The 71,747-nt window shown below is 43.7% G+C and overlaps 2 protein-coding genes across 4 annotated transcripts in view; one reads left to right on the top strand and one right to left on the bottom strand.

The window, feature by feature from the left end:
- The window catches only part of ZDHHC7 (zinc finger DHHC-type containing 7), a 21,326-nt gene extending 13,528 nt beyond the window's left edge, over positions 1-7,798 (top strand). Inside the window, exons 5-8 of the mRNA XM_026092050.1 lie at positions 2,424-2,520; positions 2,992-3,073; positions 4,352-4,482; positions 5,557-7,798. Of these exons, the coding sequence (XP_025947835.1) occupies positions 2,424-2,520; positions 2,992-3,073; positions 4,352-4,482; positions 5,557-5,733 (487 nt within the window). The 3' untranslated portion in view covers positions 5,734-7,798. The remainder of the gene's footprint in view (positions 1-2,423; positions 2,521-2,991; positions 3,074-4,351; positions 4,483-5,556) is intronic.
- Positions 7,799-12,189: 4,391 nt separating this feature from the next.
- Positions 12,190-37,149, bottom strand: LOC112978493 (hepatocyte nuclear factor 4-beta-like). 3 transcript variants are annotated; one of them, XM_026092068.1, is made up of 11 exons: positions 37,035-37,149; positions 36,212-36,215; positions 30,368-30,568; positions 28,612-28,706; positions 19,922-20,028; positions 18,616-18,771; positions 18,004-18,091; positions 16,919-17,071; positions 14,114-14,350; positions 13,380-13,493; positions 12,190-12,326 (listed from the first exon to the last, which is right to left on the bottom strand). In XM_026092068.1, the coding sequence occupies exons 1-11, from the start codon at positions 37,147-37,149 to the stop codon at positions 12,190-12,192; spliced, it is 1,407 nt and encodes a 468-aa protein (XP_025947853.1). The 3 variants fall into 3 exon arrangements, with proteins under 3 accessions (XP_025947853.1, XP_025947852.1, XP_025947855.1); XM_026092067.1 differs by lacking the exon at positions 36,212-36,215 and having other exon boundaries at positions 30,368-30,561; positions 37,024-37,149; XM_026092070.1 differs by lacking the exon at positions 36,212-36,215 and having other exon boundaries at positions 30,368-30,539.
- Between the last annotated feature and the right edge of the window lie 34,598 nt (positions 37,150-71,747).

Genomic DNA, 71,747 nt, shown 5'->3' with positions numbered 1-71,747 from the left:
GCCGTTATTTCTAACCGATCCGGAGTTTCTGTGTTTGTGTRTGGGAACTGTTGTGAAGAATCAAGTCACTGAGATGTTTGCATCGGTCTGTCTGTAAAATTCTGTCCTCCAGACCAATTTCTCTATTGTGTTTTCATTTTTTTTGTTTTGTTTTGTTTTTTTTTGTCTTTGAAATGTAGTACTCAGGCCATTAGCTATGTCTTTCTGAACATCGGCTTTGGCATTCGGAGCTGAAGCTGCAGCTCCCTGAGTGCATTCAGCAGCAGCAGCAGCCCTGCGTTGGAGAAGTCCTTGCTTTGCGCACAGCTGCTCGCTCTCACTGCCATCCTGCTCCTGCCTCTTGTGTAGGTGGGAGCGTTCGTGCAGCTGCACCGGGAAATGACCCAGGCTCCAGCTAATGGCCTGATTTCCCCAAACTGTTCCCGCACGAGCATCTGTGCTGCGGGGACAAGACAGGGAAGAGAACGCARGTGGCCGGGGTAGGAAGAAGGCAGCACCGCTTTTTCGGCATCGTTGCCAGATCGTTGGCTGGAAGTGTTCGTGGAAGTGTGGTGTTAGATTAGAAATGGAAAAGACAGAGTTCCAGGCATCTCATGGCTCAGAGAGCTCCGAGTGGGCTTGCAAGAGGAAAACGAATGAGGAAAAGTGTGTCCTGCCCACCTCACACCCTTCGATGCTTGGCTTGATTGAATCTGATTTCACTCAATACTTTCTTTAATTTTCTTTTTGGAGTGACGGTATGAATACTATTTTACATTAAGAGGCATGGATATGGTGACTATAGTTAGCCCACCTTTCCCACAAAGCTCAAAGTCATTGAGAGGCTGAACTTACCAGCAAGCTGAGAAGGGAAAATGTGCTTTTTGGAGAGCCTTCTGAACACCTTGTCTTGAATCATACTTGTTTCTTCTGCACTAGGGAATGGTTGCAGTGTTTGGTTATGGTATTGTGTTTTTTACACATAACTGGTGCTATTTAAAAAGTAATTTGCATCAGAAGATGAGTCGTCTTTAATGTCCACAAAATAAGAAGGAGTGGGAATATAGAGGCTGGGTTGTGATAGCTCAGGACAATGGGAGCTTCTGAGGAGCAAGGGGAGATTTGGGATCCTCACATTACCTGTACAGGAGTATGTTCTGCTTCTTGCTGAATTACAACATGCACATATGGCTGCTCCTAGGCATAAAATGATTTTTAAGTATTGATTTCCCAACAACCCCCCACCCCCCCCACACACACCTTTCTTGACTCTAGTGACGATCATCTGGTTTTGCTTCATGGCTTGTCACTGCAGCACTTATAGAAATCATATAAATAAGCATTCATTAAAAACAAAGGAATTTGAATAATAGTACCTGAATACGTGAGGCTGATTTGACTCCGTATCTGCTGAAATGAAAATGCTTAACTCTTTGGATATTCTGCAGGAAAATCTTGAAACACTCTGTGTGTGGCTACCTTGAGTACAAAACTAGGAAAACAAACGTGGGCATCATTTGAACTATTCAACTCAACCCATGTTGCAACTGTTCTTGTTCCTCTTGAATAACTGTTCTTGTTTGGCTGCAGATGGACACAAATATAAGAAAAGTGAGCCCTCCGATGCTGCATGGCCTAGCAAATATAAAAAAAGTTACTGAAATATTTGCCTTTTCTTTCTGGCAATAAGCTTGACTAAAATCTATGCAGAAACTAAGCCTTTAGTTTAGAACTAGCAAAGAACAGTAATGTTTAACAGCATTCATTAAGAAGCAGGCAAAGAACGTGTGCTACTTATAGTTGGACTTTTTTGGGGGGGGGGTATTTTATTTTGGGAGAAGCGAGGTGTGACATTGTAAGTTATTCTTTGATTGAGATTTTGATTGCATGTGTTCAGAATGTTTAGAGCTGTATGGATAGTTAAAACCGCCTCAGGAGGGAAAATTCCTCTCTTGGTAAGACTGCTTTTTCTGACTTGTAAACCAGACTTGCACCTTGAAAGTCTGTAAATGTGAATAAGTACTGTGCCTTAAAACCTTCTCTAAAAGGGAAGTTCTTACTTTTCTATTCTGGCATCTAGAAAGGATTGCTGTTTTGCTTATTCAGTGCCACAAGTGCCTTAAATAAGTTACTAGATGTGCTTGATTCTGTGTTTAGATATGCAATGATCCTCTTCCAAGAACACGTCAATACTAATTTTCTTGTGGGAAGAGTATCTTATCTATATGGTCCGATTTATAATAGGCAGAAGCTGAGGCATAAGTTGGTAAAGGGCTTCTTTAAAGAAATACAAATACAATGTTAGTAAAATCACCGTCGTACAGTTCATCATGAAAGTAGCTGATTTCTGCACGTTAGCTTTTGGTTGCTGGGTACGCTCATTTCTACATTAAAACAYGTGCAGTATTGTTTTGCTACAAAAGTCTCTCTTTTCCTTCCGTTAGTATTTGCAAGCGATGTATTCGAAAGATGGATCACCACTGCCCATGGGTGAATAATTGCGTGGGTGAGAAAAATCAGAGATTTTTTGTTCTGTTTACGGTAAGTGCAAATCAACAGCAGCTTGATCCCAGTATGAATCTACCTTGATTATAGCAATTTTGGTCACGTTTATTAGTGAGTAATGGCTTATGGGGCACAACTGCTTTCTCCCTTCCTCCCCCCATTCTACCCAAGATATTCTCCATGCAGGAAGATATTTCTACCCATATTCATTTTAATCAGTGTTTTGTAAAGTGCTGTTATCTTAAATCACCTMATTTTACTGTGTTTAATATAGTAACAGTTGGTGAAATTGCAGTGTTGATTTAGGGAGCTAATCTTGACACTTTCTTAGTTGCCCACATTTTTTTAGATTCAAACTTGATTAGAATTTGATTTTACATCATTGTATTAAATTAAAAATGGAAGTAGGAAAGTACATTCTCTGTAGAGTGGTGAAGGCTGGCTGTAAGGAATGTCTGGTTTACTACCTGGCAACAGTCAAAAGTAAGCACTCTCTCTTATTTCCAGATGTATATAGCCCTAATTTCAGCTCATGCGCTCATACTGTGTGGGTTTCAGTTTTTCTCCTGTGTCCGAGGGCAGTGGACTGGTAAGCACATACTTAACTTTCACTGGCATAATCAAGCAGATATTAAAGGGAAGTCATGACGTTCCACTTATTTTAACCCCATGTARGAAATGTTGGACTTTCCTCTTTTTAAAGTGAAGTCCTGAAAATCTTTCTGTACCTGTTTGCCGATAAGTCCAGCTAGCTTAGGTGGGTTGTGATTTTTTTAAAGATTTACGAAGTCTTCCGTCCTTCTCCCTATCATTCCCTGTAGGAGCCATGGTTGTCAAGGGCGTTGTCACTCACTTCCCATACAGAGAAAATTTATCACCTCTGTAATAGGAAGAAAACGGGTACCCAGGCCTCAACCATCTCAGCAGCCTATTGGCTGAAGCTACCAGCTGGGTTGTGTGTCACACCACAGATCTGTGAACAGCTGAGACTTAAGCTTGTTTCCTACCCGATTCCGTTACGGGAGCCAACTGTGGGGCTCCTGTAGAAGAGAAATTTCCTAAACTGCYCTAGTTGTTTGTTGAGGGCTCTGACTTGCATCCCCTAATATGCCAGTGCACTAGGGCTGACTCTGACCTTGTGCCTTTGAGAGAAGACGGTTGATCGTGCCTTCTTCCCAGTACCTAAAGCAGCAAGGGAATCCATGTGACTGCTTTCACTGAGTATTCTGTTAAATGGGTGGTAACCTAGTAGCTTTTTTTAACTGGAAAAATTCTACTTGCTGTATACAATTCCACTTCTTCTTTACTTAACTCATTAACAGAGTTAATTAGTTGATCAGAGGATCTCCAGAAATGTGACTGAGTGCAAGTCATAACCTTACTGCTTTGTGTGATGCTGAAAGAAAAAAAAGAAGTTGCAAGCAAGTTGGAAAGTCTGGATTAATTAGCAAGTCAGAGCTGACAGTGGTGATGGTTTTTACAACCTTTGCCCTGCATGAAACTTCAAGCTGCTGTCATCTTTATACATGTGCAGTTCTGAGTACTGTTTTAAAAAGTCTCATATGCAAACATTTATTTGATATCCTATTCGCTTTAGCCTTGACATACTGAGGCAGGAGTGCAGTGATGTGGTACCACATGCTGTATAGAAAGCCAGAAGTGTAACTTTCTTTAAATCTTTATTTCCTTGGACAGCAAATAAAGCTGCTACAGTGATAGACAGTAAAATTTGATGCAACTGTGAAATACTGTTTTAAGTGTCAAAACTATTTAGCTTTTATTGGTGTTTGTTGAAGAGAGGATGTATTACTCTGGACTTGCTCTTCAGATTTTTTTTTTTTTATAAATATGCTTATCCTTTTCACAGAATGCAGTGACTTCTCCCCCCCTGTAACTGTGATCCTGATGATCTTCTTGTGCCTTGAGGGTTTTCTGTTTCTCACTTTCACTGCAGTCATGTTTGGCACCCAAATCCACTCAATATGCAATGATGAAACGGTAAGGGCCACTATTTTCATATGCTTTAACAATTCCACTTGAAAATTTTGATTAGGTGTAGTTTTATTTGCATGAGGGGGGCTCTTATTCTGGAGAACACCCAAAATCTGAAATAAATCATAATTTTTATTTTCTACCATTGTAAGAATAGAAATGTTTGTGGGTTTGCTTTCTAACAGATACTCTTGCATTATCTGCTTTTCTGACATATAATTTATAGCTAGGTCTTCAGCTACACAGATTACACAATTTCTGACTTTATTTTGGACTTGTATTCTAAACCATCACATTTTTAATGTGTGTTACAAGAAATGACTGCTTCCCTCAGGTGTGTGCTTAAACTAGCTATCTTGGTATCAGCCCGTCACGCTGTTCTTCTACTTTGCTGTACTTTATTAGAATATAAACGTAGTTTGGACATTTGGCTCTCTTGCCTGCCTCTGTCTGCAGTGTTAAGCCTTGAAAGGGTGTTTGTGCTGGATAATTGACTGGAAACATAAGGAGTTTGAATCATGCGGTTGTTCAGAATTTTCTCATCTGATGCTGTTTAATGGTGTTCTGTATTGAAGAGCTTTTGTGCGTTACCGAGTTGCAAAACGATTGGTTAATATCCAGCCTTCATTAGTGGGAAGTCAGTACAGAAAATGACCATCAGAATAACGCACTTGGGAAAGCAAGCCTAGCTTCAGTAATTGCAAAAGAAGAATCTTCCTGGAAGTCTTATTGCCTGGTTTTGTTAGCTGAGTAAACATCTTTTAGCATAGGTATATTGTATGCTGATCCCTTAGCTTTCGCATCAGCCTTTCTGGTCCCTCTTTTTTTTTTTAATTTGGGGTATGTGGGGGGAACCAACCTGTTTCGCATGCGTTGTATGTTCTAAGTCTTCTGCCCTGTACCTGCAGGGCTAAATCAGCCACTCTTATTTCTCCCTTGCTAAATAAATAATAAGAAGAAACTAATCTGCTCACTAGCTATAAATTAAAAGAATGCCAAATAACCATCACTGTTGATAACTGCTGTTACACTTTACGAAACTGTAGACTTCAGTGTGTCACTGCATGTCTTTATTTGCAGGAGATTGAAAGACTGAAGAGTGAAAAGCCAACGTGGGAGAGGAGACTACGCTGGGAAGGAATGAAGTCTGTTTTCGGGGGCCAGCCTTCGCTCCTGTGGATCAATCCTTTTGCAGGATTTCGAATCAGGCGACTTTTACTGAGAGCAAAGAAAGGAGGACCTGAGTTTTCTGTTTGAGTTTAATTATGCTGGAACTTGCAAGAATACTATATAATATTTATTTGGGGCCAGAAAGGCTGTCTACATATAATCTGTGACCAGGTGAAACTGATACCGGACATTTGCTTGTAGCAAGCAGTTTTATACGTTTGTCACAGACATCTCATTAACTTTCAGAGACACAAACTGGATCTGCAATGGTCTTAACAACAAGATGACAAAGGAAAAGCACGTGGTCACTCTAAAGAAGCCAAATGTTGTCATGCTACTGTAATTTATTTTATGAGATTAATTATGCATTTTTGTTAAACCCTTTTTGTTTGGTAAATGTTTGGGGACTTACCTGTGTGTTTTTATAAAAAATTATGTACTTAGGTGCAGTTGTCAATCATAGGGAAGAGCGTTATAGTGAAAGTTGATCTCAAATGAGACCCAGCCTTCTAAATCCAGTTTTCAGGGAATAGCGATTTGTTCAGTTTTAATTTTTATTTCAACTTGTCCTAATAAACAGAGCTGTACTCTTGTGTCCCACTTCAGACACACATTCCTCATATGCAAGTGATTCAAGGGACTTGTGCACATGGCAGCATAGCACGTCGGAGGCACTGTTACACCCCTGCCAAATGTCTTCCCAGGCTCACAAAAGCATGTCTCGTGTTTGGCAGTACTAATCTCGTATGGCATTTAGGTAAGTTCTGAATGTTCAGTGAGCAGTACTTTTAACTGACAACTATGGGCCAAATTCTGCCCTCAGATATGAGTCTCCAATTCTTAGTGCATTGATGCTAAAGGAACTTACGCTTAGGTGCCTGAGGATGGTATGTGCAAGAATAAGTGGGACCAGTGACTCTGTTCTCGTGTGTGGGATTAAAACGAATGTACTGCAGATTGGAGTTAATTAACTGAAAGAACAGTTGTTTTTGTAAGGTCTTGCATTGCCCCTTGCAGACTTTTCATAGAAGGAAAGCTGTTAACTCAGTGATCCCTTGAGCAAAGACATCAGAGGAAGGAGGGAGGYTTCTTCTAGTGCTGACAGAGCTTGCCTCCCTCTCAAGTACAACAAATCTTAAGYGTAGAAGAAAAAAATCTGCAACAGAAGGGGAATTATTTTTAATTTAGCTGTTTTCCAACCAAAACTACTTTCAAAAAACAGAAGAGAGCAGAATAGATCCAGAACTGCTTTATGTGGGCCTGACAAATAACAGTAGTGCTAAGATATATTTGTAAATCTGCAAGTAATGAAATTCAGCCAGAAGTGGATTATTTAAACATTGCATTTAGAATATTTTTTGTATTATTACTAATTTGTTCTATAAATTACCAACAATGTAAAAGATAAAAAAGGAGCCTTGATGCATAGCTTGAAACYGTGCCTAGGAAGTAAACAGCTCCCTGTTCTGGGACTTGCCTTAAACTTGTCCAGTCTTTGCTTTTGCTTTGCCAGTAGTGCTGATGATCTGTCCCACCTCAAGCAGTTCAACGTGCTGAAGAACCTTGTATTAGTAAGTTTACTTACTACAGAAGCTGTACTTTTTCTGATGACCTGCTTCTCCATTTCTTTGTAACCGTTTGTGGCATCTTGATTCCAGCTTCATCAAGTCTTATACCATTGGGTGGGTGAACTTACTRAGGGATCCATTTATCAGATACGACCCTGCGAACAAAACTGTGCRATATTATAAAATACATTCACTTTGCTTGGGGGAGATGGTGTGTAATACTGGAGAATTTCTAGGTGGACACATCCGATGCAATTGCAGCCAAATGAGCAWAACTGTGTGTCTCATGTAAATGAGGGAAAAGTTGGAAGTTCTGCAAGGATCTTTGCATATTCAGTTGCACATCTTAAAGATTGGGAGAAAATGTATCTGGCTTTGTCATGAGGCTCTTAATATGTATATTGTTTAATAAAATATCCTGATGAAAATCAAAAATATCACTTAAAGCAATTGAACCCTGTGACTTAGCAAGTGTGTGCGTGTGTGAAATCGAGTTTACTTGGCTTTTCAGACCCTTGTTACGTTGTAATTTTTTAATGTTAAAAAAAAATAAAGTGATGAATTGAAGTCTTAAAGTTGATTAACCTCTGCTCTGTATATGTCACTTTTTTGCACATAAATGTATGTATTCACRTATAATCTGAATATAAGAACTTCAGGGTAGCAGTCTTGCACCATTTGGCTTCTGATCTATATTTACATGTATATTGAGTAACAGTTGCTACGGTTTCAAATCAAAGATGCTACTCCATTTTCCTTGCTGAGGGTTTTAAACTGTGCTAGCTATTTAGCTGCTCTTAGGCTTTTCGCCTTCTGCGTCCTCTGGTGTAATTGCTTATCTTATTAGTGCCTGCTTGTCTAAGGCCCGTGGGGGAACGCAGGGGATACCTCCTCCTTGAAAACTCCAATACARCTGGCTTTGCACAGTCATGACGTTTGTGCAAAACACCGCAGTTTCTGTCCAAATGTTGACTTTTTTCCCCCCTAATTCTGTAGCTTCAGATACGAAGACAGCTACTTATCCAGCCTAGAAAGCAGCACTTCAGGTAGATGCTTATAATTTTGGCRCCGTAAACAGAGCAACTGACCCAACAACACAGCGCGAGGAGGAAACAAGGTCTACGGAGGCACTAAAGAATGGAGCGACAGGAAGCTGTTATTGCTGCAAACAAATCCAAAGAATAGTGGGGTTTTCGGGGGGGGTTGTCGTTTGTTTTTTTTACCTTTCCTGGGTATGATATCACACTTCCTTTTGTACGCTGCTTATCCTACTTACTCAAAGATCGTTTGTATGCAGAAAATTGCTCCAAATACATTGTTATAAACTTCATGCCAGCACCTTGTGTTTTTAGCAGGTCAATGGTCTCTTTATGTTTGTGTGCTGCAGCAGTTAAGCTGTGCTGTATTTACTTTTTTTTTCTTTTTAAGAGACTGTCTTGCTTGATCTTCGAATGGAGCAGAAAGCTCTGCGGATGGAACTGACTGGTTTATCTTCCTCTTTTTTTTTTTTTCCTTGTTTAATTTCTAGTAGTAATGGCAGGCTCTTTCATGGGCCCTTTCTGAAGGCTTAAACTGCAGCAGTGGCAAGCGAGAGTCCGTCTGTGGACTTCTTCGTGCCTGTCCTGTTGGAAATGCCTCTTATCTATGAATGTTTTTGCTGCTTTCTATTGGCACAATGATAATAAGCAAATACATTCAAAGCTAATGAAGGAAGAAGTGGCAAGCCTCGTTACTCGTGCGTTTTCAGAACGTTCTCTGAAAGTGGATAATATGTGAGAGGCTTTTAAAGGCGGAAATTGGACTGCAGAATGAGTCTTAAATCCGTGAATAATACCAAACTGAAATGCACTGACCGTTGCAATTCCGTGTGCCTTTAAACCATTATTCCTTGAAAGAGCAACAGTTCAGCTGATGCAATGTGAGCTGAACAGAGTAGTTGGTTGTGGTGGAATATGGATTGGTGATTCTTTATGTTTCTTAATATTTTTTGTGTCACCTATTTAAGAAAATCAAAGTATGAATATGTTCTAAATTTCTTCAAGGGAAAATGCTATCGTTCAGCTTTTGCAGTGCTTCCTGAATGTATCACAGTAGCAAATAGGCGACTGGAATACAAATGACTCTTGTCCTACCCAAATACAGCTCTGCAAAATAGCCAGCATGCATCAAAGCAAGCACAGTCTTAGTCTCTTAGTAACGTAAGTGAAACTTTGCATCTCCTAAAGATTTCTGCTCTTTCCCTTGGTGCTGTAGCACCGGATGAAGTTAAAATAAGACCTAGATTCAAACTTAATAAAGCCAGTGTTACAATTGTGGATGGCATTTATAAATAAAATGCATCGCTTACAGAGAAATGGGCAACGCTTTATTACCTGAGATACTTCACATARTTCTGGCAAACCAGCCAGCATCTTGCCACGCTACTGCAGAATATTTTTTAACAATGGTTTTGTACCTCTTTTCCTGACAAATTCATAATTCTAATAAAGCAGAATTCTAATAAAATAGTCACTTCTGAAGTAGATTTGCACAAAAATATTAATATTTGCTTTAATTTAAAGTGGGGTTTGAAATAGAGAAGCCAGGAAGAGATTATTTTTTTTTTATGAAAGTTATTCTGGCCCTAACTGTGGGCCTCTTGTAAGACAATGATTTATTCATGCTGTGAAACCTTCACCAGACCAACTAAACTTTGGAGACTGAATCCGATTCTCCTTTCGAATGCATTTGCAAGATAAAATATCTGCTTGTTTGTGGACAATTTTATTCTAGTAAATAATACCTTAGATTGCTAATTAATCAGTCTCAAATGAAAGCTGGGCTTTGCAGCCATATATGATTCTTTTTTCTATGATGTGCATGAAAATCTCTTAAGGTATTTGCATTTGAGAAAGCAATGGAGAAATTTGATTTTGAATTAAAGAAAAAAGGCAAGCTGTCCATTTGAGAAACGTGGACCATATGGAATTTATTTCCCCTGTAGATTTTTATTCTTATCATTAATAAGTATAAATGTACATTTAATTTCTAGAAAACTAATGTAATCTACATGATGGAGGAGCTGGAAGCAATGTTACGTAAGTACAGATGCATCTTTCATACAGAAGGAATGTTTGCATTGAACCTGTTTTCCAGAAATACCTGTTTAAATCAAAGCTATCGGCATATAATATCAGATCAAATTCATCATAGACAGTCGAAAAATAAAACACTGTGATCCTAGGTGAAATTCGACCCTTGCGTATCCAGTCTTTAATGATTTTCAAACCTCTCTGCTGCAGAATGGCAACTCTAAAATGCCTCCCTAACCCGTGAAAGATAACACGAGTGCAAAGTATTCCCCATCTGATGACGGTTCAGATGCTCCTCAGACTCTTTCAGTCAGGAAGATTGCGTTTCCGTGGTGTCCTCCRTCAGAGGACCTCCAAGTGCTTCACAAGCATTAGTGAAATAAGCCTAAACCATAGCTGGGGACTGTTATTTCTGCCACGAAGGGGGACGCGCCTGGGGTGATCTGCGCGATGTGACAGACTGAGACCTCCGCTGCGTGTTGTGCTGCTCAGCGCAAGGCCGTCCGTAACACCTCCAGAGCTTTCCGACAGACGTCGTTGGACCTGCTTGTCCAGACGTGAACGTGAGCTTTGCAGAAGTAGAGCAATCTGCTTTCTAAAGGTGTGGAATGTCTGAGGTTATATAGCCATTTTGAGTTTATCGTGGGTAGCTGTCGCTTGGTTAACAGTCGGTCACCTACCGCTGATTAAGATTTACATTAAGGCAGAAACACCTTGTGTTATAAACTGCAGACATCTTTGAAAACACACAGCTCCCCTGCGGGCAGCTTGCCTCTTCCTTTCTGGGGCTAATTCAGAGCTGTGAAGTTTAGGTAGCAGACGTTACAGAGGTATTCAGAGCTACAGCAAAATCGCTTCTGTGCACTGGGGAAAGTCTTGTAGCGTTTTCTTTAGACCTGTTGCTTTTTCCATATATGATTGCAGCAAGAGTTTACGTAAAGCACAAAGAGCCGATTTGGTAAGTCAGCAGCTTTTTGAGCTTACTACCAGCTGTGGGTTTTATCAGACTTACCAAGAGTGGTCTGATGTCGAGGTCCTAGGTGTTGTCTCATATCGGTTGGTTAGATGTGCACACAAGAAAGTAGAGACCGCAGCTGACTTGCCTCATGGGTGAATTCTAGCTTCTACAAGCGTGTCCTGCCTCCTACGTACAGGTCACCAAGCCGAGTTTCGGATGAGAACTAAGAATGCTTTTATCCATTCCTGGCTGTTTATCAATTGCAACAGAAGGGATTTCAGTATTAAATTATGGAAGATAACAAATATTGAGACCTTGGAGCTCCTGATCATCCCCGTGTCTAAATTAAACTAGGTCTGCAAATCATAATTCAGCAGCATTACATTAGCTGGTCTATGTAGATTAAGTCAAGTCTGTGTGGAATAAGAAAGGCTTGGCCTGCTAAGGGTTATGAAGATCTTCTTCTTTAAACTACAGCAGGAGAAATGGGAGTGTAACTCAACTTTTAATGGGAATAGACCTTCTCATACTGACAATTCAAGATGTGTTGCACTCGTTAACAATTAACAGGAGCTATATAAGGCATTTGTTTTTATGACAACAGCGGCTGAAGGCTTTAAAAAAGGTCGTGATCACGCGGTGCTAGGTGATAACAAACGCAATCAAAAGCCCTGCTCCGAAGAGCTTACAGTCTTGGTCCTACTGGAAAAGCGTATTAATCCCAATCACTTGTGAAAGGAGGGCGATAGCGCGGGAAGGCCGGTGGCGCGGCTCAGTCGCTCCGCGGGCTGGTGGCTGATGCTTTACTCACGGGCAGGAAAGAGTGTGACCGAGCGATCCGGTTACAAGCAGGGAATTGCTGTGCTTTGCCTCTGCAAAAAGAAAGGGCCCGTTTCATTTTCGGCAAGGTTTCCATATAGCTCCCAGCTTCTCCTTCCACCTCAGCCTATAAAATTTCCTGCTTGGGTATAACTGTCTGAGGCAAGATCTGCGCTACAGCGGCGGGGCCTGCGCTAGGACCTAGTTTATAGTCTTCACTGCCTGTGCTTGTAGAAGGAGATGGAAGGGATGTGTCAGGAGATGCTGTGGGAGAGAAAAGAAACAAAGGATTAAAATGCATGTGGATGCCGTTCGGCAGAGCAGGGTCCAAACAAAATCAGGAAACTGTCCTATGAACCAAGAGCAGGTGCTTGGGGTTGGGTGGGGGGCAGGTTCCTTCCAAAATCCGGGTCTTTGCTTCCTTCCTGGCTTGTGACAAGGCACAGGGTGGACAGTTACGCACGTGCCACATCTTCCAGGTGTTTTGCATTTGGGAAATGCTTTTCCCCCAGCTGCTTTTCAGTCCCTTCTCTCCTAGTCAGAAGAGAGCTCAGCCTGCTGGCCACTGTGCTTCATTTACAGAACCAAAAATGTTTCCTGGTCAGCATCTCCCTAGGTTCCCTTGGTGCAAGGTGACTTGGAAAAAAAATGAAGAGCGAAAAAACACAGTGGCTGTGTCTACACGGATGAGAAAGAGCAAAAGCTGCTACGAGAGGTATGCGATCATAACTGGCAGAAGGAGACTGTGTGTATGTGGAAGACATTATGATTACACGGCAGAGGCTGTTAAATTACAGCTCTTCTGCATTTTTTTGTAATAGCACAGTCTGTTTGCTATTACAGTGGATAAGTGCCTTAACAAAAAGACTTTCCCTAGCAGCAGTGCCCAGAGTGGGTGATGATGGTCTTGTAGTCAGGTCATATTGTGTTCTGGTTGACATTAACCAAGACGCTTTACGTAGGGAAATTCTTGCCACTAATGACTGTGTGTGCTCCTCTGTGGTATTTCCTAGTACTGTCTGTGCTCAAAGAAATGTACTGTCAACATTCCTGATATTTTTTTACTCTTGTGATGTTTGGTAGCATCTCAAAAGTCCAAGCTTCAGGGTCATGCTATTATGTGAAAAATCTCAGCTTATTTTTGGAAGCGTATTTCTAGATTTCACAGTAACGGAAATCAGCAAGGGGGGAATGTGAACTCTGTTTCGAGTGTAATGCTTAAATATATAAATAAACCTAAAATTCTTTTTCTTAACTGCTTCTCCTATCCAGACCCTTCACTGTGCTGCCACTGAGGGTGTAAAAATGGAGACGTACGGTCTGGAGCGGTGTGAATCACAGAACTCATGCTGCTTGGGAGAACGTGTCCTGGCAGAGGGTCCAGGTTGAGGTTGGGAGGCCCGGACTGGTACTGGAGATCAATGCTAGTACCTGCAGTGGAAGATGGAAAAGACATCATTTTTTGCGTAGTTACCAAGTCAGATGAACTGTGTCAAGTCTCTTTTTTTTTTTTAAGGAATGTGGGAGGTTTGTTCGTGAGTGGGGTTAATTGCTTGGCTCGTCTTTGCTTCCTTCTTGCTCCTGCTGTCCTCTGCTCTCAGCCTTTTTTCACTGTTGAGGGATAAACCCCTCTGCATGGCTGGAGTTTCAGCTAACAACTGACGGCACTGGTGTGTGTGTGTGTGTATGTGTGCGTGTGTGTCCCAGTTACTGCCCTTACCAGGGTTTCCCATATAGTTACAATTTTTGCATGTTGCTAACAAAACTGCGTGGTTGCCTTGCAAACTGCATCAGTTTGGTTTGTTGCCTTAAAGTCAAGTCTTCAGCTGGTGTGAAGAATGGCGAGGGGACGGGACTGCAGCGAGACGGACCCAGATGTGAGCCACTGTCCATCCTGAGCCTTCACTTCCCCCCTCCCAGGCCAATGTTTTGTTTTCTCTACCATATGTGCTCCCTTTTCCTCCAGAACAGGACCACAACCCCAGGCATGAAGCCCTGTAGCGGCTTTGAAACGTGACCACTTTGCTGTTCTTTCTCAGCAGGGTTTGTACCTCCCAGCAGCATTTCCTGCAGCAAGCTGTCGATCCGCGCCACACCGAAGAGCTTCACGAACTGGACCTGCTCTATCATCTGCCAGGTGATGCTCTGAAGCGGTGGCAGGAGGAGGAGGATGTCGCTGAACCGGCCTCGTGAGTCATACTGGCGATCATTGATGTAGTCCTCCAGGTTGACTTGGACCTGGAATCGCATGTTCTTCACCTTCCCAGGCTCACTCAGGCCTTTGCAGTCTGGGAGGGAAAGAAATGAAGTTAATTGCCGGCATGTGCAACCGAAAGGTGTTATCTGTCAGTCGGGCTCTGTAGAGGGAAAAGGAAGAAACATCAGGGACCCTTTGACGGTGATTTCTCAGTGTCTCCAAGTTTGTCTGACAGATTAACATCGGGCTGCCACTGTTTCATATCTGATGTAGAATGGGCTATTTGATGGGAAATAGTAAGAAGACAAGAGCTTGATTCAGGCAGGTATACCTGGCCACTGCCCTTAGCAAAGAGGAAGGATTTTGAACCTGAACCATATTTATTGTCTAAGTAAAGGGACTGGATTTTTTTCCCTGAAAACTCTGAGTCCTAACTACTCCCACTAAATCCATGCAGGTTTAGTGCTTCTGAAAAGCAAACCACTGACATATTTTCTTTCATTGCATCCCTGAGGACAGAAGACCATCTTTCTGGCTAATTCACCAGCACCTGACCCACACTGCTAACTTCTCCTGGACAAGGAGCTTCCTACAGCTCCTTCACTCTTCTCCACAGGAACAACATGGACACAGCTTCATCCAGAAATCTTTACTTTGCCACAGTGCTGCAAATACAATGGCTGCAGCATTCGATTGTTGTCTTGATTTCCTGTGTTTGACCTGTGGTCGATCCATTTTTCATGGATCACTGGTCCAGTTTTGCTTGATCAAGTAAATGTGCCCTCAAGCAACAACTCTTAAACCCGTTTCCTTCCAGGACCTCACTGATGTCTGACTGAGCCCCCAGACCTCACCCATTCCTGCTCAGCCACTGTCTCTCCCTCCCACCTGGCACACTGCACCACTTCTTCCCCTGCTTCTCTTCCCTTTGACTTCTCCAACTTCTCTATCTCCTTTCTCAGCAGAAGGATAAGGCGTAGTGCCAGGATTTACAGCTCTCCTCTCCTGCCTTTCCTGCTATCTAAAATTGAGATTTCTGGCTCATTGAACAGTCTCCTTCATAGTCTACAAAGAATTCACGAGCAGCACATTTTAGGGATCACCATGCCAAGAGATTAGATAAAGTGGTTAACAAGTTTCTGCATGCCAGCGTGTGACTCCATGGGTATGCCCACTTTTTAGTGTGGAAAATTTTGACCTTTATAGAGGTTTGCACTTTTTTCCTTTCAGATGAAATCACAACGCCTCACGTTTGCGATGTCCTAAAACTTCACCCAGACACTGATCAGCTGAGAAGATAATTTGTCAAGCTGAATAACTTGATAACATGGCTGATCCTTATACAGGTTTACAGTAAGCTCTGTGGGTAGCCAAAGTTCATAATGTTTGTAAAACTCCTGTATCTTGATTTCAAATCAGAGAACATAGCAAAAGATAATTAACGGTAGATACTGTAATTTCTCCGTGATAATACATGGCAAAGACAAAAGGGCATTATTCTGGGCTTGGAATTGTTCCCCCTGCTCTTCTCCAGGCTGCAGGGAAATACACACTAAAGGGACTCGAATGCTGTACCAAGAGGGGATCATGTCTGTGCTATAGGTGTGCAGAAGCAGAAGGACAGGAAAGAAACTTGCGCTGGCTGAAATAAGTTTCACAACAAGCTTTTGTTTGCTTCTATCTGTTTCCCCAGTCTCCTTGCCACCTTCTGCTTTTCAGTCTCAGTTGGTATTGGATGCCAGCAAGATCCATTAACAAGCAGCCTTGGTATTTCTGGGTACTCAATACCCTGCACAACCAGCTCTCTGTGGTTTTTAATGCTCCTTTCTGAACCCTGATGCCGCTGCTCAGTGGACTCACTTCTCTTATGCATAATTCAGTATAGGCATGTATGTCCTTAATAGCCATCTCCTTCATTTCATACTGATGGGCCTTCCTGAAGCCAAGTTACAGAAGCAGCAAAACTCCTCTAGGTTCTGCAAAGTTTGCACACCGGTCTGGCTGGAGTTAGCACTTGCTAAATAATAAAGAAGCGTTCAGGAACAGGTCACTTCCAACATGTCCTTGCTGCACTGCTAAATCTTGCTCACTACAGCAGGAGACAGGGTGAAATGCAGAACTGCTGCTGAGGGGTTGTCCTGCTTATCAGAGAGATCTCAGCCACCCTGGGATTCACAGCCTGCCTACATCTCTGTCTCCTTCCCCCAGTACCTCTGTCACCTCTAATATCACCTTCTTTGCAAGGGTGCTTTTCAGGCATGGAACAAAATAGCTGAGGACCAACAGCAGCAGCATTTTCCAGAAATGCCATGATGGATGTTGCCCTTCCCAGACCTCAGCCATGAAGGGAGATGCAGTAACTCGCTGCACTGCGCGTGCTGCATGCACCAAGCTACCATCCGTGCTGTGAATCTCTGTAGAGCTCGTGCTTCAAGCAAGAGCCAAAAACGCAGTTCTGGGGCCTTCCTTTGCTCTGCTGAACAGACCACAGACCTTGGTGTGAATCTGAAGTATGGCATTGCTTCTAGAAATGCATCCGCCGGAGGGAGAGGGCGAGGTGTATTTCTCTGCCTGTTGCCCTATTTCCATTATCCTTTTGTAACACGTTAACTCCTTTGCAAACCCTGTTCTCACCTTCATAAGTAGGAAGGAAGCTTACCTGGATCAAAGAAGATGATGGCTTTAAGGCAAGCGTACTCATTGTCATCTATCTGGATGTCTCTCAAGGGCTTCACCAATTCATCCAAGATTCTGGTGGCCACACGAGCAATCTCCAGTTCTGGGCAGTGCATTGGGATGATGAAATCATTCCCTGGGAGATGAGAGAAGTTCAGCATCAGATGTTTGCTCTTGCTCTGCGGACATGGTAAATTAGCCAGCCAGAAGCTACCAGAGGCGTGTATTTGATAGTCACCATGCCCGTGTGCTATAGATTTCCAGCATCCAATTTCATACTCAAATTCAGGATTGACGAGCAAATATCTACTTAGAGTCTTAGGTCCTTAATTGTCTAGTCTACACATGCTGGTGCAATCACACCATACGCATGTATGGTCCATATTCTGTACTGATTTACTCCCTGCTATATCTAGCATCTGCAAGTGTTGCTTACTGTTGTTTAGTTTTCAGTGTGTGGGGTTTTTTGTTTTTTTTTTAGATAAAGTTCTCCCTCCCTCTTTTGCTTGAATGTGCAGCTGTCAAGGTCAGTATTTCTTCTCATTTTTCCAAGAATAATCTTGTCTGTGTTTTCGATGGCAGAGGACTACATGAAAAGAAAATATCTATTTGCACTCTAATTTTTAATAGACCAGTCTGCTAAGATTTTAAGCACCAATATCCAAATTCTCCATTGCCTGCGTCCTGGCAATTTCAGCTACAAAAACAAGGCTACACAGTTTGAGATCCCATTCAAATACTGGTTTTTTTTTTCATTCGCAATTTCAAATCAGTAAGGGAGCAGTTTTAAAAGTCACAATGAATTTGCCTGTTCCTTTTTACTCTTCTCCAGAGACCTTCCCAAGCACTTAGTTTCAAGCCAGATGTGCAGACTGTGTCTATTTTGTCCGTGACAACAACATGGCCTTCTCTGAGGGTAAGTCTGGCAACGATTTAAACACATTCAGCAGAGGACCAGTGAGCTGTTCCTTGGCAGGGTGAATACAGAGGGGATTTAAGGTAGACAGCATATTTGGCAATGACTTGTGTGTGCAAATTAAACAGCAGGAGTGAATTTCACTACTTTACCTAATAACAGAAAATCAGTATATGGTATTGACCGCTTGGCTACCCCAAGGAGCAGGTGTTCCCCTGCGTGGGCTCTGAGTAAGGCAACCTGGAGATGGCAGAGAAGAAAGAGAAGATATTACATTTTAAAACCAGCGAACAGAACAGTGAGCTATTGCTGTTTAGATTAGGCCAAAGTCAGCTTGTGTTTAGATATGTCAGATCTGCAGATTACGAGCTAGAAATTATTAGTATATCTTGACTTCGCTTTTCAGAAGTGCTGTGTTCATGACAAATGAAACAAGAAGCTGTTTTCAGCTGAAAGAGCAAGGAGGACTGGGCTGCTTTAGTTCTCAGGAAATAAATGGCTTTTATCTTCAACTCTCAGGCATCAATAGGAGGAAAACTAGTCCTGTTTGGACTGGGTCCTTGTGCATATTGGAGTGTTCAACTTCATTTTTTTGGACTTCAACTGGTTGGACTCCCTGTTCTTTATTACTCTTCCTCCCCTGCTGGGAGCTGTTGCTCTGCGTAAGGTGATCTACACATTAGTGTGAAACTGCCCTGCTAAAGGCACAGCTGGGAATTCGTATCGGAGGTGGTGGGTTTGAGGGAGAGGCATTGGCGTATTACCTGGTCGTCAAGCGGAAGCTCGCAGAAGGCTGGGATGTATTTTGCCCACTCCACCAAGACCAGAAGCTGCTGTTTCATAGACTCGCACACATCGTTGATCGTCGCAACCTTCTTCATTGCGATATCCGCGCTGTGCGCTGGACTCAGCGATGAATACTGAAAGAAAAACGAGCAGGTTGCCTTCGGGCCAGATCGGTGGGGTTGTGTCATCCAGAACATCTCATCAAACACGCTTAAACACGTTCTCCCTCAGTAGCAACAGTTTGTTAATGACAGGAGGATCCTGCAAAGGTGTGAATCTCATCCGGTCTCTGACACAACGTTTGGGGTGGCAGTTGCACAGCTACGTGCTCAGCGGTGCGCGCTGTCCCATGGACAGCCGGCTGCGAAGCCTCCACGAGGTGGTGCTCCGTCCCAACAGACTCCCCTCCGTCCTCTCCTCCTTCCCCAGCTCGCAGGGCTGGGCAAGGAGGCAGTTTTACTCCTATTCCCTTTCCTAGCAGTAGACAGCAGCACTGGGTCTTAGCTTCTCGGCAATAACTTAAACCAGCAAAATGCGTGGCCTGCGTTCATCCTTTCCCCCCCCAGTAGCCGTCTGGGATACAAACCACACATTTCGATCTCTAAAGAGCTGTGTGTGGGCGAGGAGGTTAAAATGTAGTAAATTTCTGAAAAAGAAGTGGAAGGATTGGTGTATGTGATATGCAAATCTGGGCCATATGTCTCAGTGGAAAGAGTATATTTGCATAGGAGTTTAAACGACTTGCAGGATAATATTCATGAACGTGAAATAAGAAAGGAATCAGCAATTAGTTTAAGCAATTTTATTAGCTTTCCCCCCTCCACACTAAAATTGTTAACCTGGCAATGAAGTTACAAAGATATAACTGACCATGAGGGCAATGTTATGTTCAGGGCAGATTGTGCTGTATAGCAATGAGGAAAAAACTTGTGCATGAAATGCAGAGACTTTTCAGGGGTGAAGCAACAATTTAGGCTTGGTGCAGAAGGGACCTGGGGTCTTTAACATCCCTGAGTTCTTAGAACTTCAGTTTTGCGTCCCACATGCCAAAGGCTGCGTCTGCTCCTTGCAGGACAAGGTGTCTTGATAACGAGCCAAGGATTTTTACTGTCTGCTTTTGGATATCTTTAATGTATTTTCTTCCCAGTGCCAGGTTTTGTGCCAGAGCCAAGCCATCCAAGGGCAGAAGAAGTTCAGCCCTGATTGGTTTAGTGAGTTCATAACCCCACGTGGAATAGCTGAAGGCCATATACTCTTTTAGAAGATTGTTTATGCATTTCATACCTGCTGTGCCATGGCTTCAGCCTGAGTGAGTACGTTGATTGACAGCGAGCCGTTGTCCTCGTAGCTGCTTCTGCGAATGCTGATCCTGTCACGTTCATTCTGCACAGCTGAGAGGAGAGAGGGCACCGGTTGCGTTAGCTGCAAATTTCCCGCATAACTAATAGCTGATGTTAGTTACTATTTGCTATCAGGGAGAACCTGGCAATTAGCTAGGCGTTTTCTAAGTCGATAAGGATGTGTTTTCAGCACTTCACCTCTGAACTGGTTAACCGAAAATTGGCAATCACTGCAAAACTCAAGCGATGTATCACCTGTAATTCCACCTTCTCCGCAGAGGTCCCCAAACAACAGTGGATGGGGCTTTAGCACCTGCAAGACCTTCCACCCTTGCTTGACACTGGAATGAGAGTAAATGGGTCCCCAGGACAGGGAAATGGGAATGAGAAGGCCAAGCACAGGAGCAAAGGAGGGAGATAATGCAGTTTGCCTCGGGGAAGGTGCCCTCTGCGGGAGGTTAGCTGATTCCAGGGAGGTTTGCTGCAGCAGCTCGGAGGGACTTTGGTCATGTGAGTGTTGACCTCTTTTACTTAGGCCTGGAAGGGCACAGCACTGTCGGAGTGGTGTCCTCTCCTCCCTTTTTGTCATCTCCACATTGAGATAACCCCTCGCCTGGCCTCTAGCTATGGCAGAATACCTGCTCTGTAGGACTCATCTCATGTTACGGCAGCATTGGAAAAGCCATTCTCCAACTCCACCTCAAAGCAGCCTCAAAGTGTCGCTGAGGCATCCTAGATAGCGTTCTCCAGGGGGACATCACTACCACTGAGAAGGAGCAGGCAGAGTCATTTCATTAAAGAAACTCAGAAGAAAGGAGGCTTAAATTCACTTCAAACCTTTCCTTCAGCCTTGCTCATCATGCTGCTGATTTCTTAGATCACTCCTAATCAATGAGCCTGTAACTCAGAAGCTGATGCCCATACGTAATTAAGGAAATAAACTTAGCAGGGATTTCTTTCAGGATCTGTTGGAAGCCTATGGAAATCACTACTGCAAATCTGTTTCAAAGTGTCCTGTTTAGGAACAGTGATATAATGCGCCTCTGAACACACTATAAATTCACTTAAGCAAGGAAAGTCATTTACAGAACACAAGGTGTCAAGCCTTCGGAGACCTGCTGAGACACCAGCAAAAGCTTCCCCATTGAGAAAACAGGGTATTATCTGCTCACAACCGTACCGAGCTTTCACCTGACACAGAGGTGACTGGGATGAAATCTCTGTTTGATGGCACGAATTAGGAAGATATCAGTTGGCCTGAGGTCTGCCACGGAGCCACAAATGTACTAGTGACCACTGCACAGGGAAGATCAGCCGTAGGGTTTTTGCAAACAGAAAGATATGGTCATGTCATGGCGAATCAGAAAAAAAGCTGATTTTCTGAGGTCCATTCCACCCCTTTCACCATCCTTTTCCCCGAAGCACAGACCATACCTAGCCTCATGCTCAGTGGCACCTGCATGCTGAACATAACATTATTGCACTTTAGCAGATTATTTTTGCAAAACAGACTCAGAATGGAATAGGCTCTACTGCTGCAATCAAGCAAAACAGCAGCAAACTAAAAAGCAGGATTTAGTCTTAGAACAACCTTGTTTTCAGTGCTAGTCTCCCTCCTGAACCCTATTGTCTTGCCGAGACCTCAGGCCAGCGGAGAACAACCCCAGATGAAGCTGAAGGAAGGAACCTGAACGCAGACTCAACATTTTCCTGACGGTTCATACCTCTTTGGCTACATACAGTTCAGAAATTCAATTGCCAGCTCCTTAATGCAGAGGGAGCAGAAAGATTTAGCATGTGGTGATAACACAGTACATCCCCGCTTCTCTGTACAATAATTCCAGACTCCTTTTGGTTTTATTTACAGGGATGACTCAGACTTAGCTGTCAGTGCTACTTGCTCTGTGCTTTAACTCCTTGGATGCCACAGAGCGCGGTTTTGTCGCAAAAGCGGACAGTTTGTCACCAGATCTGCAGGTCAGCAGAACCGGGTCTGGTCTCGCTCTGGTGCTGCGCTGTCCCCTGACCGCCCTCCCCAGGCGGCAACCAGGACTCCAGCAAGCATTATTTTTGCAGATTCAGCAACACCTGAACTATTTAGCCATCCCTGTTTAGAGACTTTTCCTAACACCACCATGCCTTGCTTCGGAGCAGACATCTCTCTTTGGACAGGGCACATTTCTCTGACCGGATTCACGGTCATACTGACAAAGCTGGTGTCTCCCCGGTGCCTTCTCCCTGGTGAGCCTGGAGGAAAGATGCTGGTGCTGATACCGCAGGTGACCACAGCTTTGGGGGTTGCGGGGCCGCCCTCGTCACGTGAGCGGCAGCTCCGAGCGATTCCCCCTTGCCGCGCGAGGGTGGGCTGCTCCTGAAGGACAAGCGTCGTTTCTCACAGAGGGTGGGAAGCCCGATTTTTTTTTGGGAGCTCAGATCAAACCGCTTATCTGTTTTCCTAACCTGCCTCTGATGGGAGGCCAACAAAGTGAAAGGGCAGAAAACAGGCAGCTAGTGACGAAATCAATATCCTGTTATCGACAGAAGCATAGCATTTATTTTCAAGGATTTGGGGTGTAGCCTCGCTGTTAAATCCCGGCCGGCTCAGTCCCGAGCAGGGCGTGCTGTCGTGGCTGGCGGGTGCTCAGGCTGGGGGACAGGGTGGTCCCATCAAAGCCATTTTTGATTCTACACCTCCAAGCGACTGAATGACTCCTAGCGGTAGTGTGACGACTGCAAGGGCCTGGCTCTGTTTTAAAAGATGCAACTCTCCCATATGCAGCATAAGAGCCTTTTCAGGCTACAGATATTACACAGACATAAATCAGAGAAAAACAGACTCTCCCAAAGCATGGCTTTCCCCTGTTTTTGCCTTCAAAAACATCGTTCGAGGACCAGGACTCTCTTACACCAGATAGTGAGCAAACCCAGGACCCCTAAGAAATTTTTCCCCCAACAAAATCGCAGCATAAATCATTTATACTGCGCTGGTCACGTGAAATGTAGTTGAGGGAATGCAGCTTAGGGCCTGGTTCCTCCGCAAAACTGCTCGAACGAAAGCAAGCCTGCAACGCTGCCGCCTTGCTTTTCCACCCGCAGAAGCCAGCAGCCCGTATCTCATGTCAGCGCTGCTATTAGGCATTGGGTTAAAGAGGAGCAAGCGCAGGCCCTGCGAGGCTCTGCTAAGCCTAGCTCAGCAGCACACGTTACCCTGTGCACGGAGGAAGAGGCCGTTCGGCCAGGGATGCCCACCCGTCCAAAGGTGAAGCTGGTTATAGGAGATAAAACATCCCGTGCGATTAATCTTCAGAATATATTAACCCTTCATAGACTTAGGTGCTTCGGACACATCAGAAAAACCAGCAGCAGCATCCAACGCTGAGCAGGAACAAACCTGCCTGAATTCGCGTTATCGCGGCCTTTCTTGGAAAGTCCCAAGCCAAACTTTTGTGCCTGGTTTCATAACGGACGTTCCCCCCAGTAGCTCTGTCTCACTTACAAGAAACGTTAAAAATTTTGGCTCGCTAACCAAGCTATGCATCTTATTTTACACAGGACCTACAAAACCTGGCAGACCTATTCCTCGCCCCCGACGCCCAGATGCCTTTAAGAGGCCTCGTTCCCTTTTCCTTTCGAGTTCCTTTTACAGCACATATTTCAGTGCTTCCCTCATGCGCTGATAAGGTCAACCTTCAAGTGTAAGTGGATGGTACAAGCCAACTTTCTCAAGGTGATTTTGGCGTTATCGCTAAAAGTACCCAAGATGCTATGGAATAAGATACAAAAGGGAGTTAATGTTTCACCTGCCACAAAATTAATCTATTGCTATGTGGTAATTATATTGGGCTCGTAAAAAAATAAGGGATAGGCCGTTTGCGGCGAGGCATCGGGACTGCCGCAGGGCGCAGCGGCTCGAACGTGAGCACGGCCGGCGCTTTGCAGTCGCGGGAATCAGGCAAACTTGCGGGAAGAACTCAGCCCCCAGCGCTGTCTCCCACGGTCCACTATTGCCAGCCTGTGCCGTGGGCCGTTTCCCCGAGGTTGCCTTCGGACCGTTGCTTGAGGCGTTTTCCGATCGGTGCCGGTTGCGAGGGCTGGCCCGGAGAGCCTCGAGCCGCGCAGGGTGTTATCCGGCTTGGAAACAGCCTCTGCGCAAGGAGACGCCAGCGGAGCAGCTCGCGGCGAAGCTGCCGGCCGAAGGAAGCGAGGGCACCGCCGGGGCTTTTCCCGGAGGAACGGCGGAGAGACGGCACGACCGTGCCCCGGGGTCCGACCACGTCCCCGGGGAGCAGCAGGGAATTCATTCCCGACTGTGGGAAGCAAACGCAAAAACAGACATATCCTCCGTCTGACGCAGGGGAGCTGGCGGTCGAGTTTTCGTGTTTGGAGCAAGCCTGGGCCCTGCTGCCGTGGGGCACGTGTCCAACGCGCCGGGCGGCTGGCAGGCTGCAAAGCACACGTGGGGGCTCTTGAGCAAACAGCCGTGTGTTTGTGGAATTGCAACAAGCCCATGTTTCCCAAACATTTTGTCCTTGCCACCTTGCCACATAGGCACAGCGCATGTGACAAGGAACCTCCGGGGAAGCCAATAAATAAGGGCGCAGGCATTGATTTGAAGCGGACCGCAGCAAACCAGTAACTTTCCACGGTGACTACACAGGTGAAAACCCTCCTTGGCCCACGAGTTAATGACTCCGTACTAATAAACATCCTCATTTAATGCTGATGGGTTTGGAATCATATTAATAAACGAGCTGTCGGTCACCCGTTCTGCTGCATGGGCTGAGTAGATGAGTCTGACTAATTTATATGCACAAGATAATTTTTTTCCCCAAGCTGTCTCTGATATTGTAGGTGTGATACATTGTCTTTGGAAATAAACCCCAGTGGTATATATACACTTAAGCCTTTCATGTGCTGTCATCTGATTTATGATTTTTATCAAAGCAGCAAAGATCCTTTAACTTTTCCATCTGTCTTTGCAATGACCTGGGATCCCAGACTTTCAAAAGCTGGCAGAAGAGATGTGAAAACCGTAGGTGGGACGCAAGATAGAGGTCCTGTGAAACACTGACAAAACAGTCCTATAAACCTGTCCAATTTAACCAAAATAAATAAAGCCAGCCTCAAATCCTACTGTGATGTGACAGTAGGTGGTACAATAATTCTTTTTACTTCTGCATAAAGCTAAAGGTGTTCATAAACATTCATAAATTACTTTAAAGGGGATGAGAGGTTAAATATTAACCCTTCTTTCTTCACTAGCAAACTGACAGTGTAACGCTGGGCATTTCAAAAGACTCCAAGGTTATTAGATGCTTGACTCAACGGGATTTGATGACCTGGCTCATCTGAAAAAAACATGCCCTGCTAATTTATTCAAGGTCAAACATGATCTCAGTAAGATGCTAAAAGTAGTATCCTACTGTTTTCTTTGGGTGTTTAAATATCTGGTGTACACCTTCTCCATTAATACCATAGTGACCAAAATCTTTAAGGCTGATCATAGCAGCACCTCAGGAGACAAGAAGGCAGCCAAGCAAGCCTTTGCCTCCCCTCATCCCAGCTGTAATGGCTGTTTACTTGTCGTTCCTGAAGTGAATTATTAATCAACTGTAGTTGGGATAGAAGCGTTTCTGAGGTGAGCTTATTTCCAAGAAACCTGAAGAGTGGATTTTCCACAAGCCTCAAGTTTTGGCCCTTCCTTGCTCTTACTGGCGCCGACGGGACCTGGACCCCTTCGCAACGCGGCTGACCGCTTCAGATGTTCCTGTGCCAAATATCCTCTCTGGAGGCGCCCAGCTCTCATACGGGACACTCCTTGGTCCTTTTGGAAAGCAGGATTAAAGTCCTGACTGCACCAACAAAGAAACCTAAGGGAAGCTGATGATACCTCTCGTGACAGCCTCTGCCCAGGCCCCCAGGACCTTGGCTTGGCTGCCCTGCACCCACCGGATTGACTGTGCTGGGACCCATGGTCCTGCCGCTGCACTGCTTCCCCTAGGGACAGCCGGCCTAAAGCTAGCTCAAGTCTTTGCATTATACAGCTTTTACTTTAGGGCAGAAGTTTCCATTCTGCAAAGCTAGCTAATATATCGCCTCTCGAAATCGCTTATACATTAGAGTTGTTTCCAACAGGGAAAAAAAAAAAAAAAAGAGAGAGAGAGAAAGAGAGAAAGAAAGACCCAAATGCGTCACATCACATCTTACAACACAGGAAGATTGGGGGGAAAAAAAAAAAATCCCTCTGGTTCAAGAATTCCAGCTTGTCAGCTAGTTTTGCCCAGAGGAGAACATTTGGGGACCGGCGGGTTTTCCAATATTGCATGCAAAGCCCCTCGGGCAGATGGTGGTGGTGGCTGGAGCAGCTTCTGCCATGGGGGTGACGGGACCCCAGCCAAACCCACCCCAGGGGTGTCAGCAGACACCAGCCGCAATAACAGTCGTTTCCAGTTTCTTCCCCTCTCCTGTGAGGAAACGTTAGTACCACACCCTGGAAAATCTGATTGCTTTTATACGGGCTGGCTGAAAAACGGTGTGCCGAAGGCAGAGCATGTCCAACCACTGTGTGCCGGTGCCATCACCGCTGGACACAACTGAGCGTGTGCATCGTGGCTCTGGTCCCCAACATAAATCGGTGCATGCTGCCAGAAAATAATGCACAAACCTTTGTATGGTCCTAATAATGCTCTAGCCCAAGACACCGTTTCTCTTCTACCCTAATGCTTCACAATACTGTTTAATATTAATCTAGAACCACCCTAAAGCAAATAACTGTGTTCTTTTTGTGCACACAGTTGTGCAAGAAAATTTCTTTCACGGTTCTGCACACAGGCTGTGCACACAGTTCTGTTCAGCTCAGTTCTGTAAAGCAGTTGCTCAAGGTGCTTTAAAATCTGTCTTACCAAACACGCGAGCAGTTTGCTAGCACACAACCTGACTGTGCACTCATAAAAAAGTTTCAAAGAATGTGACTATGTGGAACTTGAAATGAGTCATCTGCTATAGAGCTGCAATCGATAATGAATGAATGAGCCAAGTTTTTATAACTTTTGCCATAAAACCAATAAAAAACCCATGCTTCAACTCAAAGAATGGAGCTGATAACCAGATTTCACCATTTCCAAGCTGTGGAGCTTGCTGCATCAACGACTGACTTCATCCCCACGTTGAATTGGCTAGATCCTGACAATCAGCTTTGGTTTGGTCTTTATTATTTTAAGGGCTACTTTTTTTCTTTTTTTTCTTTCTTTTTTCCAGCTTCTGTATTTACTTGTTTCTTCTAAACTAAACCAGCAGGCATTTTTTGCTGCCTGCATGACCTATGACAAATTGCAAGATATCTGTGTTCTCCAGGAAAAGATACAGTCAGAAGTTTGGAAAGAAATTTTTTTCCTCATCAGTGTAATCTTATGAATTACCAGAAATTGTTGACAAATTTCTCCGTGGCTCCAATGGAACCATGATTTCACCCCTTATGGTAATGGGTGTTTAATCCTGTGGCACGGATATTCACTGGAGCCCAGGCGTCCCATCATGGTCCACCTGTTCCTTAACACGCAAATAGTGTGAAACACAACAAAAAGCACCAGTTAATGCTTGATTGACCCACCAGTATTGGCACTTATAGTCGCTCTATAATCATGCTGCCACCGTGACGATAGTAATGCTCAAGGGCTTGGCTCTGACCCAGGTCCAAACTCAGCAGGACACAGCTAGGATGGACGCAGAGTGCCTTCGGGAGCCCTGCCTGTGTGCCCTGTGCCACGGAGGAACAGGTCTTGATCCGCAGGGCATCGTGTTTTGCCTGCACCTCACTCCCGAGTTTGCAGCAAGTCACAGGAGCATCAGCCAAGGCAATCACCAAACACCACGCTGCAGTAGTCAACTGTTAGTGTTTATGAGATTTATGAGGGCAGGTCCTAGCTGAGATCATTACAGCTGAGATTAGGAATCGCCCTATCAGATACATAGCAAGGAAATTTCTATTGTGAAGCACTTACAGGCTAAATAGACAAAACTACACCTGAGATTGGAAGCGAGTTGTCAAGGCCAGGCAGTGACTCCATTACCCTGTCCAGGAGCCACACGTGCCCTGTGCTGCACGGCCTCTCGGCTTCTCTCCCACTTCATGGGGCGCAAAAGGCTCCCTGTGTGACACCTTCCAGCAAACCAATGACAGAGAAACAAAGGATCTAAATGTCTATTTAATAAAAGATACTAGAAGAACGTGTGTACCAGGAGTAGCTTTGGCCTGGTGAAGATCATCTATAGCTTCATCTCATTGAGAAATGCCTTCCATGGGCAATTCAGAGCTACAGTCTGGCTTTGGATGCTCTGAAGTGATCCCTGAAGAAGCCCATCCCTTTCCCAGTATAAGAATAACCTAAAGAGACCAGCCTCCCCAAGATAATTTAGTCTGAACGAATACTGGCTCAGGGCTCCAGCTGAAATTCCCATCTGCTGAGATGGGAAACAGGGTTTTCTTGCGAGAACAAGAAATCTCTCACTGCGACCCATGGGCATGGTGTCCCAGTGTCAGGGCTGTCGTTGCTCTTCACTGTCCTCCACCGCAGTGAAAGTCAGTCAGAGGCAGCAGGCAGTTTGAAACAGCAAGGTAGGTCCGGTTGCACCTACCTTCTTTCTTCATGCCGGCCCTGAAGCATTTCTTCAGCCTGCAGTATCGGCACTGGTTCCTCTTGTCTTTGTCTATCACACACTGTCGGCTGAACCTGGGAGGACATGGAAGAAACATGGAGCAACCAGCCTTGCTTGCACGCCGGCAGCCCTGGGCAGCCCCAAATGCAGCCCCAGTCTTCATCGCCCTATGCACTGTCTGAACCCAGGGAAGAGCCAGAGGGGTTGTCAGAAAGGCGTGGTATCAAATGCTGGCTTGGCCGGATTCCTCACCTCCACCACCGCTGGGCTTATGCTAGCTGGAAGCACGACTGAGACCACCCGCCCTAATTCCTCTCCATTTCCATGGTGGATTTGGGAACCTATACGTGCCCCGAGGACTGGCCTACATAGGCTTGGCAGCCTTCGCTGCAGCGGTAAAGCAAGGGAACAGGGATCTGCCATGGAGAGAAGAGACAACGCAGTTTGCTCGGGGACCATCATCAGGTTGTAAAAGCTGAGGCAGTTTCACAGGCTGGTCTGAAGCCAAAGGTACAAAGGCTCGAAGACTTTCCAAGGAATTCACATCTGCGATAAACAACAGGGCTCTGGGTTGTGCTAAAAACAGCACTGCTCACCAAATAAGGATTCGCAGACAGGGGAGTATTTGCCGTTTGCTTGGCTTTGATTCTGCAGCCCTTCCCTGAACTGCCAAATATCGCACAGTGATTCACGGATTCCTGGGGAGGGGCAACGACTGCGCTCCCGGGAGGAATTTCAAAAAAATCAGTAGTAGCTATTTCCTCCTCCTGCTGGGATCATATGGTGCCTGGGATGGTCGTCGTGAGGGCGGGCAGCACTATCAAACAGGGTGTCTGCCATGGCTGGTGTGTTCTGGAGTGATAAGCACCCCAGGAGCATTTTGAGCAAACAGGGTGACTCGTGGTGCAAAAATTTGGAATGCCCTTAAAGGAGGAAACACTTTGGAACAGAAAGGGAACTTCCAGGTTTTAATTAGAGATGAAGGGCTTCCACTTTGTTTTTTTTTTTCCTCCTGCTTTAAAATAAACACCATTTTTCTAAGGTCAGCCAAGATATCTGCTGTATAATTTATAGCCTCCTCCTGGCAAAAAATTCACTCAAATGTATACCTGTGTATATGTGGACATGAATCATTGCTGGTTCATAGTAGGTTCTCAGGGCGATTGTAAAGTAGCCAGTGATATGCTAGTGTATGTATTTTAATATGTTTGACAGCAAAAATGGAGAAGCTGTGGGGGAGATAGAGGCTTCAGAGGTGACAGGTTCTTGGAGGCTTGTTGCTTTCGTGTCAGATATTACCAGGAAAAGCAGGAAAGGTCTCACTTGAAAAGAAATCTCTGGATCTTTGGTCTTTCACCACCTTGGCATTCTCTTGCTAGATTGTGGTGAGGTCACAGTGTCACTCCACACCCAGAAGTTGTACCTACGTTTTATGCGCATGTCAGTCCTTGAGTCTATAAGTTTCCTTTGGTTTATATCATGGGGAAAATAGCGACAAGGAACTCATGAACTGGATTGCTCAGTGTCACAAAAGGTGTCAGGGTCTGAGATGAGCTAGGAGCCCCTTACTCCTTAGCTCCCTCTTTTCCAATCAGAACCCAAATTGCAGTATTACGTTAGCACTCACATCATGTTAATTCATCATCTGGGGGCCCCACTGTAAGTTCTGATATCCACCCCAAGTTATGTACAACGCCGATAAATTGTATGAATTTATAATAGCAGGGGTCAGTACCTGCAGGAATAGACGTGGTTCTTGCGGACGCTCCTCCTGAAGAAGCCCTTGCACCCGTCACAGCTGGATGCTCCGTAGTGTTTGCCGGTTGCCCGATCCCCGCAAATGGAGCAGAGGGAGCCGATGCCGTTGGTGAGCAGGTTGGTGTTTGTCGACTCGGCTGCAATGGCCTCTGCAGGCAGAGCACAGAGCCCCTTAGACCTCCCCGCGAGAGAAACCAGAATCACCTGACGGCGTCCACAGGCCACGCACTGAGCCTGCCCTGCGCACCCGTGCACACATGCACTCGTGGAATCCGTCGGTAGCCAAGCCTCCGGATTGCCAGTCATGCCCTTCTCAACCACAGCTAACGGTAACTCGCTCACCTTTGGTGCTTTCCATTGCCTCAGTGAACCGAAACATTTCAACCCACGTAACCTCGGTGCGTTCGTGAGAATTGAACAATTACTACTACTTTTCATGCTATGTGCAGAGAAACCTTGTCCAGATGTGAGATATATGCTTTTAAGAGGCAGAGAGCAACCTCCCCAGTGACATATCTGAAGAACGTGGTTCAAAGCTGGTGCCCACAGAAGACAGTGGGAAGGACGTCATTAGCCTCAGTAATTAGAAGGCAGCGGGAGATAGCAGAGACAGGAAGGATGAACGACTTCGTGCACGTGACGAAGGTGTCTGTGATAACAGACTGCTGCTCTGAGCTCCTCGGCAGCTAGAAGAGAGGGCAGCAGCTCTCACAAAGGTCATCTTAGTTCTCCTAAGTCTGGGTCATTCTCTGAATTGCCCTCTGAAGAGGCCCATTGCTTTCTACCAGTTTCAGAGGGGTGCAGGGAGACCCACCTTCTAAATTAGGCACCTAAAATTAGGTCATATGAATGCCCTCTGTCACGGCCTCTGTTTGCACTCGCTCATTTGGGGCAGGAATAGCTCTGCCCCCGCCGGGCCGGGGCCGTGTGTATACACTGCTGAAAATCCGCCTTTAAAGTTCTCCCTTAACCACCAGACGTGCTGCCTTCTTAATCCTCCTAATTTGAGGCACAGCTCGGAAAAAAAAAAACCGAGACACTTGAAAAGACCCAGATGACACTGTTTACGTCTTGCTTGGAGGTGGAATGTGTGCGTAGTCTGTCCTGACCTGGGCACTCGCTGCAGGACAGTTTATGAAATTCTTGTTCCTCTGGGAGCGTGCTTTTCGCTCCAGAGGAGCCAATCTCGTGCTGCAATGACCCAGGCAAAGTTTTTGGGACAAGCAGCATCCCACCCCGCCGGCGAGCCAGACAGCACTGAGCAAAACTCCGCTGCTGTTGTATCGAGCAATGAGCAAACCGTAGAGAAAGTTGCTCAAAGGGGAGGAATCGGCATGAAAGGAAGGGCACTAATCCAGACAGTCTAGAGAAAGTTTTCTAAAGCATAATGCATAAAAATAGCTTCGGATCATCCCCACACAACGTGTATATATGCAGAGCAAGGCAGAGAGAATGCTATTTTTGTATATGAATACACATAAAAAATTTATAGTGAAAATATTTGCTATTCAATAAAAATTGCAATCAAGAGCCAAAAAAAAATAAAGCTGAAACAGCTTTAGCTTTTCAAAAACTAGACACTTTTTTAGCTAGGGAATGAAGTCTTTAACATTAAATGAACTCTTAAAAACTTACATGTTCATGCTTTCAGCAAAAAAAAGGCTTTAAAATGAAAATTTTTTCCATAATTGGTTTTGGATGAAAAGGTATTTAAATTTTCTTTAAAATTTTTAATCATTCTAGTGACTTGTCAGGTTTTATTTTTAATATTAGCCACTTATTTTCTTACACTGCCTCCTGAACAAGGTCAGGACTGACTGTGACTCATGTTGTACAAACATGAAAGTCAGTTTTCCTTCCCTCGCCCCCCAAAATGTTTTAATCTAAATGTCATCTTCTGCTACAGGGATGAATAAATAAGTAGATTGCAGTGAGATGGAGGTAACATGAGAAGAAAAATGACAACATTTGAATCTTTCTTAGGTCGTAATGACAGAAATTTACCTCTTCCCCAAATCCACATGAGATGCTCCCAGATCTGACCTTTGTCAGCAGGAAACTTAGTCTATGTCTGAGGTGCTTAATGGTGATTTACATTGATTTTCTTAGTCTTATAGTGCTTGATAATTAAGTACAAAATGAGCTGTACTAGAATACTCTTTCCAGCATAACTGTACCTACTGCTAAATATTTATATATCAATTACTCCATCCATTTGTTGTTGTTTTTTGAACAAGCATGTGATCATAAACAAACGCTCAGAGTGTGCTGGATTCCATTAAAAAAGTTGCACAACAGAAATAAAGATAAGAAAGCCAATTTTTCTCCCCACTCCACCCATGCTTTCTCTACTGACTTCAGAGGAATCGAGCCAAAATCATACAATTTGGGTCTCCAATGGACTCTTCAGTCCTCAACTGAGTCCAGATTGCAAAACGTACCCTGACACTGGAAAGCATTTACTCATCAGAGAAGCCTTTTTCCTCCTTATGTCAGTAGGACATGTGAGGAACTGCTTACTAACGAGAGGAAGAAATTCACAATCTGGCTCTAAATCCAGTTTTACTTGGGGAAGGACCATGAGCTCTGAACATGTGAGGGCCCATGGAAGTTACTGAGCTAAATTTTGCCCTCACTTGTACCTGTGAAAACACAAAAAAGCCCATAGGCTACAATTCAGCTGGACACCTATACATTAGACTGTGTATACGTTAGGCAGACTGTGAGCATATATACCTAAAAGTCTAGCTCCTGGTAGGTAGTCATGTGTCTTTTTCAACAAGGATGGAGCTGACTGGAAAGTATAAAAAAAAAATAAAGAAAAGGAAAGTCCTCAGCCAGTAAGCACGTTAATTGTAATGGTTAATTTTAATTAATAATGTTAATTATAAAACCAGGTTACCGACTAATGATGAGTTCCAAATGAGAATTAGCACAGAGGAGAGCAAATGTACAACAAATACCATGCGCGCGGGAAGAATGTTTTTGGCGTGGCTTTCCACCCTACCCAGGATTTGGGGAATGTCTGGGTTTTTCCTGGACTGCTGTCTGCTACGAAAGGCAGAGGAAAGCCAGACTCCCTCCCAGCGCACTTCCCTGCCTGTGAAATCAGCTGAGAACTGGAGACCATCTACTTCAGCCCTGACAGACACAAGTCACCAACCTCCCCAGAGCTGAGCCGGGCTCACAGCAACTGAAACAAACTCCCAACTGTCTCCACCACCCTGGTTAGAGATGCTCAGAGACATATATCAGCTCTAGATACTCATTGCCACGGTATAACCGAGCAACTCCTAATCCAGGCCAAACGCAGTAGCTCTGAAACTTCTCCTGGAGGGATGCAGCTGCTCATGTAAAAGCCCAGATCATAACTCATCTTGATCTTGCACAGGTCCTAGACTGAGCTGAAGGCCTATCGTTGTGGCCAGAGTCCTCACTGGGACTGTCAGTGGGATAGGCAGGGGCAGAAAAATCTGTGTTTCAATCCAAGAGCACAGCCTGCCTAGCAATGACGAGCTTATCTCAGCAGCTTCGGCGGCTTCTGGGGGGCATCAAGCTCGCGGCCAGAATGCACAGCAATTTTTGTTACACACTGCCCACGCGATGTAAATCATTACCAAATCAGGGCTGAAATGAAGATGTTAAGTTTTGCAGTTATAAAAAATGACAGTGAGGATGGTTTCATGCTGCTGGCAAATGGTATCTGGCTTCCACTCAGAGCTGGAGCTTGGCATGGTCCCTGCAAACCTCTCTGCTGCTTTTCTTTTCCATTATTTTACTGGCTGCTGAACTCTTCAAGGCAGTCCCTATCTCTTCTAAATGCGCTTTCCTGCAGGACAATGATCTTGCAGTATTTTCCAAAATGGCTTTAGCTTTTACACGCCCAGAAACCAAAGCTGGTCCTGGCTCTGGCGCACTCACTTTGCAGCTAGCAGAGACACATCCCACGCGCTGAATCACACGTGCCGGGCTAGAATGCAAAGGGCATGTAAATGCAGTTTTAGGGCACACATACGCACTCAAACTAGCTGCCCAAAACCGCCGCTGCAAAACCTGGGCATGCAAATGCAGGGCCGGAGCGGAGCTAGCACCGAGAGCTGGGGCACACGTGGGTCAGGCCAAGCAGAAAGGCCAAAGCTCATCGCAGGCACGCGTGCTTGTGGCACGGCTGGACACTGCACCTTCTGCCTGGAAAAATATCCCTGATCGCTTTTTCACAGGCTGCGGCTGGGCTGGGAATGGGGTTCTCCAAGGTCGGGCCGGCACCCCAGGGATCGGCACGGTGCCGGCAGGCTGGGACAGCGAAACGAGCACCACCACGGGAGAAGGTGTCCACTGACACCCGGCCAGAGAATCAGTGCAATATATTAAGCAAAAATGACAGCTCTGATGAGAGTGTGAGGAAACAGGCATTAACAGCACATAAAAACAAAGTGAGAATACGCCTTGTAATGGCAGCCAAGATAAAGGAAACAAGTTTGCACCAAATGGGAATATTTCTGCAGCTACAACACATATTTTATAAAGGAAAGGCAGGATTAGCCTTGATTTTCATTCATTTCCTTTTGCTATTCTTTCTGTTTGAAACAGACAATTTCTTTATATTCCTCCTCCGCTCCCATAATGGGTTCTATTCTTTATTTTTGAATTAATCTCAAAATATTTGGCAAATTATGGGCTACTTAAAGGTGGAGAATCCAAAATATATATCAAAGTGTAACTCAAAACTATAGCAGCTTTCTGAAACAGAAAGCTTAACACCAGAAGTGCTCCACACCATTAATCAAATCAAAATTTTGATGAAAAAATATCCCAAAGAAGGAAATTTAGTTTTTAAAAAAATTGCCTTATTTGAAAATATTCCATTTTTCACTAAAAAAAATTACTCAGGATGTAAGAAACAGTCCTAATTGCATTAAAATACATATTGCACCCCATCCTGTTTGTGTTCACATATAGAGCAAAACTGCTATTAGATTCAATAAGGCAGATACAGAATAATCTTACACACTGAGAAAGACATGGTTTAAAACAATACATGATTTTTTACAAACATTACCTAAAGTGAGCTTATTTCTTGATTTTAACAAATTTTAAAAACATTTCTGGAACTACAGAGTATCTGTGTGAACTGCCCTTTTGGGGTGTATGTGGGAACTGAACTTAGCTGATTAGTAGAATATTTCCATGCATGGACATTTCAGCTCTTTTTTGAAGTTATTTTTACAAACTGTAGAAGAGGACACTTACCCAAGACAAACAAGCTAATTTCAAAACAGCTAGTTCCTGAGAGAACCAGTTACTCATTAACAGCTAGGCAAATAACCCAATACTGCTCTAGGTAAACTTCAGAAAAACTGAACCTGTCAGTTCCACTGAATGAAACAACGTAAAGAGCCCCAAACAGATTTTGGTAGTTTAATTTGCAAAAATACAGTGAATTTTGAGAAAATTTGTACCACAGTAAAAAGCAAAGTATCTTGTTGTTCAGAAACAAAGCGGAACATCTGTGTTGAATAACATTTCTGGAGTAGGACGGCATATGGAAACCTTTCGGCAAAAATAATAAGAAATAAGATCCAGTCTATCTGGCACTGGCAAAAATAATTGAAAATCGTTTACTTAGGGACAAACAGAGCTTTTCCTGAAGTCAGCTTTAAATTCAAATTTATCTCGGTCTTTTAACTTTACTTACCTACTGACGTCCTCCATGTTCCAGATTAATAAGTCTAATCATTTTACATTGTGGGCAAAAGACATTCTGAAACCCTGATTTCTTTTGATGAGACAATTAATGAGCAAATGCAAGACAGTGAAAAGCCCTTCTTAATTTCACTAAGATTCTTAACAAATTAAATGAAATGTTGCCAAAACGCTCCAAAGGCATTGCTAACACTGGAATCTTATTCAGCTACATGATTAGTTGTATGTTGTATGACTACTATATCCTTTATTTTTCAGGCAGTGAATAGTTAATGTCATAGAATAGTACTTGCTTTAAGTCAGACTACTTTTCACTATTCAAATCCCAAATACCATGCAGTACGCTATATTTCTGTGAACAAAGTGGAAGTGCTTGTATATAAAAACTTACGTCTCACAGCCAATTTCTGTGTGCGTTGTAAAGGCTTTTGGATAATCTTGGTAGCAAAGATATAAGACAAGTATTCGTTCGGATATTGCTTCTCAACCTACGTACCTACTAACAAGTAAAATCAGACACATGGTCTGTCGTAACAATACAGATGGCGTCTTTTCCAAGGATTACATTTGAACCTCGGTCATAGAGGGGAATGGAACACAATTTTTAATGATGAAATATTAACAACAGCATCTCTCATAAGTCATACAGGGGGACAAACTTATGGTGTTCCAACAGGAGCTCCACCAACATTTGCTATACCTTGTGGGCTCTTCAGGATGTGACACTAAGGAAAAGAATAACTCAAAATACGACCCTTAAGGGAAGGGGTCCCATTTCAGCCCAAATATATCTGCAGACGCAACAGCAGTTGACAGGTCAGCTGCTTAAATATTACCCCTTCCACCCTTTGCCCCGCACCTCCTATCTGCCTTTTCTAGGCGTTCAGCTTTTTGACAAGAGTAGTAGAGGTTATTCAAGAGGAAGTGAACAGAAATCTCACCGGTGTTATTCGGAAGCACCCGCAGGTTTTCAAATTCCAGCATGGTATAAGAAGAATCCAAGGAGTCGACATAATCGGGCATATCCATGTCCATGATGGACTGACAAAGCTTCATTATTACTTGTCAACAGCAAGGGAAGAGGGGAAAACGGCCCTGCTGTCAATCACGGGCAAGGTTTCCTCCACAAAGAGAGACACCCCAGCCCTTGAAATGACAAATCATTACCCAGCTCTGCCCGCAGTCCCCTCCCCGCGCCAGGAGAGAAGGGACGAAGCCTTTCCCTCTCTCTCACGCGCAGTCCCCTCCCTTCCCGGGGTGCATCTGGGCTCTGAGTCCTGATAATGTGATGTAGATAAGGCCTAGACTCAAACAACTTGGATTGCATCTTTGGGTCAATACGGCATGGTTTATGACTGTCCCTGTGCAAACATTTTGAAAAGGGCTGCGGAGAGGCGTTCACACACATGAGCTGCTCTTCCAGGGCAGAGCAGTGGTCACGTCAAAAAAACGCCCGTGCCGCGTCGATATTACCTTTCTCGGCTACCAGCTACCACCCCTTGGAGAAAGACCGGGTGATGTCACTTGAAGCTGGAGAAGAAAATGAGTCAGTGTCACAGCTGGCTAAAGGTTAAAGGTAGGTCGGCACTCAGAGCCTGTGACACTGCCAGGAGACACCAGATGCGGTGATGCTCATTGGATCACACCTTGAGTTACTGAAGGGAAACATGAGGGCTTGTCACAGCCAGCTTCACGCTTTTACCCTCCCCGCTAGGCTGAGGAGAAATGATGTCACCCTCATCCACCATCCACCATCCCTATCACCCAGGTCTTCCCCTTCCCGGCCCAAGGCCAGCCACGGTGTCACAGAGCTCCCAGCAAGCAAGAGCTTGGTTGCAGCTGTAGGTTGTTAGGGCAGAAGGTTTCAAGCGATGGCAAGTGAGGAAAATGGAAAAGGCTGGAAGTAATCAGACAGACTCCCAAGCAAGTGTGTGGTGTTGCATTTCATGCTGACCCATGCTGGGCTTTTCTGGGAAAGGCCCGTCTCTTGGAAGTGCAATTCCAGTTTCTCCCATAGGACTCTGGTTTTTTTTTATATTATTGAATTTTGCACAGAAAGTTCTTTCATTGTTAAGAGTCACGAGTTTTACTGCAAATAAAACACAGTCATGCATTTCACTAATGCGATATAGCTTGAAGTGGTTGGTTTACTCCTGGTTTCATCTTCCAGGCACCTTCCTTGACATTACCGTTCCCTCTCCAGTGACGTTGTTGTGTGTCAGAGATCCTTTCCTTTCCATGAGCTGTTCTATTAGATCCAGTTCAACATCCTGTTGAATCTGGAGAAGAGAAGAGTCTTGAGAAATAGAGAGATGTGTTGCCAGAAAAAGAGCCTTGGCCAAAAGGAGAGGCTTGCCAGACTGCCTGAACTCTCACTGAACTGAGGAGTAGGGCGGCCCTGTGTATCCTAGCAAACTCCAAATAGCAAGAAATATCCCCGAACTGGGTTTTGAAATATCTTAGATACACTCATTTTGATTTCATCTACACAATCCCAGTGTTACATGCAGGCTGCCAGGACTTGTCCGCATCCTGGTACATACAGTAAGTAGACTTTGCAACGTGTTAACTGTAGATGGGCTTTTCCCCTATAAAGATTGGATGAAGGAACATTTAGCTTTATTTTCTTATCATTTGTGGGGCATAAAATAATTTCATGTGCAATAGATATTTTTTTCCTTCTTTCCTTTTTTAAGAACACACTGTAACTAGTGGTGCACAAATGACTCCTTGGTTAGATAAGAAGTTATGTTTTTATCCTTGGACTATGCCCCCAGGCTCTCAGTAATGCCAGCATCAGCTAAGTTAGCATCTGATTAGTCATTCTTGCCTCTTACTCAATGTCAGTCGTGATTATGCCTATTAATCTGGCACATTTTTGTGAACTGAGCTATGGGCACAGTCCTGCCTCATTCTCAGCACCCTGTTACTCTTGCAGTTACGCAAGGACACTCAGACTGATTTCTACAGTTCCAGTGGGATCTGTATGGGTTCCTGGCCGTTAAAATAGCCCTACTGGTACTCACCATGCTTTTGGAGAGTTGTGGCCCGGAGACAAGACCATGGGTTCAGAGGCCTGTGGTCAGCAGGCATTGGGTTTGAAAATCCCTCCATGTTCTCGGTCCCTCGGTCCAAAGCAAGGGTTAAGGCTCATTTCCAAAGACTGCTGGGTGGTGAGGGCTTGCTCAAACATTTCTCATTCTGGGAACGAAGAAAGGTTTTAGTGCAAATTTCTCAGTTCAGGATCAGGCTTTCAATGCCCCATCACAACTGACTTGTTATTGAAGGTGGTGCTGCAGTGATACTACATGCACATTTCTATATATCTCAAACAGATGTCAGCACGTTGCTCCAAACCACTCCAGCACAAAAGCCGCCCTGAACATTACTGAAATTTGCTGAGGTCTGAAAAATTTCTTATTTTTTCTCTCCCTGTTTTCATACTGCACCTTCTGAGTCACAGCTGCAATTAGACTGAGCCATTCGAAGCTGAGACTGAATTTTATTAACATCAGGAGAAAACTAGCTCGCTTTGAGGTGCCCTCACATCCAGTCAGCACCATTCATTATCATGAAGCAGACACCTGTCCTAGCCAAGAGCGAGATGATCTCTAACTGATTTCTTCAATACCCTATAATTATTTTACCTGACAGATCAGGCTGCCTGGGGAGCTGAGCCTCCAGTTGACTTCAAGCAAGTGTTAGACATATAAATCTGCCCTTGAAAATGCTCCCTTTGATGCAGGAACCAGGCAGGTGGCCGGTGGGGAGGGCTGGTGCTTGCTTGGCTCTGAGGGCTGTGGTCAGCCCCCCAAGAGGCGATGAGCCACCGTACCCTTCGCTCTTCCCACCAGCATCTCCCAGAGGGTCCAAGTCACGCACGTCAGCCTAGGTTGGTCTCAGGTAGAAACACATGACAAGCATGCAAAAAGCACTTGGGGGACAGGAGAATTTGCAAATCCTTCATGGAGACGGACATCAGTGAGGAAGGATTAAGGGGGAGATTTAGATCCTTTTCTGCTGTGTACCGTGGAGGAAACTTTCTTTTCTTTGCATCAGGGGTGAGGTTGACCAACAGTGCTCTGCTGCGATGCTGTTTCCAGGATTTGAGCTCTACCACGGGGCAGAGATCTGGCAGCTGTCTTAGGTGTAGGGGTATCTTAGGTGTATGGGTAAAAACTGTACAGTATAACTCCGTCTTCCCAGTTTTCAAATGGATGTTAATCACCCTCCATATGGAGACAAGCCTCTTTCTAATATGTTTTCCATTTATTCCTTTTTTGACTGCCCACAGCTGCATTTCAGTGAGGCTAGAGATAGCTGGAGGGGGCAGGAGAACGGGGAAAAGGGAGGAAAAAGCAGAGTTATATTTAATAAAAATAGTCCGAATTTTCAAAGATAGTGCTCTGAGAGACCTGAATTAATCAGTGTGGTTTCTTATATATACCGTGGAGAGGACAGAGGGCAAGCTCTGACAAACACATGGTTTCAATAAGACAACACGCTTATTCCTAGAAATAAGAACGGATGCCTTTGGGATTGTTTATTAGACAAGGTAAAGCACAAGAAAGATAAGAACCCTGATTAATTAAGAGACAATACTAAATACCAAGATCATGCTGTTAGGAGCAACATTTCTTTGGCAAGGTAAGTGATATGAATAGATATTTTCAAGCTATGACATTTATGGATCCTATTTTTTAAAGGAAAGTGAGACTATACTGCACAATTAAAAGCCTTACCACCACAGGTTTGAAGATTTTCTCCGTTTGAAAAGTAACACAGTTATAACGCTCTCCTGACCTTGTAGTGTCTGTTAGTATAACTTCACCACTGTCCATAAAATTACCTACTTAGAGAGATGGTGTCTGGATAAAAACACTATTGGAAATACAGAAGCCAACAAGGACTTTACTTGTGGTAACATGTAATTAGAAACACTATGCTGCTGAAATTATAAGAAGTGTGAAATCAGATCATTAGCATATAATCACAACTGCAGACATGACAAATTTATCCAGACCAGATGTCTATTAAATCAGTTCCTCCTTTCTTGTGTATAATTTCTTATGGTGTGACGCACGTAACACTGGATGAGACTTGCGATGGAGCTAGCAGCAAAATCTGTCTTGACATTGTCGGGTATTTCGTATTACCACAAACATTTCCAGCGCTGTGATTTTTACTGTGTAGTGAGGGGCCAGTTGGTCTTCCAATTATCCAATCTCCTAAAAGTGTTTTGTCAGTGTGGTAAGTTTTTGTAGAATAAAAACAGTTTAGGAAAAGTCTTGGGCAACATCTTAAAGTTTTTTGAGAAAGCATCAGGACAATTCATTTACAGTGCTTTAAACTTACTGTACGTTTAAAAGCAGAACGGCAGTTACACCGGTCTTCCTCTCCACTGCGGTGGTGGCCTCTTGGTGGGGGGACACAGGAATCCATGCTGACGACTGGGCCGCGTCCCCACGGTGGCCTGGTGCGGGCACAGCTCCCAGCTACGGCCCCGCGGCTGCATCCCTGCCAGGTAAGCCCAAAAACCACGTGGGACAGGTGGAGAAAATGTGACTCACCATTTGCAAAGGCTTCAGAATACAACCGGGGAACGGCAGGCTGGTACTGCCAGGTACAGCGACACAGACCACCATCAATCACTTCCAGCTTCATCCACTTCATGAGTTTGCCTCCAGCAGAGACAAATTACTCAATCAAAGTCAAATTATTTAATACTTCCAGTGCTGCGAAAGGGAGATGTGTAAGTGAACAAGGATGGGGAGATGAGCTGTGGCTCCAGCCTTACCCCCCCCTCTTAGTAGGTCCTAGGGCAGTGAGTATGCCATGAAACAGCTTTTAAAAGAAACATTTGAGGTAGACCTGGGTTGAGCACTACTTTTGCTAATGGATTTTGGGTTTTGCTGAGCACAATGGGGTTGAGATCTGGGGGTCATCAGCTCACCTGTGACACAAACAACATAGCAGAGCTGGCAGGTGTCAGTGCTGATGGGACATCTGATGGCCTAGAAACACAGAGTAGATAGGCATGCCGCAGAGATGAAGCCAGCCTTCTGCTGCCCGGGACTACACCAGCTGATCATTTCAGTGCTCGTCATCATCTCCAGGATTTTTTTGCCTTCTGTGCAATGGAAAGGGACAATTACTGAGACAGAATTTGCGTTTTCTTATGTATGACTTCATGCTCAAGGTGGACTGCTTTTCCCCTCGCTGCATGCCAGGTCAGCACACAGGTTGCTCAGGAATTGCTCAGAGCCAAGGAGTCTCCTAAAAGTTGCCTTCTTTCCCTGCAACAGCTCGGCCTCGTTCAGGGACATAGAGCTCAGCACAACACAGCACCCAGTTCTGTCTCCTCTCAAGCCACTCGCTTACTGCTACAGCTCTCAGAAGGCCACACCACCCCCAGGTAATAGCATTCCCATTAAAGCTAATGGCAAATGACCAAGTAGCAACGTGGCCCAAAAAAAGAGTTAGCCAAAACCCTCAATAAATCTTGGTTTTGGCTTGGTGGCAGTTTTGCATTAGCGCTCCTTTCATCCCCTGCCAGAAACCCACACTTCAGTAGCAGTGGCTCAGTTCTGGCTCAAAGTCCTCCTGACATGCTAGAGATCCTTCGGAGTCCAGACTCATCAAGACTGGGATTGTTTAGAGAGAGAGAACAAATTTCTGGAGCAGGGCCAACAATCAGGCCAGTGAGTCACATCCTGAGGTGGTGAACAAAACCTGAATCAGGACACGTGCTGTCTCCAGACTGACTTACAGTTTGGTATCTACAGCAGGGATGACATTAGCCGTACAACCTTCTTCAAGTCCCAGTGATAGATATGGAATAATATATCACCCATCATGCAGAAAGATACCGCCTTTGCTGGAGGAACAGAGACACTGAAGGTGGAGTACGCAACAGTACCTGCTGTGAAAAAAAACAACTCTGGCTATGTTATTTTGAACCAGAAGGAAAACAGCTGAAAAAAAGTTAAATAAGGAGATTCTAGTTTTCTTCTTTCTGCATTCCCTACCAACAACCATCTTCAAATGCTTCAGATGCAATTCAGGCTGTGGGATTACTAACAGATGCAAGATTTGTTCAGGCAAATGGATCCTTCTGCATGTTCATGATCAGCTTGCTCCAGTCCTGGGGCTGGAGCCAGCCCCAGGACAGATACTTGTCCTAACATAATGGTGCAAGCGATGAAGACGCAACCACACAGATTTTGGTGTTTTGAGGAAGTCATCTGCCTCACTGGCAAGCTGTACCACAGTTTCTCCCCAAGCACCACACCTTCTTACCATGTGAACCGAGCAGATAAAAGCAAAAGGTGTGATGATCAGATCATGTCTCCTTTCTCTCCAGACAAACTTATTTTGCTTCACTGCTGCCTAACACATTCATTTAGTAATTAATCATTTTTGGTTTAGATCAATTAAATTTAATCTTCCCTCGCAGCCTTTTGGGGAAAACAGAGAGCTAGACAGACTCTAATCACTATGCGGAACAAATTCCTTCAGGATGATGTTTTGTTTTGTTTTTAAACTTTCTGGGTTTTGGACACGTTTTCCACCAGGTTTGAATGATGGATTCTGGTCTTTAGGAACTGTCAAGCACAAATCACACAAAGCCCCCAGTGCCAGCAACAGCTTCAAGCTGGTGAATTTGTGAAATTCCCAGTTATGTCAGTGTTGTACTGACTGTTCAGCTCGGGTGGAACTTGGATTGGATTTGGGGAATAAATCTGAGATGTTTTACATTCTTCCAGTGACCAAAGGTTAACCTGATGGTTTATTCTCTCGGAGTTCATATAACTTTCAATCTTGGCTAGGGCATATTTGGCTAAGGCCAGAACTTCAGAAGCACTAAGTGCTCATTAAGTTTCCTAAAAATGAAATAGCCTGAATATCAAATCTGTTGAGGAACAGGAGCTCCTACAGAGATTAATGGCTAGATCTGCAAAGATATTCTTGTGTAACTACAAGTCACTGGTGTTTTGGAAATAAATCCCTTTTTTTGGCCACCTAAGGAATAGCTGAGCTCCCTTGATGGTTCTTCCACTCATTTCCCAAGCTCCATGGGGTCTTCTCAAGTCTGATTCCCTTTGCAAACCTGTTCCTTACTGGCAAACACTTTGCAGCAAACACCTGACCCTGCACACACCAGGCTGAATTAGCTGGAATCTCTCTTCTTTGTTTTCCACAAGCAGGAATAAATTCTCAGAAAGAGGAAACACCAGCAATATTTCTGAAACTGCTAATTTTTCCTCACATCAACAAACACATCCATCAGTGAGAATTCCCTGGTGATATTTCAGAGAACTTCTTGGGTTTTTTCTTTCCTGAAAAATGTTAGTTCATCAACACTTGAAATCAGTTTTGAAAAAAGGGAACAAATTTCTTTATTAAATACTTGGGGTGGGGGGAGAATGTTTGTTTGCTTTGAAATGACTTCTCATTTCAAATCAAACTTTAAAACAAAAGAAGAGAGGGAAATCAAAAGATTTAGAAAAGAACAAAGTGGAAAGTACTGAAGGAACAGAAACAAAATATTTTGTAAATTTTTGTTTGCCAGGCATCAATCACGGTATTGGCTTCTGACCAAAATTTCAGGTCCTTGGCTACTTTCTTTCTGCTCGGCCCATGAGCAGCTTTGTTTTACCTTCTATAAGTAGGTGGAAACTCATGTCCCATGTGGCAAACCCCAAAGATCCAAGGGACGTGAAAGCCATTATTTGTCCATAGCACAGCTCTGGGATTAACTTAAGCAGTTCAAAGCACTAAGGAGCATTAGGCAGAAAGTGGCCACCAGTTTTTTGGCTTTTCTGGCTGAAAACAATGTTCCTTTAGTCAGGAGTAACCGACCTCCAAAACCGCGTTTGCTACAACTCCCGTCTCTGCTGCGAATGACGTCCCTGGTGCTTCATGCTTTTTTGGTTGAAGTGTTGCCACTTCTTCAGATCTGTCATTAGCTCAGTTAAAGAGAAAACAGAAAAGCTATTCAAGACACAGATGCGATGTGGGAGGTTAGGAGTGCAAACTCCCATCTCGCGTTGAAAGCATGAGGAGTGTTTCGGGTTGCTGTTGTTCTTTCCATTTCAGGGAGGTGTCTTCATTATTTTACAATATCTTTTTATTATACAAAGCACCTTTTTAAAAGGTACTCTTCTATCAAAGTCATGCTCATGTATCTTAAAATGTAATCTTCCACATTTTTGTTTTTATTTTACAAACTCCCAGCTCTGCCTTTGCAAGTGTCTTCCCCTTTTGCTGGTGTTCTTTGATGTTTTAAGGTTCTGTGGAGAAATGTACATCCAGCTGAAGCTGACTGGATACATTACCACCACGAGGATTCAGATTTCTCTAAAATCCACTGTTTTGGTACTAAGCTATTGATTCCATCCCCCTCTGTATCTTCATGTCATATTTGCATTATATGAGGAAAGATCAAAAGATGTGGCTCAGATCAAGAGAAGCATCAAGCGTGTGAGCTGACCTTTGGCTGTAATCATCTGAATTGTCATCTATGTTATGGTAAACTGAAGAGCTGAAATCAACGTTTCTATCAGGGAAATAAGGAAACAGTTCACCATTTTGTTGCGTAGTTTTGGTTTCTGTTCTTCTTTTTCTCCCCTAGATTTTCTAACCTCACTATTCTTCAGACAAATTAATAGCTCAGAACAAATGTGAAATTCCTCCAAATTACTCCTTTTGGTGTTGTTTTCTAAGTAAAATGTTCAACCGCATCACTTCCCTTAATTGTGACTCTGGTTTCCCGTTGCCCCCATATCTTTTTCCAACTCATCTATTTAAGAGCAAGCTTTTCCAGTTAAGGATCCTCTTTTTCTCTGGAATGTTACAAAACGTAATTTAATCAGGCTCGCCTCTTAACTGAGGTCTGCTGGCACTTCTGAAAACAAAAGCTAGTGATAAAACAACGATCATCCCAAAACCCTGCGTTTGGTGCTGCCTCAGCTACCAGGTAAGCTCTCAGCTACACTAGACATTGAGGTGAACATTTTCAGCTGGGCACATCAGACAAATGGAAACCATTGAAGACCAGCTGAATATTCTCGTGGGAATTGCCAGAGGGACCACTGGAAAGTCAGATGAGTTTCCTTCTATTTTTTTGAAGCGTTCACGCAGTTACAGAGAAGAAGGAATATTTGAACACCTCTGAATAGCCTGTCTGATAGCGCAAAATAGAGCCATCAAATGCAAGGGTAAAGAGCTCAGAAGACATACCACTTCAAGAAAACCAGGCCAAGTTTACTTTGACTGAAATAATCCATTATACATTTGTGTGTCTGATCTTGCCCAGACACAAAGTTCTCCTTGGAGGTCGTCAGCAGGAAAGGACTGAAAGAGCACGTCTTCAGCCCACGTGCATCGACTGCACTAGAAAACAGCCTCCCGTTTATGCAGGGGATCAGAAAGCTGAAACAGGCACTCGCCTAAAGAAATACTGATCTTCTAATGATGGATTATCTAAAATGATTATCTTATCAAAATGAATGCAGCTTGGGGGGCAAAAGGTATGAGTCTTAATGGATAACGTCAAAGCGACAAGCCAAAAAGAAGCATGAGAAAAAGTAGTTTAAAAAGACAGTTTAGCCTAGAGAACTGGAACACGAGCAATATCCATTTTATCTGCTTTTAAAGCAGTAGATGAGGAAACACAGTGGTCCCTGGGAATCACTACTTCTTTCCCCTCCACAGTCACATATCCACAAGTAGTCATTATAAATCATCCATTTCAGCCAGACTAACAGACAGAAAATGAGTATTTTCAGCAAACATTTAACCCAGCAATGTCATTCACTAGCTTATCCTGTGGTTCTGTCAAGAACCAAAGCTCTGAGTAACGTTAATGGCTGTCCCATATCTGTGAAACTAGACAGAATCACTGGTGTTGGTTAGGACGTATATTTGTACCCTTACGGTCTTCAGTACGATCTAGAGTGCCTATCATCTCCGAGAAACTAGCAGCCATACATCCCATAAGAACTTTTTCCTTTTTGTAGTAGGCGTATCTTTAAAAAAAATGCCTTAGCGACTGTGATGAAATCCGATCTAAAATAGTGGTTCAACAACGTCCTCGAGCCAAGAAGCGGTTCTTCTAAGTCAATGAACACCAGATGCATCTTACTCTATTCCTGGCGTTTCAAGATCACTCCATTCATCCATAGGTAGGTATGTTTTGCCTTCCTTATGCAAAAGAAGAAGCTATTTTAAGAGTATTTGGGGCAAATTCAGAGGGATTTTCTTCCTAAAAGATTCTCCCACAAAAAAGTGGTAAGTAAACATATTGACATCTTGGAGGGATGCTTTTTTTATGACTTTAAATTGGAGAAATTATTGTAAACATCAAGCTATATTTTCCCCATCATACCGTTTTTGAACACTTCAGTTTCTTCCTGACTGCCTTACTCATAATTGCTGCTCTCTTAGACTAGTGGGTATAGTAAAAGAAAGTGACTGTTTACTGAGTGACAAATACATACATATGCTAAATTTCTAGTTTCACAGATGTTTTCAGGAAGTTATAACCCCTGATAAATCTTTGCAGACCACTGAGATGAATAATATTTGTGGATGCATTTTTGAGGCTACCGAAACGGAGAGGTATTTGTGGCTGCTGGCTTTACCACTCACATGGAAAAGTATGTTTTCCTTATATCTGTCATATAGGCTGCATTTTGCACATATGTCTTTAATTAGGCTGATTGCATATCTTAAAGAGTACATGAAATATTTCAAAATTGGAGTTAGCCTGCAAATGGCACGATCCCTTTTTTTCTCACAGATAGTCACAGTGTCAAAATTCCCTCAATGCAGACTCTTTAGCAAATCGTCTGAACCCAAATGCATAATAAGCATCACAATCTCAGGAACAGATCTTGTAGGCCTATTTATGCTGCTGACCAGTTTACATAACCAGTGGTCACACTGAACCAGCTCTTTCATGAGGGAATAGCACTGAAATCAGTAGGTTATTGCAGGTCATAATCTCAGCCACTTAGTTTAATAAGACTACATGAATTCAGAAAGTATTAGGATCTCGCCTAAATCTAATCCAAAGGGATGTACTTACTGGATGCACAAAAATAAGTGCACAAAAATCTTAATTTTATCTGAATGACCTCATGGATTTGAACCAAGTTTCTCAGTCATCTAGCTCTGCCTCAGCCCTGTGTCAGTCATCTAACAAGCAAGATCCTTCCTAAATTTGAGCCCATGCAATAGTACGTATTTATCTAAGAGAGGCTGATGGGCATAATATTGCAGTGCAGAAACCAGTGTGGGCTTTGCTCTCCATTTTAATGGAAGTTTCCACCCAACATGTCTGGTAGCTCAGGGAACCAGTTTGAGAACGCAACGAAGGAGAAAGCTCATCTCTGTTCATCACGGCCCTACTTGGAAAGAGATTCTTTTTTGTTATTATTATTATGACCGCAATGTTTTAGGCTGAATCAAAGACAAAACATTCCACAGCACCCTCCGGCCAGTTTGCTGAATCAAAAATGACCATCTGCAAGTCTCCAGATGCTGAGGTTGGTCTCAGCCTGAATAATTTCATGATCGTCTGCCTTTGCCTAAGAGTAAAAGGGAAGTGGGGGGGGGGGAAATGTCTCACCCCAAACTTCAATTTCTAAATAATGACAATGTTCTGCAAGACATTTCTGTCAGTCCTGCAGTCCATGCTGCTCCACACTGAATTGCAAGAATTAAAAAAAAAAAAAAGAAAAGTTTTCCTCATTCCCCTTCTTCCCCCAACTTGGTCATTCAGTCAGTCTGAAGAAAAGCTCCTGGAAAGCTCGGCACTGTCTTACCTTGAGAGTCAGGGCACTTACCATGGAGCTGTTGGTACTTCTGCTTGTGCAACAGCAATCTCAGGGGGAAAAAAATCCCATCAGTCTCACTGAATCATTGTCTCGGGGTTACTTGCTGTAAAGTAGAAACAAAAAAAAAAATTTTTAAGGCAGTGACATTTACTATACGTCTTGAGAGAGAAAGAAGAGAATATTCAATGTCTTATGGCATTAGGATTTTGCAATGGTTCGAGAACTAACTACCAGCAGAGCCACATGGATATAAAAGTCATCATTCCCATCTTTTGTCCCTCTCCACTGCCTTTGAACACCCACCGCCTCACCAGGACCAAGCTGTGACCATAAGACTGTTGAACATCCTTGCTTTGCCTGCTGGATTATCATTGCCAAGAGTAAAAGGGGCTGGGAAGCCCTGCCCTGCCCTGTCCTGGGTTTATGCTGTGACTGGCATTGCAGAACCCTTAACCTGAAGTTAAATGTGTAGATTCAGCTTTTTCCATTTGCAGAAAAGCCAACAAGCTGGTAAGGAGGGCCTGGGTCTCATCCTGCTTTTCCTCATGCCAAGGAGTGACAAATTACCTGGTACGACTGACGATTCACTTGACACCTGTGATTCTGAGTTGTCCTGTAACTAATAAAACATCAGTGAACGAGACCGACCCTGCAGCCCATGGTCAGGCTCATCACCTGCACCAAGGGTTCCCATCCAGCTTGAACGTGCTCAAAACAGGCATCTGCCCAGCCTGCAAACAGCACTTTCAGGCCATTAGGACTTTGGCAGAAGACGGAGGTCTCAGAAACTTGGTAGCCACAAGGAAGTGCAAGCCTTCGTGCCTATATATAAAAGTGCTTATAGGTGACTGGAGATAATTACTTTTAGGAACCCGTGTGTAGGGGGGAGGAGGGGCAGGAACGGTGTTAATGGGATGATCTGCGGAGGCACAGCAATACCAGATAATACACTCAAATTCCCAGCTTCAGCTACTTTTCCGTTGCCCATGTGGAAGAACCTGACCTCTGTCCCTCTGTTTTTTTTTTTTCCCCCTAGATATTTCAGGAAAAAAAAAAAGTTAAATCCTGGAGGAGCTCTCAAACCCAGGCTTCACTTCTGATTTCAGTTATGTTTAGAGCATAACATGGGTTTGTTATTCTGTGGTCCTATGCTGAAATAGGTCAGTGTGGCCTCCCAGTTAAAAGCTGCCTGCCAATTATACTTTTCCCCAGGCCAAAATTCTGCATAAAAACACCCATGAAATATTAGCAGAGGGAAAAGGCTCTTTATTGCTCTTATTCATATTTCAGCAGCTCTTAGGGGGTGGATTCTTCCAGACCAGGTGCTGTTCAGAAATAAAGAACCAGGCCCTGCCTACAATAAACAAGCAGACAAAAGCTAGGAAGGAAAACTGAAGAGTGAAGCAAGCTGCCCAGGAAGCTGCTGGAAGCAGAAGCCAGATACCTTCAATCCCAGATGCATCTTTCCTGCTGGATCAGGCTACTATGTTATGAGATGCACCCGAATCCAGATGCACTGTGTATGAGGGAGTTTAATAATACCTCTAACCATTTTAATTTAAAGAGGCGCCAAGCAACTGACCTACAGTACTGATTCCTTTATGCAAAAGAAGAGAGTCTATGGCAATTACTGAAAATAATTTAGCTGTGTCTTCAGATCCAGCAAGCTGACCACCAGCTTAAATGGAAGGAAACACCATCCATTTGAAATGTTGATTCATTTTGAACAGAATTTCACTGACACATATAAAAGGTACTTACAAAAGCATGAGAAATATCACCACCAGGACTCTGTTTTCCCGTTTTTACACCACAGACTATCTCATCTTTCTGCCTCCGAACTGATCATTGCAACTGTGTACTATTGACAACAATATAAAAGAGAGGAGCTGGTTCCTCAGATGATAACGAGCCTAATCACATGAATTCTGAATTCATACTGACTGGACACCTCCAATACCTCTGCTTACTCCCCTTTATGACTTTCTAACTTATGTTTGTCCCCATGAATAACCAGGCCAGCAGCAATAGATGATATGCATTCAATAGTTGCAATATTCTGTTTAAGTCTTTTGGCCTAATTTTCTACTTAGAAGAATAGGCAACATTAATTAGGTCCATTCTTTTCCGGGAGAGTTGATGGAAACACAGCCATAAGGCACATTTCCCCAAGCAACAGCCAGCTTTAATGATTTCTTATTGTACTGGAAATATTTGTATTTTAATCTCTCTAAAACAGAGAAAAATCACAAAGAGTTCCATTGTTGTTTAAACACTTCGTGCCAAACAGCAATTACATTGTACTTTGAACTAATGGAAGAGAGTGATTTATTAATTTTTGTGATACTGGAGGAAACTGGACACATTTCTTTGCCTTTTGCATTTTCATTATCAATGATGCACAACATGTTGCTCATATTTTCCGTGAACAACCTGATGTGAACACCCTCTGCACTTCTTATTTTTTGCTCTTCCCCATGTTGATGCCAGTCAAAATCCACTTGGGAATACAAGGTGTCAAATCTTAACCTTGCTTTTCCAAAAGTATAAATCAGGAGTAACTCCACCAATATAAATGGAGTCATTTCCAGTATAGCAGTTGTATAATGACATAACTGATAGCTGAGTTTAGTTCAAAGTGTTAAGAAACCAACCAACATTCACTGCGTGCACTGGAGACGACAATCTGTTATGCTTTGCTAGACCACACTTTTCTGCTCCTGTATATTTAATCTTTTACAGAAATCTAGTCTAATCCTTGCTTGAAAAATAAATCCCAGACAAAAGTAATAATGATAAGGAGTTTTCAGAGAAAGCAATACTTACTATGCCAAGACCACAAGTTGCATAAATTAAATAATGAAGTCCATATCTTCAAAAATTATTTTTATGACTATACTTTAATGGCAATCAGAGATCTCTACAAACCTTAAAAATCTTTTGACAAATCTTCAAGGTGCTGCATAGCTGACCACCAGTGAGAAATGACCAGATGTAGGGGGAAAAAACATTTTCTTAACTATGCACATGTAAATCTACACCAGCACTAGTGAAATCAGCTCTCCTAAAGCAGGGTTATTCTGGATTTACCATAGTTTTGAACAGAATTCAGTGCGATTAAATCCATCCAGGGCTTAAAGAAATCATGCTATTAATACTGCATGAGGCAGGCACAGAAGAGCACATAAACCGCATCATTTACATCTCATTTGCTATTAGCTTGTACTAGCAAAAGGACACTCATCGTTCAGCCACGGATACCCCGAAGCACTGCTGAACATGGTAACCCTTCCTGGTGCAAACAGAGGCTTCACAACACATTGCACATCAGGTATCAGTTTGACCTGGCTAATTTAACAAAATCCACTTCAAGCAGTTCAATCAAACAGCAAAATGTTGATCAGATGCTCAGGCTTTCCTCTTACTCAAGATGGCAGCAGAGATATGAGTCATTTAGCAGAGCTGATTCCAAGATTTATTTCTTGCAACTCTAATATGCCTGTTCTCTAGTCACTGGAAATAGATTCATTTTGGACTGGAACAAAGCAGAATCTCATAGAAAACAAAATAAGAGAATCAGGAGATGTTTCTGGATGTTACTTACTGTGCCCTGTTGCTCCTGGCCATCTCCACTTCTTTCCACGTTGGAACACATGATGTTTGCACAGCCTCATTAGAGAAATGACTTGTCTCCAGGTCACAGTATCAGAGAGACAAGCTGGAGGAGTATCCTGGAAAAGAAGAAATGGATGATGTGGAACAGATTTTTTTTTTTTCTTTAATTGCTTATTGCAGATGCAGCCCAGTAAATAATCCACCTGCTATCTTCTCATAGGGAAAATTAGTCACCCCATGATCCCGGCCAACTGAATTTATGTTTCCGTGCCTCACTACACCCATCAGTATGCACCAAAGTGCTGGGCAAGCGCAGACTTCTTATAAATAGCTACATATTTCTGCACCTCTGTGTACAGTTAGGAAGCTTTCCCTAACTTTCTTCATGCTTTCACTCAAAAGCAAAGCCTTGTCTTCAACTCTTCCCCCAGAGTGCTGCACCTGGTGGGCATTTTGATTCCATGAAGCTTTCCAAACAAGAAAAAGGTGTCTAATCATAAGTGAGGTATCAGTAAAAGAGAGGCATTTTTGGTGAGGTTGCTTATATGCATAGATTTATTTGGGGAGTAGGGTTTTCTGTGGACATTGGTTGGAATTAATAGTGGAATCAGGACACTGGGTGTGAGAGCACAAAATATATGTCACAGCAGTAAACAGCACACAGTTCACATCTGAAATCTCTATTTCTTCTAAAATTAGCTTCAGTTTCATCATACAAACTGACCAGAAAGACAGACACAGTGATAATTTCTGAATATCAGGTTTAGTTAAGGATGATTTCCAGTTTGCCCATATTTTGCTATTCTAAAAGGCATTTACCTAAGAGCAATGGCCAGTGTTTATGTATCATTTTCCCCATGCATTTCAAGACTTGCGCTTAACAACATTAGTCTAAAAGCATTTGTAGCTAATTCTGATCATGCCCATCTGCAGGTCACCTAAGCCAACCCTCCCCTGGAAGCAGGTCAGCTCACTTCTCCGACCCTGCTTGGTGTTGCTGGCTGTTTTCCTCCTCACCGCGGGAGGATATGGAGGAAGATGTCTGGAACAAGCAAGCTGGTCATTGACTGAACGTGGTAGAATTGGAAAAAGAAAGTGACCCGAGGTACAAGCTTTGTTATGGTCCTCATTAACTCAGCCTTCATCTTCTCTTCTTCTAAAGGGAGCTACTTATTTCTGTGCCTCGGGCAAGAGCCAGAGCCAGCTGGAGATAATTTAGTTCTACTTCACTAATGTTGATGTCTCTGGATTTAATATTGGCTTTTCTGGAACCCCGTTATGACTCTTTGGCTTGGCGAGGTGGCTCAGGTAGTTATCCTGCTCATAATATTTTGTTAACCAACCAGCTGCAGATCTATTTCAAACATAAAACAGGAATCTGGTCGGCCAGTACTAACAAACCTCCTGAAGCCCTTCCACCGCTTGACACTCAGCAGCCGCAAATACCGGGGAACGTCTTCGAAAGCCTTTCACTGAGCAGCTTAACTGGTGCCTGCTGGAGAAACCCACGCAGCAAAATGAAGCCTTCAGAGAGAAGGTCTGGTGGCTGGAAAGGTGCTGCTGCAGACGGCAGGGAGGCAGCCGCAGGCATGGGCATGCGTGTTGTGCATGTCGGTGGAGGTCACTGCAGGCTGTGCTTGATACAAGTGACATCCTGATCCAGCCACCCTGAATCCCAGTGATGTCCCCGCACCTAGCACTTCCCAGTGCCTCTGGTGCTTATGGATGATGCATGGTCCAAAGTGCCCAAGCAATGGCCTAAGCAGAAAGCCCAGACACAGCATGTCTTAAGTAGAATGGACAAGTAGCCAAGACACTTCATGGTGCCCTCCATTCGTTCCTCCATGCCTGGGGACAGTGGCATGTGACAGACATGAAACCATGTGCTCAACCAAGCCCAAAACCTGGAGTGGAAGTGGAAAAATGCCCCATGTGGGGCTCTGCTCCGGTAGTATTCTACCTGTGCTGACGCTCTTGCGTGCTATCCAGGTGGTGGTATTAGCTTCCCATTGCCCGCTGTCCCTCATGCACAGGATGATTTGGTACAGAAGGACATCAGTGCTGAAAAGGAGATACCTGATGTGTCCTCATCTGTGTTACACAGATTTTCGGTGTTCTCAGAGCACTAGGACAAAGAAGGAACATGCAGAGACAGGATGATTCATGGCCTAAGGGCAGCCTGGAGGAACCAAGCCACCATAAGCTGACAGTACCTTTAGCTGGACCTAACAGCACCTTGACTTCCTGCAAACCTGCTCAAGCAGAGGAGCAAAGCCAAATTTAAAATATCTTTTTAATTCCATTTTGAGCAGGTCAGCTCCAATTTGGTGCCTGACTGGCACACAGTTGTGGGGAGATAAGTAGGTGTGACATATATCACAAACTGAGATGTATTTAATTCAAGCGTCTCAAAATCACACTCGGTGGCTATTATTACATGCAGTTACGGACTTGTCTATGGTGTGGAAAAGCCCTAGACATAATGGAGCAGCTCTGATGTCTGCAGTAACTGTACTCCACCATTTCTTTCATGAAGCAAAATTTGCTATGCTACTTGAGATAAAAGAAATAAGAGCAATATGAAAAGCTACCTAATCTAATTAAATGAAAGTAGCCTTTCAGACTTCCTGTTCTGCAAATAACTTTATCTTCATGTTTACTAACCATTTGACAGAAATCTAAATTATTCCAAATTTTGTTAGAATAAATCATCTAAACAAAAAAAGAATCCCTTCTAGAAAGGACAGACATTCTTAATAGTCATCTGGAACAAATTATTTCTTTTCAAGTAGCATTGTTGATATTGAAAGTGTTGTAACAATATCCTTTTCTAATGTGGTTCTGCAGTGGCTCCATCCATAATAAAACTGGTCTATGCCAAAGAATCCACATAGCATGACAAGATCCCCCAAACCTGGATTATTTTGTTAAGACTCTAGCTTGACATTCTGAGTTTCATGGTCTGATGAAATTTTTTGTAATATTTTTAAAGGAGACCAAAAAATGAGCACAGTCTAATCAAGGGAAATGCTTTTGCTGAACAATAAACCCTCCAAATTCTTGTAAATCCTAAACCCCACCAAGGAGAAATGGAGACTGAAAATGAGGAAAACCTTTCCTGTTTCCTGTCTTGTAAAACCTAAACCAACCATTTTCTTGAGTATTTGATCAGCTTTGCATTATGGCTACATTCAAGGGTTACCTGGATACTACAGAGAGGGAGCAATATACATTACTGTCATGGATGAATGGCACTCAAAGTGCAGTGCCTTTATGGCAAGATACTCAGAAAAGTCAAACAATATTGAGGCACCAGACAGAGGCAGCTGAAATAAAAATACCCAGAAGAAAGTGCTGAACACTCACCATTTTTTAAATCAAGTCCCCCAATGAGTGGCATGCTAGGTTCCCAGAGAAAGATACTTCTAGCACAGCAATCATATTCAACGCTGAGGAGGTATCTTTGCTCCTAAAAATCATCTCTGCTTCTGCCTCCTTGCAGATATTTATCCGTAGCTGTGTTTCCCAGCACTGTTCCCTCTTAACTCTTAGAGAAGCAATCAGGGATAAAGAGAAAGGTGCTGAGAAACAAGTGCCTGACACCCTGACTGCTGCAACTCCTTGCCTACAACAGCAAAGCATTACGGTTACTGCCCAGGAAGCTTGACCTGGCACCAAGGACAACCCAGTACAGAGTTAGCCTCAGGCTGCTCGTGCTGCTCTTGGCCATCACTCTTGCAAGAGCAGGGGGCTGTGCCGACACTTCAGTATCACAGCAGACACCCAGCAACACAGCACAGAAGATTAAGTTCCCTAGGAAATCAGTCTAAAAATGATAGAAGGTCCCTGGACTTTGCTGCAGCCAGTTTTGCACCCCATTTTTTTACTCCTCCTTTGCCCATGTGATCCTGGCCTAGTTGGATAACCCCAGTTTGTCTAGCTGTGTATATTCATGATTACACAAAAAATAGTTATCCTTTGTAAAACCCTTTTGGAGCATCATGGGGAAAATAAGGAATGACTGTAAAAAAATGATCATCATAGCAGAGCCTGTTGGATGCTGGCGATTACCAGTTCCAGCTGTTCTATCAGCCAAACACTTCCAAGCAATTTAGCCCACAGCAGCAAATCTCAATGAAAAGCTGCTCAGAAAAGGGAGGAGAAGAGTCAGAGCCATTTCAGAACTTCTTTGAAGTCTTAGTCTTCACCATCAGTCTGCTTTTCCCTGAGGTCCCTTTGCTGTACTTAAGCCCAAATGCCATCCACTAACAGAGAATTGAAGAGCCCTGGGTGCAATTTTGCATGGTTGTTTGCCCACACTGAGAAATGAAGCCCATGATTCCCCAGGAGCCACAATACCAACAACAATATTTTGTCCGTGTGGTTGTCGGCAACCGCTGGGACAAAGCATGGCTTGAAGTCATAACAAGACCTGGAGTCCCCTCCCTGCCACCCTCACTTAGATCCAGCTGTTAGCCTTTCTTCTTGTTTTCTTTTTTCCTTTGTGTTGCCTGATAGTAGAGGTCCTGCAGGTCTACAATTAGGAACAAGAGAGCTGTGGCTTTGTCTTCTGACTGCACAGAGATAAGGCAGTAATTTATCTAGCCGATGTGCCAAGGACTTGCCAACAACGTCAAAAGCAGGTCTGTTATACATGATTCTTCGTGGGGCATTTCCTTCGCTTGCTGGTGGAGCAAAAGCAAAGAAAAATGACAAAGAGCCGTACTCCTTTTCTTTGGACAACTGAGATTTATTATAGAGGAACCAAGGAGGATTCCAAAACATTTTTTCTATAAGGGAAGGTAACTCAATCTCCAACAAAAATAAACAGCCATGTTTAAATAGACTTTCTGGGATTTGTTGCTGCTTTTTTCCTCAGAAATCAGGGCAGTTTTTCTTTTCTCTGATATTGTGCTACTGCTCAAGATGCTAAGTGCCTGCTCTGAAGAGACAGGAATCTCCTCTGTTTTGGGTGTCTTGTTAAGTCATCACAGGATAAAAGGCAAAGAACAAAGAGAAAAATTAAACTATTATGAGCTGGCAGTCAAAGTGCCTGACAGATGCTGGTTCCCTGCTCATGAGAACCGCCCTCCCGCATCAGAGCCAAGGTTCACCCAGCCTGGTGCCTCAACTCCTGCCGCGGCTGACGCTGGAGTGAGGAAGGGAGAATGTGCAAAGCCTTTCCCTGATACACCCTCCCAGAGGCCGGTGGTTTAGGGACTTCCCACAACTCTTCCATGGGTAGAAAAGCCATCAAGCAATCATAGGAACGCTGAGGCCACATAGCCTGCTGGTGTCTGAGGACTTTTGTAACAGCAGTGAGCAATGTCCTTCATGGAAGCCTTGGGAGAAGCAGCTCGTGATAATGAAACAGAAATGGAAAAACAAGTGTCCCATTTCACTGATGCAGAGGACTTGACCACCCTTTTAAAACACACCTAATAGAAGGGACAGAAACCTTCTGGTATACAGTAACCTACCTTCCTCACTCAGGAAGCTGGGCACCTTGTTGTTGGCTCTCTCCACAATCAGACAGGGTTCAGATAAGCATCTCTTACCACCCAGGGGAGCGTCACATTTTCTGGGTTCTGGGCTCTTCTGGGTGACATCACATAGAAAAAAATCAAGCTTCATTAGGCCAGAAAAAGAGTATTAGCAAGAGAATGGCTGCAGAGTGCCAACTAAGATGCTCACTGGGGAGATGGGTGCCCTAAGTTTCAGATCCTACTCCTGAGACTCTGTGTCTTATATTACTCTTTAATTATGGAATTAATTAACAAGAGTTTGAAAACAAATGCAGGCATTCAAGAAAAGTCAGGTCACAGACATCCAGGCCAATGAGAAATGGGACCTACCTGACAGTAAAAACTACAAACCAGAATTTAGACCATGCTTTTCCTTCATATCATGCACACATAACCTTAACCTGTAATCCCATGAGGTGTGCAAAGCCCCAACAAATTACCATGTTCCTCAGTGCTCCTTGAACAACTCACCATGATTTATTCCCTTGGCTAAGTGTGATCCAGTTTGCAAGGATATGTCTTGTGACTCCTTTGTTACTGGCATTGTTCTTAGCTTCGCTTTGTTTTGTTCTCAACCTTTTTTTCATTAGAGTAAGCTATTAGGAAGACGCACTAGAGTATTGTGAATCCTACTCTCCCTGCTGAGATAGATAAGACATAATTAATGACACACAGCAAATTAGTCATGGGGTTGCCTGGGGACTGTAGATGTCTTCTTAAATGCTGTGAACAGTCTCCTGGACTCAGGGCAGATTTTCTCTTTTTTAAGCCTACTGTGCTTTACAAAGTTCATTCCTTTCCAGTTCATTGCCAAGAGAAGGGTAATTTCAGCAGCCCTTTGTGTCACACTAAAAAAAATAACAGAATAAAGGAATAGGAAGAAAAACATCAAATTCTCTCTTTATGGATTTATGTGATCATGAAAAGACTGGCACAAATAATTTGCTAGTGAATAGTTAATAGTGTGCTGACCTCTTTCAGAACCAGTCTAAAGACCAAAGGTGCCCCAGCTTGGATGGTGCAGTGGCTGCTGCAGAAAGAGAAGGCTTATGTTCAATCCCCTCTCTGTGAGAGGCCTCCCACATAACTTCAGGCAAATTAGGCGGTGTTAAATCCACTGACGAGCCAAGGCAGCCAGAGCATCCTACAGCGTAATGCAGACCGCTGCTGCTGCCAAGGCTCCTTTTCCAGTCTGTGGAGACAAAAGGGCACCTTGGACTAGGCTTCAAAATAGCTGGCACTCAGAGCAGGGAATGGCTGGCCCAGGGAAAATGCCCATGGAAGAGGCATGCATGCAGCCCCATCCTTTGAGGAGAGCAAGGTGCTTTAATCCTGCATGCAGCGAGGTGTCTCCCAGACTCACTGCCACAGACTCTGCGGCAGGGCCAAATGCCCCGAGCCAGACTCCTCTCCCAGTTCGCAGCCGGGAAGGCAGCTGCCCGGCACCTACTTGTTCATTGCCCAGAGTGTGACAGAAATAGCCGGAATGCATACGTCCTTAGGGGACTCACCTTGGAGGCATGGGACATGTCCCTCATCCCTGAGCCAAGGATTACTTAACTATTTTGTTCTAACCGTGCACTGAAATCCAGCTGAGAGCCCCGTTCTTCCTCCTCGGAGACACACGCTCTCACCGCTTGGCCGCACAGCCGTGCTAAGAGCCGTGCTCCGGCCGAGGGCACCACACACCTCCCACCAAGAAGAGCACGAGAGGCTTAAGAGTGCCCTCCCCATGTAGCCTGTTGCCTCTAGAAAAGGGAGGCCAAACAGAGGAGAATCCCAACGCTTTGTGGAGGAGTGCCCATACGCCAAGGATGGGGATGAGGCGGGATAGCACATCTGTATTTCCACTGCCACTTTTCTGCTGTTCCACTATTTCTGCTTCCACAGGGCTGTTTTGATCTCCTTGCCCAGAAACACCAGCAGGGCAGAGTCCCAGAAGGGGACATGCTGATGCCGCAGGATCCTTACTACGGAAATGGAGGTGGGGGTGGACTTCAGGGGCTTTCTGGCTGGGCAGCCGCCAAGCAGGGGCAGAGTACGGATCTATATTTTGGCCTGAGAGATGCTGAGCTAAGCCACAATTAGGCAGCTATTTCCTTTTGTGGCTTCAGCCCTAAGAGCCTAAATTGTCTGCTTATGAGAGGCAGATCATTGTCTCAAGTCCCTGCGAGGCAGGAAGCTAACACCTGAAACCCTGCAAGCACTCATAAACCACACCGGCTGGAGAAATAACCCGGCAGGAAAGCTCCATTTCAAAATATTTTGCAGAGAATGTAAAATACTTCAACATGAAAGTACAACATGTTCTTCGAAGTACATTCTTGTAAGTACATATTGTTGTGATCTTCTTGTATCATTTTCCAGATTGATTAAGAATGTATTTATTTAAAAAAAAAAAAAATCTGCAGGGCTGTTGGAAAAGCCCCTTCTGAATTATTTCCCTTGCTTCTAAGTCTGTGCTGACCCTTGATGGCTTCTAAAAGCAGTGTGAATTGCCTCATACTATCTAATGGAGCTCCAGAAAAACCACTTGAAAGACCTCGGAAACCATCATCATCATATTTTAAAAACTCAACTCAAATATCTTTCAGAAACAGATGTATCACAGAACTACATTTTTTTTGTTTTTTTGGCCTTTTTTTTTTGCAGGATAGGTAGTTTTATTCCCCAAAAAATAGAAGGCTAATGCTTTTGATCCCAGTTCTCCATGGCACTCTTTCAAGTTTCCATCATTTTGCAACCTAACAAGGATTAAGAGACTTCCTGATGTCCTCCTCCTCTGAAGAGGAACACATGGCTGACGTGCACTCTTTTTTGCCTGTAATACTCAGGCACACAGTCAATGGGGATGTCTTGCCTGCTTTTCATTTGGTGTTACTTCTTGTACTTCTCCTGGGATGGTTCCCTGCCTGCTGGCAGCAGGCTGATAAAATGCAGTGCCAACACAACAGATTTGCATCAGAGAGGGCTTTACTTTAGCCAGGCAATTAGCTTCTTCTCCCCATATCAATTCCCTGCTCCTAAGCCTTTCTAAGCCTGTGAAAACACAGCACTGAGCTCCGTTTAATAGGGAAAACAAAATAGAGGAAAGATACCATAAGACTGCATGTCTGAAAGACTTCTGATTTTGCAGTGGAGCAGATCTGCATTACTGTACAGAGTCAGTACCTCCTTGATGGTTCTGATTCAGAAAGTCTTACTTACCCTGGACAGATCGCCACAGAAAAACTCAACAGAAATCCACCATTTAAAAAGAGTGCATGTTTGCAGCACTAAAAGATACACACCTGCCACCCATAAAACTGCTGTAAATGATCATTTCATAACCGATTGCCCTAGCATCCACTATCCATCTGTGACACTCAAGTATCCGATCCTTGGCTTCTTTTATGACTGTATCGGCAGATGTTCACAGTATTCTCATAATCACAGTGTTTTCCTGTGAGGTCGGGAAGCTCAGGCCCACCTGCCTCTCGCCTGAAGCAACCCGCATCTCCCACTTGCCGGGCTGTGCAACTTCACCACGTCGTGATAAGAGCACCCACTGCAGGAGGGATGGTTTTAGTCTCTCTTCCGAAAAAGGCTTTATATAAAAAGCATCTGTGTGCTCATTTGAGCAAGGACCCAAATGGGGTCATCTTCCACACATGTTCCCTAACCTCTGGGTTTCTACCTCCTCTGGGTCACCATTTGTCTGGGTGGCTCTGAGGTGGTCTACCAGGTAATCCCTGCAGGTGAGACAGCCTTGTTTTCTTGTCCTGTTATTAAGGTTAAAGCTTCTAACTTCTCAACACTGTGATATTATAAGCAATTTCAAGGTCTCAGGCACAGATATTTAGCTGTTGAGAACGGTTACTGATGGAAAGTTAGGCCTCTGTGTCAGCTGAGCACGGATTTTGAGGCTCTGAGGTTTAATTAGGCCACCTTAGGAGTGGTAAGAAAGGACCAATTCTTCTGACCCACCTTAAAGCAACTTGGCTGATGTCACCTGGGCACTGGATAGAAGAACAGGAAACTCAACAGACATCTATGTTCAGGTGAAGACTTTGGTGCAAGGAAAGGCAAGGTCCCCTGTCGACTTCAGTGAGTCTGTCCGCACACATTCTTCGCATCATGAACGAGAACATTAAAGTCTCTTAGAAAACTATGGACCTCTCTGCCCTTGAGGATGATTTTTCCTTTTTAATTTCCTTTTAATTTGACTGCCCTAAAACTTGTGAGTGTAACTGCAGTTTCAAACTGGTGCTTACCTGGCTAGCTGAGTGAACTACAGCATTGCAGGACCCTGAAAAGCTAGATGACCACATGACCTTTCAATATATATTTTATTCATATTTACTTTACTCTCTAGAGAAAGTCCCAAAACTTGAAATAAAATAAGTAGGAGAGTCAGCATGAGGAGAAAGTGCAAGCTAAGTGCATTCTTTTTTTCTTTCTTTCTTTTTTTTTTTTACTTTTAGTTGCTGCTTTATGGGCAAGAAGCCAAGAGCAAATTATTCAATAAACATTAAGCAATGTTATGGTTTTGGTGTCTCACTGCAATGGTATTTAGATGGACAGACATAAAATAACCCCACATCAAACCATAATCGAGACATGTGACATGCTGGTTTTAACCCTTTATGATGTGCTCACCATCAGGTATGGTCCAAGAGAAGAAGAAATGGAGCAATCAGGGCAAAGGAGGACAATTAGGACATCCAGTCAAAACCCAGTCCCTGTTCACCCAGTTCATTCCAACAAGCCCTGAAGATTATTAGCATCTGCACACTGCCACTCAGTGTGATATTCTTCATGAGAAAAACTGCCAAGCAACATTCCCAAAAGATCAGAAGTTACAGGTGCCCCTTTCTAAAGCCTACGATCAAAGAGCTACAGAACAACCAGGTTTTCCAGCTGCAACAAGCAGAGAGGCTGGAATGGGCAGGAAGACGCTGCGGGGGAGACCCAGTGCTCTGAATAGCAGCCCCCAGCAGGAGTTACGGTCATGCAGAAGCGGAGGTGAGGAAACTGCTCTAACTCCTTAGATCCAGCCTGGGGAACTGGGAGCTGGCAAAGATTGCAGCTGACACTGCTCCTCTTGTTGAAGGAACGTCAGAAGAAGTATTCCTGCACGTCCCAACAGATGTTTGGCCAATCCAAAATTCAGTTAACCAGGGTCTGACAGCTTGGCAGCGGGGAGAGAACTACATTATTAATTGCAAGAGAAGCACCTATTCACCTCAGTATGAAAAGGCAACAGACACTGTAAGCTCTCAGAAGGTCATGACTAACACTTTATGATGTTAAAAATCAGCCTTCACTCTCCCAATTGCAAACACTCCATCAGGCTTCACTTTGTCCTAATTTTTACTGTTACGATATAAACAAGAAAGCCTGGCTGGAAGTGCCAGGCTCCAGAACGGACCACTGTGTCTAGAAACCAAAAAAATAACCCACCCAAAAAACACTGTGGAGCCTCTTTTTTTATTGTTGGATTTCCAAACATATTGTGGACAAGGAACATGGTTAATGGAATTGCTACATCTGCTTCTTGACCTGTTTAACCAAAAAATTACTTTAAAAAAATCTGAGTCTCTTTCATCCCACTCATTCTTTCCTAATATTAACAAAGGCCTATAAATTACAAATAAATGATATTCAGCTAAAGCAAAAAATTGGAAAAGAATATATCCATTCATATATATATATATATATATATATATATGCACGGAAATGCAGACATGCTGGTATACTGCAGGTCAGATTTGTAGGACAGACTAAACCTCTCCAAACTCTCTGCACTTCCAAAAACAGATTTATGTATTTGCAAGGGATTTATATTCCTCTAGCTGTGACCAATAAGGTTACAAAGTGAAGGAGGTGTGCAGCCGCACATTCATCCACAGCATACAGACCCAAAGGTGTTCGTAAATATTTGAGATGCAGTCCAAAAGTCACACACAGTCTGGAAAATAGCAGTGTGGATTTCAGGCATTTGTCCGCCCCCAAGGTCAAGTGCAGAGTGCCCAAAGACGCTGCATAAGAAACTAGCCCATATTGAATTTCCTTAACTAACCTGGAATGATAACACATTTCCCACTGCCAACACAATTTAGCGTGTACACGACACTGTGAGCCATCACGTTACCCATAAAGTTACCCACCTTCTGGAACAGAGTGTGGCTTTTGACTCGTACAAATGCATTTGGAGAGAAGCAGCACCAGGCTAAAATATTCGGTGTAAAGAACAGACTGACCTAGAGGAACTGATTCAGTGGAGGGAAGGGAGTGAATTCCAGAAAACACAGCAAATATCCCTTGCAGGGAATATTGCAGGAAGAGCAATATTCCTGTCCCTCCCAGCTGTACAAGTCAAAAGCCAAGCTCTGTCTATTCAAGATCATCTGTTTCAACACTTCCAGGAAACAAGTTACCCGTAAAGTTAGGCAGGACACTCTGAGGCCCAGGAACAAACCACCTTCATCCTAAAAAACAAACAATAAGGAGATGGAATTTCTTGCCTTGGCTTGCCTGAAATCTGAATAGCTGTTAAGAGTCCCTCTTAGCTGAGCAATAAATCCATGGCCATGCCATACACAGCATCACTCTGGCGTCAGCAGATGGGGGCAAGGAAGCCTTTGACTTCTCTTCTGTCCTCCCTGTTATTTGTCATCCCCGTGTGACAGCAGGAGACAGGGAGCAGGAGGACCACAGTGGGTGTGCAGGAAGCACTCAGTGGCCTTCAGCTCTTCTAATATGGGTGTTTATTACTTTCCACTATGATAAAGCTGAGATCAGTCCCTTTCATGCCAGCTCTGCTCAACTGTTATTGTTTCCTACATGTGGAGGTGGAAATGTCGAATATGAGCCCTGATTTGCTTTTTTCTTATTTTGTGGTTTTCATGTACTAAAACTAAGAGGAGTAATGTGTCCTCTATAATGCTCAGAAGCAGCTGCTCATGTGATCTCACAGCCCATTAAGCGATGCCAGGCTTGAAGGTGTTACTGTAGGAAGCATTTTTATTGCCAGGATTCCTCGTGTCTCTGGGGTTGAGGCACCACAACAGACTGCTACCACTGCTCAGAACAACAGCAAAAACCTCCTCTCAGCTATTTAGACCAAAACTGGCTGAGTTTCACATTAAAATGGATTTATGCACATTTATGATTTGCATGGGATTTTATCACAGCATGCAAGTCTTGGTTTTCTGCCTCAGTGCAGAGAATTCAAACCCAAACACATTTCTCTTTCTGTCTGCTTCATCTTTCTTGTGCCAACACTGGCACAAAAAACTCTCTTCCAATACTTTCCTTACCAGAAGAGCAACCTATACACTTCTTCTGAAACAGCCTGTCTTTGGTTTTCTTTGCAGAATAGGCTGATATACCTGGCACTCGATCCTCTTCGCTTCATGGGGGCATGAGGCCAGCGATGACATACAGTAATGGTGAGAGTCACTAGACAAAGTCAGTGCAGAAACCAACTGCTAGAGATAGGATTTTGAACCTCAGCACCTAAGTTGTGCACAGTAATATATGGGAGTAGTTTAACAAATCTGAGAAATACCAGGTAAGAGAGATCTGGTAGACAAAGACCCTGATCCTATGAAAAAAACTGAGCAAGTGTGTCGTTATAGTAGCATTAGTAGCTATGATAATTACATTAGTAGTTTTACTAAGGAGATGATTTGTACATGTAGATATGACAGAGGCAAGAGATAAACTTCATCTACAAACACATCTAAAACGGCAAGACCTTCAAGGATGCAATGGACGTTTAATTTACACACGCATATTGCCTGGAGAATAATCAGCATCTCTACCTTTACCTAAGAAATCACACACAACCCGGTATCAGGCCAGCCAAGTATCAGGTAGTGTGTTATCAGCACAACTTTCTTCTCAGCGGACCTCTATGAATCTAACAGTACTATGGAAAGAACGACTTGGCCCGAAACATTTCTCCCTTTCTTAAATGAGGCTTTGCTTAACAAAACAAATGTCATAAAGATTTCAGATTTCCCAAAACTGAAATGATTCTCTGAACTACTGGATTTAGAAAAGATCAGATAAAAAAAGATGAGTATGACAGAATAATTTATTTAAAACATCAGTTATACTTGCACTGGTGGCCAGCTTGCCCAGCAACATTAAAAAAAAATAAAAAAAGAAACAAGGGCTCCACAATACAGTCGCTTGTGCCTTAATATAATGTGAAATTACCCGACAGAGCAGAGAAACTTGAAAGACTGAAGTCCTTTTTTGCAAACTTATGACCCACTTAGAGGAACTTGAGAGAGACAGCACTTATCTCCTCTTGAAATAAAACCTAGGAACTAGTAAGAAAATCCCAGCAGAAATTACCAGACTCTTAGAGACATATCATGTAATTTAAAACATCTGTTGGGATACTGAAGGGGAATCTTCCATATGAAACAGATCAGGAATTTCTGTTTAAACCCTGTTTTTTAGAACTCTCCTAGGAAGGGATTTTCCTATTACTCTTACTTTTTTTCGGTATGATATTCTCTGCAAAATCTACAGTGTTTTACCTAGAATCTTATTAATTATTTGAAATACTGGATAAAAATAATAAGAAAAAAGAATAATTCTGTATACCTAATTTCTGGCTTCTTTAGTTCCTTTACTCTTCATGGGATGATATTGCAAGAATATTACATGTCCTTTAGCATCTTCTTCTAGAAGTACAGGAAAATCAATAAACAATCTGTCTTTCATTTTTTTAAACAAAAACAAAAATAACTCCACCTTGCCCTCTATTTTTGCCAAAGCGCTTCAGAAACATAAGCCTTCCTACAAACCACGATGAGGTGCTAAGGGCGGAAACAAATAGAAGTGTGTTTACTACATTGTAAACATAAATCAAATAGCGATTCAGTGGTTGCCAAAGTGTCATTAGTGATGGGCAAATCCCATGAGAGCAGCAGCATCCATCAGCTGATGCACAGCTCTCAACACCACGTATATGGCACAGCACGAGAGCCCGAAGTGGTGACCACCATGGTTGCATCGCAGAGCTGGGGCACAAGCACTTTGCAGGGCGCCCAGCCTGCCTTTGAAGGAGGCTCCAAAAGGTCTCCGCGCAATCAGTGCATCCCCCATCACCCCTCAAACTGGGACCTGTGCCAGCACATCGCTGAAGTCTAACCATTCAAACCACAAGGAATTTCTCTTGGTCCAGCCAGGAGAACTCAAATATTCCTTTAAAAAAAAAAAAAAATTCTGGGTCTGGAATTTCTCAAGAAAAACTTTACAATGACAGAATGTCTATGGGAAAAAGTCACGCCTGTCCCTGCCAGAACCAATGGAGATCTGAGCAGCTATCATAGCTGCGAGGATTTCTGTGCATTCTCCCTTCACCGACATCTCCTGACGCCCTCAGTCTGGCCTCTGCCACCATGGGTGGATGCACACAGCCCCTTACCCCGAGCTGGAATAGGCTGCAGCAACCGCTCATCACTTTCCAGAATGGATAGGTTTAGGGACATATGTATGTCATGCTTTCTGGAAACAGCAATCAATGATACAAAGTCTAAGCTCACTTTTAATCAAAGGAGTTTTAAAGAAAAGTCTTATTTTCACAACTAGCTAAATTAGACAACATTTCTTAAGGAACAGCAGAGAGCATCACTGGGGTCCCTTTGCAAAGCTAAGCTGGAGACACTATGGCTATTGGCTGTGGCACAGCCTCTTCCCAAGCCCTCCAGTTTCACTGAAATAACTCCTACCAAGCAGTAATTCATGATTCTCAGCTAAGCTATAACAAATCCTGTGGGACTCAAAGAGATAAATGGTCTTTTGCATTTCCATAAATAGAAGTGAGGGAAGCAGAGTTAGGCTTCATTGGACACTGCCAGAAGGGTCTGCAGCTTCTCTGCTCTGCAGGATTACACTGCTCTGGGCCTAACGCAAAGGTATGTACCCTGGGAACACCAGGCTTTGTGGAAACGATGCTTTTTATACTGATAAGCCACAGGAAAATAAAGACCACAGTCCTTGGTAAGTGAAGCTGGTCTTTCAGGCCACATCGAAAAGTGGAACTTAGGAAATGAAGAAACTGGAATTAGCATCAGTAATGGGGGAAATCTCCGGCATTGTTCTCATGGGCCTCTGAAAGGCAGCTCCTTGCAGCTGTGTCCCCCCGTACCCCACCGCTTTGGCCACCTCTGTTCCCCGCTTTGCAGTCCCAGTGCTGAAAGGACAGTTCTGGGTCACCTCCTCTCTTGTCATTTTTATTTTTCTGGATAATACTCACATGTCTCAAGAGCTGAGACACTTCCAGTTAAATAGGCTGTTGAAGCAAGAATGGGTCTATTAAATACAACCACAACTTTAGTTGCTTATAAGTTTGCCATTTCATGAGCAACACCTCTTCCTTGCTGCTATAGGCTTGTGCGCATGCTATGCTTCCTTTTGAATCCACCAGGTGCCTTACAGACACGAAGGGGGAATTTCTTGAATCTTGATTTTCTTGCTGCATAATTTCTGCATGCAGAATAACTACTAGTGTGTGATTAGTATTAGCTCTTGCAGACAGCGTGAAGGTCAACGTGAGCAATGTATAACAGTAGCAGTAGTCACTTTTGATTTGGTGCTCATAATGTTTCCCAGTCCAACCACCCTGGACTTGCAAATACCCCAGCAGACTGAAAACTGACTTCATGTGACACATGCTATGTGTTCACATGGCAACATGCGAAGGAGAAACCTGTGAAGGCAGCAAAGGACTTTTGCTGGTCTCTCTCCTGGTTATTTCTCAGCAGTTACAGAGTTATGCAAGGGATGCAATGAGTAACTAATCCCCTTCTTCCAGTCCAGAAGCTAAAATGGAGAGCTATAGGAATAAAAAATAAATAGTTGCAGTATCTTGATTCTCAGCACAGATTCATGCATGAGATCAGTTCATGCAGCCTGGATGTACATCAGATTCTCCACTGAAAAAGCTGTATTATTCATTGTTTCCAGAAAAACAGATCTTTCAGCAGACACCATAGAGTACCTCTATCTTTCTGCAGTTAGTCATGAAGACATTACTTACATTCTTCATTGGCTGATTTGAAAAATGAAACATCAGATTAATTATATCAGTCATTAATTATCCTGACCCTGGGCAAAATTCCCATATACAGAGAAAAGGCTGCACAATCCAGTATGACAAGACTGGGGAGTCCTTTGCTCCTTCATGGGGATGCACAGCTCTCCTCAAAGAAAGGCATAAATCTTCCTACAGCAGAGGGGGAAAAAATGGTCTGTGGGCAGGAAACGTACTGGGTTTTCTTTTTATGTCACATCCCTCTCTCTTAGAACATTTCCACCCTTCCAAGGGCAGGGCTGACATTATTTTGCTTCCAGGTTTCAGTTTAATTCCCCTTTGAACGTGTTGCCATTATCCTTCCCCAAGACTCCGCTCTTCCTGACACTGGTAACATTTATTTGTCATGGCTGGGGAAAAGCGAACTGAATCACACATATCCATTTCTAAGAAAGGCTCTAAAAACTCTCCAAGATGCTTTCCTCTAAGCGTTCAAATGTATCATCTGAGCCGCTGCCAGACCACCAGCCGTGAAGCACTATCAAGTGTAACAGCTCTTTGTTATTTTATATATTCCACCAGTTGGAAATAATCAAATATTGCTAGCATTCTGTGGAAAAGCGGTCTTAAAACATTAGTGACATTGTGAGAAAGACATAGGACTTTCATCACATAATAATGGGCAAGATCGTCTTTAGATCTATTATTTCTGCCGCATTACTTAAAATATCACTGGAAGAAAACAACTGAAATATTTTTGCTGGAATAGATACTGAATACACCTTTGCTTCCATTCCCTGCTGGACTTGAGTAATGGGTTTTTTATAAGTAGAGCTACCAGAAAAGATGAAAAATGTAAAGATTTTTACAAGTTTTGAATATTTTGGATCATGCTAGCTGTGGGACCTTGATAAAAGTGCACACTTTTCCTATAAGCATGACAAAAGCATGACCTAAACTATATCTTTGCAAGGGAGTAGGTACTGCAAAGAACATTATTTTATAAATACCTGCCTATTTTCCTAAGTCTTGGTGTGCTTCCATTTGCACAGATTTTGCATACATATTTTACTATTTCTTCTGCATAGCTTGGAGGCTGCAATCACAACAGCTCTTGTTCTGGAGCCTCCACTTCCAGATAACAAGCTGTGACAGGCTCAGTGAAATTGGTAAGAAAAGAGGTAAATCTGTTATGAAGGTCTCATCCGTGTCAACCTGGTCAGTCATGGTGGAAGTCTAAGCCAGCCCAGGAGAGTACCAATTCAATACCACATCGCATAGAGAACACTTGCATTTTAAAAACTCACTTATATGCGCTGGATAAACTTCTTAGATGAGGAAAAAACTCCAGGAATCTCAATAGATGGGTGCAGTCAGATGGTTTTAGCTGGTTGGAAAGATGACCATTATTTCTTTGAAAAGAGAAATGAAATATCCAACAGTGACGGACAGCTGCAGAGCAGAGGGCTGAGGAATATCAGACTGTTCTGTCCTTCAGCCAATTTCTTTCAAATGTAAAATATTAACAGCCACAATTTCTCTAAATGTGAACTTGCATTTTGCAGAAAGTACTGCCTGCTGCTTTCATTCTTGGCAGTCTAATGCAGACTAAGGCAATGTTATCAAACAAAGACTGCCAAAATGTAGCCCTCTTCTTCACCCTGAAAAGCTTACAGCTTAAACCAGTTAAAACAAAAAAAATACAAGAAAATGAGCAAGACAGATAAGGTATGCAACACTTACTGGGGAAAACATGAGAAACAGGATTTCAAGAGACTATATAAAGAGAGGATTTGAAGGAAAGGCAGAATCTACAAATTATTACAGCTGCTAGGGAAATCAACTGAAAAAAAATTCCCTCTTTAGAAAAGTTTGAACCTTTGTTGAGAAACAGAAATGAAAACAAAGAACCTTTTGTTTTCAAGCTGTGTGGAAAGCACTTTCGCTGGTTTTGACAACCTTTTGAGGGAAAGGTTTTGACAAATCTCGTGATCAGCCTTACAAAGAGAGCGGCAAGGAGGCCGGTTGCTGCAAACGAGAACAGCGGTGGTGGGGTACGGTGGAAAGACTGCTGGGAGGCACCAGCTGGGAAGAGCAAAGGGAACAACACAGGCAGTAGTTAGCAATGAGACCAACGATACAGTGACCCACTGTCTGGTTTTCCCCGCTTTTTTTTAATTTGAGTTTGGAAATTGTCTAAAATCCTTTCTTTTTTTTTTTTTACAGTTTAATAGATGTGTGGTGGAAGGGTCCCCACAGCACCTCTTCCAGCCACTCCAGCAGCTATACAAGCAATAAGCCCTTTGGTACAACAGCTCCGTTGTGCACATGAAAACACAACATGTCCCAGCAAAACAGAAAGCAGTGAGAGGCAACAAGGGCACGGACAAGTGCTCGGTCCCTTGCAACACAAAGTCATGGAGATCCAGAAGATAACTTTGAGGTAAAGTGACCTGTTCTCTCCATGCCCCTGACAGCTCTGTCACCAAAGCAACGTGGGGATCACAGGAGGAAAAAAACTCGTCCCAAGAGTGGTGACTCTCACAGGTTCGAGGAGGACAAGTATGGACAAGTATGTGATGACGGGATCAGGGAAGAGGCTGGAGCCTCCCTCCACAATGTCAGAGATTTGGC

Source organism: Apteryx rowi, unplaced genomic scaffold (genome assembly GCF_003343035.1).
Source record: "Apteryx rowi isolate R43461 unplaced genomic scaffold, aptRow1 scaffold_94, whole genome shotgun sequence".
Classification (NCBI taxonomy): Eukaryota; Metazoa; Chordata; class Aves; order Apterygiformes; family Apterygidae; genus Apteryx; species Apteryx rowi.
The sequence above is the reverse complement of the archived record's forward strand: the minus strand, read 5'-3'. Positions and strand labels throughout refer to the sequence as shown.

Bases quoted from the DNA above. Each gene is read 5' to 3' on its own strand.
- LOC112978493 (XM_026092067.1), bottom strand. From the start codon at position 37,149: ATGAAGCTTTGTCAGTCCATCATGGACATGGATATGCCCGATTATGTC. The intron at 14,351-16,918 runs GTAAGCTTCCTT...TTTCCCTCCCAG, and splicing joins CATCATCTTCTTTGATCCAG to ACTGCAAAGGCCTGAGTGAG. The intron at 12,327-13,379 runs GTACGTCTCCAT...TCTCTCCCACAG, and splicing joins GATTCACACCGCTCCAGACC to CATCTCCTGACACATCCCTT.